Source organism: Cricetulus griseus, chromosome 8 (assembly GCF_003668045.3).
Source record: "Cricetulus griseus strain 17A/GY chromosome 8, alternate assembly CriGri-PICRH-1.0, whole genome shotgun sequence".
Classification (NCBI taxonomy): Eukaryota; Metazoa; Chordata; class Mammalia; order Rodentia; family Cricetidae; genus Cricetulus; species Cricetulus griseus.
The window spans coordinates 420897-492985 of NC_048601.1; the positions used below are offsets into that span (position 1 = coordinate 420897).

General features: G+C 43.4%; 1 pseudogene; it reads left to right on the forward strand.

Moving 5' to 3' along the window:
• The first annotated feature begins 3884 nt into the window (after positions 1 to 3884).
• On the forward strand, positions 3885 to 39459 carry LOC100761280 (annotated as a pseudogene).
• The last annotated feature ends 32630 nt before the right edge of the window (positions 39460 to 72089 follow it).

A 72089-nucleotide genomic window follows, 5' to 3' on the forward strand; every position in this document is an offset into this window, starting at 1 on the left:
GGGTCCTGGCAAAGAGGTATGGGCCCTAAGATGTCCCACAAATACAGGTTCACTCCGTTGCCATAGTAGACCCTGTATCTGCAGCAAACTCTCTTGTACTCTGGAGATGGGGGCAATATAGGCAGCCGTCTCCAGAGGTTGGACAATATGAACAATGTATTGACTATTGGTATAGATGTTTAGTGCCCCCGTGGGGAAGAGCTATAGAGCCATGGTCAAGGCGAAGAGTTCGGCCATTTGGGCAGAAGCTGCAGTGATTCTGGCTGTGTTAATATGGGAAAAGATACAACTACAGCTGTACCCTTTGAAGAACCATCGGTGAAAACCACACGCCCCTTGGAAATAGGCTGAGAGACTACAATCTTTGGAAAAATCAAAGGATGTATCTTAAAAAAGAAAATCAAATTATTGGGTGGGTAATGGATGTCAAAATCACTCTGGGTAGCAGAGAGAAAAATGGCCCAATCACAGCTATTATTTTGTAGCCACTCTAATTGCTGATGAGACAAAAGGTATAACAATTTGATCCGGCTCCCCACCAAAAGTTTGTAAGGCAACCTTTTGTGCTTTCAATAGGAGTGTAACTATAGCTTGGGGATAGGATACCACTGATTTAAATGGGGAGGCTTGAGAATGCACCCAAAGAATAGGATTCTCTTGCCAGAAAACTCCCGTAGGGGCATGAGCAGAGCAAAATACTAAGAATCTTAAAGGCTGGGCATAATCTATATAATCCAAATGAGCCTCTTCTAAGGCCTTTTCAATTAAATGGTTACACTCCCGTCCTGCTGTGGTAAGGACTGGAGGAGAGTTGGGATCTCAATCACCTAGTAAAATATCAAAAAGAGGTTTAAGCTGTCCAGTAGTAATTTTTAAACTAGGTCTGATCCAATTGATATCTCCCAGAAGCTTTTGGAAATCATTTAAGGTTTGAAGGGTGTCCATCTGAAGATTAATCTTTTGAGGGCGTACCCCATTATGAAGCAAGCGATGTCCTAGATAATGATATGGAAACTCCTTTTGTACCTTCTCTGGTGCTATTTGTAAGCCAGCCAATCCTAAGGTGGTCTGAAGATCCCCAAAGGCAGATAACAATAGCTTTTCTTTTGGCGCAGCCAACAATATATCGTCCATATAATGAATTATATAAATTGAGGATATTTTTGTCTGACTGGCTCTATAGCCTGAGAAACGTAAACTTGACACATGGTAGGGCTATTAGCCATGCCTTGAGGCAAAACTACCCACTGATATCTCTTATAAGGCTCTCTTAAATTTAAAGATGGAACACTGAAAGCAAAGCGCTGACAATCAGCGGGGTGTAGAGGAATAGTGAGAAGTAATCTTTTAAATCTATCATAAGCAAGTGCCAATTTTTTGGAATGGCTACTGGGGCTGGCAACCCTGGTTGAGTAGTGCCCATGAGCATCATAGTCTTATTCACCTGTCTCAGGTCTTGTAACAGCCTCCATTTATCTGATTTTTTCTTAATAACAAATATGGGAGTATTCCAGGGGGATACAATATGACTGGCATTGAGTTGCTCCTGGACCAGGGCATGAGCAGCCTCCAACTTTACTTTAGATAGGGGCCATTGTTCTACACAAACGGGTTCATCATTTTTCCAGGTGATAGGAATTGGAGGTATGTGAGGCTACAGAACAATGGCCCCCATTAAAAATGCCCCAATCTTCTCCGGTCTCCAAGCGATCTCTGCACTGGGGGTTTATCAGATACAGGCAGGGGATAACCCTGTAAATTCTTTCCAATCCCTCTTCCTGGGCAATAGCCTTGCTCTCTAAGCATGTGCTGCACAGGAGGTGTGGTCAGTACGGCCCCCATGGCTTCTAGGATAACTCTGCCCCACAGATTGATCGGAATGTGAAGCAAAATGAAGGGCTGAAATATTCCAGAATGTCCCTCATTGTCTTTCCAAGTTAGTAGACGGGAACTTTTACTAGGTGACTTCGCTAGGCCTATACCCTGTAAGCTACTATCTGATTCTTGCAGGGGCCATGCCTTGGGCCAATAGTTGAGGGAAATGACAGACGTGTCTGCACCCATGTCCAAAAGCCCCTGAAAGGCCCATCTTTCAATAGTCAGGGTCATCAAGGGTCTGGACTCCAGAGTGGACACCCAACATGCCGTAGGTCCCACAGATCCAAACCACCCTTCTCCTCTTATAGGCTTAAGGAAGGGGTTATTAGTGGTAAATTTAGGGGACAGAACTAACTGAGCAATTCTAGCTCCTTGGGGTATAACAGTGACTCCCTTGCCAGCTTCCACCATTATTTTGATCTCTCTTTCAGTATCTTCATCAATCACTTCTGGAATGACCCTAACTCCCTGAAGTAGCACTACTCCTTCCTAAAATCAACCCAATTGAGCCCAGTGGTAAAGGGCCTTTAACTCTGGTGCCCAAAGCTTGGGGTCCTATCTGAGGGGTCAATACTGCTCTGGAGGAGGAGCAGAGGTCCAGACCTGTGCTTCCTGGGGTACCTCTGACAAGGTCTTGGATACACAGGGGTTCCTCCGGGGTAGGACCTGAATAGGGTGGGAAACAGGTGTATCTAGGGCTCCTTACAGCTGAGAATAAGGAGCCCGGAGCGCACCCCGATTCACATTTCCCAGAAGTGGCAGAGGGTTACCCTGTACATCAGTCTTTGATCTACACTTATTGCCCCAATGATGTCCCTTTTTACATCGGGGACAAAGACCTGGTCCTGGGCGAGGAGGTACAAAAGAGTCTTTAACAGGACAACTTTTCTTAAAGTGACCCCCTTGCCCACATCCAAAACATGTCTTAAATCTGCCCCCCCTCACCGATCCTCTTATTAACCTGCATGGCAGAGGCAATAACTTGTCCCATAATGTGGTGTCCATCTATATCTCTACAAACTGGAATATAATCATTGAGGCTTCTGGTCTTATGAGGTCGTAAGGCCTCCTTGCGGTACTTGTTGGCACTTCAAAAGCTAATTGTTTTACTATAGGCATGGCATTATCGGCATCTCCAAACATGCGTCCTGCAAGTTGCAGGAGCCGATCCACAAACTCAGAATAGGGTTCAGATGGTCCCTGAAGGACCTTAGTGCCCCGGCCCTCGGGGCTCCGGTAATTCGTGGGTCCGAGGTGGATCACGCCTGCAAATAATGGGCGAGAAAGAAAGAGCCGGACCAAGCAGATTCCATTGTCAAGGCCCGTTTATTGATTTATCCAAGGAGTTTTTATAGAGAAAGGAGGAAGCAGAGAAAAAGGAAGTGGGGGGAGGGATGAGTTAATTGTTCTCAGGCAGGTATTCTGAATCTCCTGTGTTTATCTCAGGCACTAACTAAGGAAATGGGAGAGGGGATAGGTGTTAGTTGCTTCTCAGGCAGATATCCGGAATCTCCTGTGATAAGCTAGACTTTCTGGCGTCTAACTAGGTATGGGGTCGCCAAGGCTGGCTTCTGACATCTCCCCCTACTAAGTATAATAAAATGGAGCATCTGGCTTAGGCTATGTGATGGGCACCCGCATCCAGGACCCTATGTTTTATGATATTGTCATTTATATGACAGTGAGGGGTAGTGCCTCTGTCTTAGGTTACGTGAGATGCACCTGTCCCCAGCACTCTGATGACCCTTCATAAGGCTAGCAGCTCGGGAGTGCTTTGGAGTGGGCATCTGGGGGTCAGTCTCACGCTAAACCCGTCATGGAGGACGCTACAGCCGTTGGGAAGGGTCGGCATCTGGCTTGCGGCACCACGATATTTCCCGTCATGGACGGCTCCAAGGCCAATGAAATCGGGAGGTTCGATGTTCAAGGCCTGAAAAATCCAGTCCTTTAGGACTGGGGGAAGGGTTATTATCGTCAGGCAGCTCAGAATCTAAAGCCACTAGGCGATGGTAGTGAACCAAAACCGGTTTTTCGAGGATGGCGTCAATCTGGTACTTAATGAATCTGGTTAGTTTCTGAAAAGGTAAAGGTGACAGTTTAAGTAGTCAATCTAGTAGAACTGGCAAGGTAGAAATTAAATGCCTGCAATTCCCTCAGAAAAGGGAGGGGTGGAAGAATAGCAGACCCAAGAGTCCTCTATAAGGGAGTGGCTGGCTTGATGGAGGGCCTGAACAGTAGGGTTAATTAAGGATAGAATAAGGTCAGCGGAAAAGGGAGCTCCTGGGGGGGAGGAAAATGGTCAGGGGTTCCCTAGTCTGGAGAGGTCCCTAAGGCTAAAGTATATAAGTCAACTATCGGTGGGAAAGAAGGGGGTGGTCGCAATAGTTGTGAAGGCGTTGACAGCATCAGTTGGCAGCATCATTGGCAGGGTTGATGATCATCCAGGTGTAGTTGTAGATCTGATAAGGGCTTCCAGTGGCAATGGCAATCAAAGGTGGGAACATATAAGTAGCCAAAAAGACAGCATCTTTTATCTAGAATTAAGCAGAATTAGAAGGCTCCTCAGGGGCTTTCCCTGGGTGGATTAAGAAGGCATTTAGGCAACCATCTAGCATATTTGGCCTGAGTATCAAAAATATATGTATGCCCTTTTCCCCAGATGAGGACCGGATCTGGTCCGTGCCATTTGTAAGTTAGGGGGTGTCCCGCGCCCGCTCTGTATTCCTCGCCAGCAAGAAATACACGCAGGACACTCGGATCCTTCTGCAGACAAGCTTTAATGCATTTTACCAGAGTGGAGACATTTGAACCAAGAAAACCATCCCTTATAAAAGGCTGACCAGCCGCCTGGGACGTATTACCCTATGAATGGCTTTAGCTCCTCAGGCTAAAATGAGCCACGGGATAGGCAGAGATCAAAGGAATGGAGATTACCCAGCGCCTGTGAAGTAATTCACACCTTGGTGTCTTCAGGCAGCATTATAATGCAGGAACCGGCTTCCTACATATCACCCTTTTTTTATTAATTAATGAAAAGGCTTTATATTATTACAAGCAAATAGGTCACCCATATGTTGAGGGATAGAGGCAGGGGTTGACCTTCCCAAAATCAAACATTAAGACTGTGTACGAGAGTCACCATCAGGCTGTCAGCTTGACCCGAAGTACTCCCGACCTGTCCTCTGCCGTTTTTCTGGGAAAGGGGGACTGGGGCAGGTAACCCTTATGCAGGTCAACGTACCTCCCAGAGAAGCCTGTATAATAGGCAACTCTGTGCGATGCCTATGCTCAGCATCCCTCTTTGGGGCTGCACAAACCAGACACTCTACCCTGTGCAGTGAGCCTAGGCTCCGGGTGTGCAAGAGCTGTCTGGCCGGCGGCCTATTGCTAGTAGCCAAAAATATAAGCGCTTGGGCGGATCTCTTGGTTTGAGCCCTGGAGCTTACATGCCAGTCAAAAGTAACAGCAATTCGCAGGCGGCTGCATCAAACAATTATATCCACCCCTTTTCTCACAGACCAGCCAAAAATAACAGCAATCTGTAAACGGCTGCATCAAACAATTACCCCCACCCCTTAATCAGTTGCCATCTCTCCGCCAAGGACAGGAGTTAATCTGGATAACAATAGCGGCTCTCAACTCCCGGGGGTAGAGGGTGGAGTTTCGACTTTTGAAGGTCTGCAGAGACTCTTCAGGTTGAATCTTTCTGGGATCCACAGGGGATTCTCTTCATCCTGTGAGAAAACACAATATCGCTCCCCTGGATCTTATGAGAATAGGATCCGGGCCTTTCCAAAAATCAGTTAAGATATCTTTTTATTTTACCATTTCCTTTTGGCCTTTTAGGTTTTGAGGTGAGACGCTTGGCCCGAGCGTCAATGTTAATGAGGCTTTAAAGCCCCAGGCATTCCAGGCCTTTAAGAAGTGTTGAATAGCAGGCATGGCCTTTTCCCCTATCAAAGACTGGGAAAGCCATCTGTAATTTTCTCCGCTCCTCTGATGGTAAGAAGGAGTCGGTTCCAAATAGTGGGTGTGCTGATAGAAGTACACCCGCTGAATTAACAGGCGATGGCCTCATATTTGTTTTTACTTTTGGCAGCTCCTCCTCTAGCTCTGCTTCCTTGTTAGAGTCTAAAATCTCAGAGTCTGAGCTGCTCAGCTCCAAGGCTTCCAGTTTCGTTGCAGGGCAGAGGCTAGGTTCCTCATCTCTCCTAAATTTACCAGGGTGTGACCGGCCATTTCCCATTCTTTCTCCCTCCTTTTCTGTCTCTCCCTCATCTAGCTGAGCTGTTTCTTTCAAAACTTTATCTCTTGAGCTTTTAGAGTCATCAGAGCTATCAAGATTTAAAGCTTTATACACTCCCTTGTCAGTAGACATTCCAGGAGGTCTTTTTTTCTTATTTGTTGCTGTATACACTCCCTTGTCACTAGACATCCCGGGAGGTCCTTTTTTCTTATACGTTGCAGTTTCTCTTCTTACATACACTCCCATGTCACTAGACATTCCGGGAGGTCCTTTTTTCTTATATTTTATTGTTAGGCGCGCCCCATCTCTCACTACATTCGGTTTCTGATATGTAATTCTGGACTTCTTTAAGATTGCTATAACAGTGAGAAAAGTCAAAATAGCTCCTAGTAAAAGCATAGAAGCCTCTATATTAACCTCCCAAAATAGCAACATTCCCAAGCCAAAGTCCAGAAAAATCATACCTCTCCGAATTTCTCTCATTACATTCGGTTTCTGATATGTAATTTTGGAATTCCCAAGCCAAAGTCCAGAAAAATCATACCTCTCCGAATTTACCATCCTGCAGTTCTGAATCCGCCCTGTAACCAAGGGGTCTCCGCGGTGCTGGAGATGTTAAGCTTCCCGGGTTTCGGCACCAGATGTCCCGCGCCCGCTCTGTATTCCTCGCCAGCAAGAAATACACGCAGGACACTCGGATCCTTCTGCAGACAAGCTTTAATGCATTTTACCAGAGTGGAGACATTTGAACCAAGAAAACCATCCCTTATAAAAGGCTGACCAGCCGCCTGGGACGTATTACCCTATGAATGGCTTTAGCTCCTCAGGCTAAAATGAGCCACGGGATAGGCAGAGATCAAAGGAATGGAGATTACCCAGCGCCTGTGAAGTAATTCACACCTTGGTGTCTTCAGGCAGCATTATAATGCAGGAACCGGCTTCCTACAAGGGGGTCTTTCCATAAGGCTTAAGCATAATTTTGAGCCATTTATGGATGCCAGAGGCTACCCAAGGCTTATTTTTCTGTAGCATCATACATGAGGAAATTTAGCATAGACAATGAATGGTATAGAACTCCTCCTCCTTAGGCAACCTGGTGGCCGCCCATTCTCTGGAGGTCATCATATTGATGCCGAATTTAGTGCAGACATAGCGCATTACAGCCTAGAACTCCTGTCTCAGCCTCCCGAGTACTGGGATTAAAGGCGTGCCATTGGGCCCGGCCCCTGCGTCCCTGCCGGCTCAGGAGCCATCGCTGCCTGGGCTGTGGGCTCGCCTCATGTCTACAGAAGTGTGGATCTACAGAAGCGCAGAGGCAGGCGCTTCATTCCCCCGAGTCAGCGGCATGCCATGTCCCAAGGGCCCAGCTGTCCGCCACTGCTAGCCAGGGCTCGGCAGGCAGGTCCACGTGCATTGGGCGGGACTAGGCCATATGGGCTGTTCCGGTAGCACCGGTCTGGGGAATTAAGCACAAAATTGTTGGAAAGCTTTGCTAGTATATCCAGACCCATTATCTGTTTTTATAACTTTTGGCATTCCCATGTAAGCAAAACATCTTAAACAGTGACTTATAACATGCCTGGTGGCTTCTCCTGTTTGTGGAGTGGCACATTTTTAACTTGCCAAACTCTGTAATGTGAGGCATATCTATTCGTCATAAATGGTTGGGGAGCAGGCCTTGAGGATTTATCCTTAAATTAGCCATAGCCATATTGTGGACATTTTTTATATTGTTTGATGATTTGACCAGCAGTCTCTCTGGTTAAGCCAAATTTCTTACTTAGACTTTTGTTATTATGATGAAGAAAAGTTACAAGCCTGTCGAGCTTTTTCTATTTAAGGCAAATCAACCAATTTTGTTAATTAGATAATTCATTCCATTTGGCTAGTAATCAGGGAAAGGCCTATTTAATAGGTTCCCATTGTGACCCATAAACATGATTCTTAGGTGAATATCATTTTGAATTTGCTTAAATAATATTTTGACTTGACTATTACTAGACCCTGTGTATGGGACTGTTTTTGTTACCTTATAAGCCTTAAATATATAGTGACTATCAGTATACAAAGTAAATGAATTATTTACCAGGATTTAAAAGACCATTGTAACAGCTTGCAGTTTGATTATTTGAGCTGAAGCCAGAGCTGTCAGTTTTATCTATTTCTTTCTATTAAAAACCTATGTAAGTAACTCTCCCAATAAACTATTGGTAAAAATTAACATAACATATTTTTATAGGACTGCTTTTTACAATTTTGGAAATACAAAAGGATGTATAGTGCAAATTGTAACAGTCCATGAGCTAGAAACTGATTATCAATTCTTCCTGAAAATTGAGCAAAGGCAATCGCCTATGACTCATTGTTCTGAAACCACCAATTAAACTGTTGCTTAGAGTAGACAGGTATCATACTTGGTTTTTTCCTAAAATACTTTTTAAAATCTATATGGCATTTTTGTACCATGTAGGCTAATGCTTTAAAATAAGGGTTTAAAATATTTAGGCTGGTGAACCATAGTAATGGTTTTGCATAGTCAATATATCTGATGATGCTGAATCGCCTCCTCCAATAATAGAACTTGTCTACCTTTCTAGTTAGCTGTTTGGGTATATCTGGATCATTATCTCCTTATAGAATTTTACTTAAAGGATTTAAATCATCATTAGATGTCCCAAAAAAGGCATTTAACCAATGAATATTTTATAACAATTTTTAAAAAATTTATTTAAATATTTTAAAACTATCTTTTCTAATTGTTATCTATTAAGCCTTAATTTTTTTTTTTTAGAATATAACATATATCTTTAACAATTTTCTAGATTTATTTAGAGTTTTTGAGTAGCCTTTTCTAACCTAACCTTTGAGGCTGACAAGCTGATAAAAATCTCATTTGCATCTTGGCTGACCTGGCTTAAATTTGCATATGAAAAAACATTTAAGCTGTGAATCTAACAGGTTGGCTCTTTTTTGAGGCTTTTTATAAACCTTTTTTAAAATCATGTTTTAACTTTAATTTTCTAGATTTCCTTTTTTAACCATAAAAAATTTAGTAAGACCTGTATCCTCTTGAAGGAACCAGCTTCCTTTTGGCAGCCATAACAGCCGAACACGTACTTGCCATAAACCTGCCATGGTCACGTAGAGGTCAGATGCCTGTCTCGTGACAAGGAACCCATCAGAAGTTAGTCACTAGAAAGTCAGATGCCTGTCTCGTGGCAAGGAACCTTAGTCACTTAGAGGTCAGATGCCTGTCTTGTGACAAGGAACCAATCAGAAGTTAGCTGGTGGCGCTATGCTTTACGACCCTGGGTGTGCTTTACGGACAAGCGCACAGCAATGACGTAGAGAGCATAGCAACCACCCTGGGAGGGCCTATGGGCCATAACAACCAGTTGACCAATCAACACAGGGCAAGCCCTCCAAGCCTGGAGGCACACCAATCGTGAGCCTGTTCGTAAGCCTGTGTGTACCCCTAGACACTCCCCTTACGCTGCCCTATAAAGATCTATGCGCAGCAGCTTCAAGCCGTCTTTTCTAGCCGTCTGCCATGGCAGGTGGGTGAAAGACCCGAGCTAACATAGGGTTAGCTCGTTAAATTACAATAAAGCCTCGTGCAGTTTGCAGCAAGCTCTCGAATCTGCCTGGTGATTGGGGTGACCGCGAACCTGGCCTGAGACCCCGGATACTTGAGTTTTCGGGGGTCTAACACTCTCATCTGTCAAATTTTACAGAATCATCCATAGAATCCTCATGCCTCTAAGCTAACGCTATAGGCTTTTGCTAACTTTTTAAATGACTGTCTCCTAGGGCTGAAATCAAAATTTTTTCTGCTAAGACATTAACTGACTGATTGGATGCTCCTTTTGGCAATGTTAAAATGATTTTGATATTTTTAAAACAATATCTGAGGCAATGTAAATATCTCTCTAATCATATCCAAGGCAATTTAGGCATTTTCATTTATCCGCATTCATAAATTTACAATCATATCATATCATGCATCCAGGTGTGGCCACACCATTCATTCATAACTTGCATACGTCTCACATTTCTCCTTTTGCCTAAGTTGTGATCAGTTTGTTGAAAAGAAAAATCCCTAATTGAAATTTCTAATATAGCAGCTATAGCCAATTATTGAAATATGAGCATCCAAAATTTGAACAATTCTAAGCTTAAATATGTTGTCCTTTTTTCTCTATAAGTCTCAAAAAGTTTCTGTCTGGCTGTATCAATAGTATTTATATATGTATTAATTAGTCATCAACTATGGCGGCATCTCCCAAGGCTGGAAGTTACCACGTGGAGGCAGGCTGTCCGCCAGCCCGGCAGCCATTTTGTCTAGCCTGCCGCAGATGCCAGCATGAGGTGGTACCAAGCCTCTGGCTGAGGGCCGGCAGACCATGGCCGCTGCCATGGCTGGCTGACCTTGGCCTTAGCTCGACCATGCCCTCTGGGCCACTGAAAAATCTGTGGCTGTATTTTGGGCACAAGCCTGATCCCTTATTCTTTCTTTTGTTGGGACTCTGTCTGACCTGGAGCTCTTTCTGAAAATGCCCAAAGCAACCTCTCGAAGGCTCTGTGCATTTTTTCCTCCCTGTGCCTTGCTTTCTGTGTAGGAATAACTTATTTTTAACTGAATTTCCTGTAAGGCAGCCATCATCGATAATCCCTGAGTGTAAGCTAGGTCCATATCTGAAAAATTCTTAATGAATTCGCCATATCAGTCCTCCTCCTGTGAGGCCTTAGCGTGGTCTGGCATACATTACCAACATTATCATAGGCTAGCTATTTTATAATCAAAGTTCCCAACATCTGTGTCTCTAACATTTTTGTAAAATTCCATATAGGCCTAGAATTCAATTCTTAATCAACTCCCTAGGTCCCTGCCTGGTCTCTATAATAAATATCCTCCTCCTGACCGGCAGGCCTTTTAATTTCCTAGGGGTGAGGATTCTATAGTAATATTCCCTATCAGCCTCTGTTGGTCCATACTAGACACAAGCCATTAATAGTTCCTAGAGCTGTTTGAATGGTATTGGCACATGCATCCTGCTATGTTCCCCTGAGCCATTCTCTCTGATCCAAGAAACCTGTAAATTTCTTATCTCCTGTAAGCAATTTTGTTAAAATTTTTAAGTCTCTTAGCTCTTGCTGAATTTTACCATTGAGTATTTGCCTTTCTGTATTTCCAGCTTAAAATGAAGGAAGGAGGTGAAGGCTCCCTTCATCTAGGTAGTTATTAATTTTTTTTTTGCTGATCCCAATCATTTGTCCTGTATATTCTTTACTATCTAGCCATCTCTAACTAGGCTGGGATTTTTCTGTTCTCCATTACATTCCTAGATATCTCCTGAGGGCCTGCGTGTATGCGAGGCCGCACCTAGTCTTCCCAAGCCCCTGCGAAACTCAAAATGCTGCATCATGGCAGTGGCTTTTGTAAGCGGGAAGGATCCTTTTAAAACGTTTAAACTCTGAAATCTCCTGTACTTGAGCAGTCTAAGCTTCTACTATCTGTTTTTAGTTTGGGGTTTGGACTAAAGACAGGGTAATTTTTAAGGTTTTTAGGAGAATGAGGCTCAAGGCCCGTAACTAAAAGTCTGTGAGGGAACTGCCTCAGCTCCCTTTTCTATGAGCAATCTGTTAAGGTCCTTCTCCGACCTTTTTCCAAGTTAGGGATGAATGTCTGGGCTTTTTAAAATAACCCATGGACTTTTTTTTTTTTTTTTTTTGACAAAAGGCAAAAAACTGAATCAAGTCCTTACATTTTACTCAAACTCCTCTTTCCCGAAAGTTAGTGTTCGACTTCCTTAGACAATTTGGCCCATATTATCGAACGGAATAGGGGGGACTTACCAGGGAATCAGTCACTCATGAGCGTGAGAACTTTTCCCAGACCAGCGTCCGTCGCAATCCGGCGAGCAGACTTTTTGTCGGTGTGCACTACCGAGGTTTCCTTGGGGCAGGGGTCTCCGTTCCGGCGAAGAATCCGTACCTGGAGCCGCACGTTTGGGCGCCACCTGCCCCGGCCCTCGGGGCTCCGGTAATTCGTGGGTCCGAGGTGGATCACGCCTGCAAATAATGGGCGAGAAAGAAAGAGCCGGACCAAGCAGATTCCATTGTCAAGGCCCGTTTATTGATTTATCCAAGGAGTTTTTATAGAGAAAGGAGGAAGCAGAGAAAAAGGAAGTGGGGGGAGGGATGAGTTAATTGTTCTCAGGCAGGTATTCTGAATCTCCTGTGTTTATCTCAGGCACTAACTAAGGAAATGGGAGAGGGGATAGGTGTTAGTTGCTTCTCAGGCAGATATCCGGAATCTCCTGTGATAAGCTAGACTTTCTGGAGTCTAACTAGGTATGGGGTCGCCAAGGCTGGCTTCTGACACCTTAGAAAGTTGGTCTCCTGCAGCCTTATTAGGTAAGGCTTTCCATGCTTGACCAGCAGCCACTGAGATCTGTGCATATACAGCAGGGTCATAAAGAATCTGCTGGCCTAGACCTACATAGGCTCCCCTGCCAGTAAGCATTTCTAAGTTCCTTCCAGGGAAACTAGCAGCTGTGTTGTGCTGCACTGTTTGATTACAAAGTTCTTGGTATTCACCCCTCCAGATCAAGTAATCTCTCCCTGATAGCGTAGCTCTACATAATTGCTGCCAGTCACTGGGGGTGCAATTCAAGGCCGAAAAAGATTCAAAAATATCCAGAGTAAAAGGGGCATGAGGCCTGTATGCCACAACTGCCTCCTTTAGTTGTTTTATATCCTTAAAGTTAAGCGGGGCATGCTCTCTCTGACTCTGGCCTTGGGGATTAATTGTCTCTATAACTGGGAATATCACTCCACCCCTCTGCTCTTCAGGAGGGGCTGAAGGAAGACAGAGAGAGCTAGAATGCTCGGGATTATGAGCAGGGGGACGTGGCTCAAGGGAACATCTCCTAAGCTTAGGCTTTAATTTGAGGATGTCCTTCTTGAATTGAAGTGCTTCACTCTCCTTAGTCTCATCCCCTGAAGAGTAGAGAGAGAACTCAGAGGAAGAAACATCAGAAGCTTGGAGTGACATAACAGACAGATCTTTGTCCTGAGCCTCTGCAAAAGCAGCTTTGGCTTCCTCAACCTGCTCTTTCACCTCCACATTATCACTAAGAAGTGCTTCCTTGACTTGACGCCACAGAGAAAAAGTAACAATTGATATGGCATCTTCCCCTTCTTTTTGTAATATCCTTAGTGGGTCTCCCTTCACCTGCTCCCAATCAGGGATATTAAAGTCACCAAACACCAAAAACCAAGGGCTGACCTCATGTTCAGTTTTCAAGAAGCTTTTTGCTGTCTTATGTTTGATACCGGTGCCCTGCTTTTTTAACAATTGGACCAGTTGGTCCCCCATAAGAGAGTAAGAACTAGCAGCACCCATATTCAATACACCCACTCCTTACCTTTTTGAAAATGCTGGCCAGCTTTCATGGGTGATTCTTCAGTATCTTCCCTTCTTCCCCATCTCGGTGAAATCTCCACTTGTAGTGCCTGCACTACAACACTTCCACAGTATAGGGCAAGGGACTTGAGGATTTAAATAAAGACAAGACAGCAGATCTTTCTTGCAGGGAGAGAATGCTCTCTATTCCAACAAGAGTGGGGGCTTATATACCAGTCAGCAGGGATGGTGGAAAACTACCCAGATAACAAGTTCAGGTTCCCAGGCCCATCAGGCAATCCTGAATGGGTGAACAACAGGACAACAGGAACTTGCACTCAGGCCTTCAAGGAAGGAAGAAAACAGGATGTAACTGCTAGGTAAGCTCCTAGTCACAAGCTGGTAAGCAGACCCCTATGGGGGAAGGGCCCAACACCCATGGGCCGGGACAAAGTGCATGATTTTCTTCAGCAATAAGTTCTTACTGTCTACCAGTTGGGGTGAGGGTAGACCAAGGACAATAGCAATAGCCTATAACAGCCTTGACCAACAACTCAAAAGAGACCTTCTCATGCCTGGTGTTGGGATTTTTATTAGTCTTTGGTTCTTAGAGGGACCACTGTCAGCCCACTGGGAAAATTTCATTTAAATTATATATGTGTGTTTATACACAGACTTACATGTTTTATAGGTTTGTTTGGGTTCTTTTTAAATAGATAGTTAATAGTACCTTATAAAATTTTCAGACATCATTACTGTTATTTTAACCTCCTATCTTCTTCTTCTGTATTTAGTTCCTCTGCCCTAAGTAGAGTCCCCATTGTTAGGTCTTAAGTGAGCCCTAAAAATGGCAGTGCTGCTGTCCTAAGTTGGGTAAACAGACAGATTGTTATTGGATAAACAGAAAACTAGGCTCACATTCCCCTGAGTTCTTGTAAGGTGGGATTCTGTTTACCAGGAAATTCAATACCACCCTGATCCACCTCCAAAAGGGCATCTAGTTCCTGATTAGACCAAAAAAGCCTGCAACAGTTCAATGTCTTCATGCTAACCCCAAGACTACTATGATTCATGAGTCTTCTACCACTATAACCTTCCCAACAAAACTGACAAGGCTTTTCCCTATGGCTGCTGTCCTCTATTCTTGGAGACCACCTGGTCATTTGTTCCCTCAAGAAACTTGTCATTTTACCCACAAACAGACAGATGGTTTGTGGTTTCACTGAACCTTCATTTACAGCCATTTTCCCAATGCTTGGTTAAGGTTACTATTGCTGTGATGAAACACCATGACCAAAACCAAATTGGGGAAGAAAAGGTTTATTTTGCTCACAGTTCCATTTATAGTTCATCATCCAAAGGAGTGATAGCAAGAAATCATGCAGGGCAGGAGCTGATGAACTGGCCATGGAGGGGTGCTGCTTACTGGCTTATTCATCATAGCTTACTCAACATTTTGTTTCTTTTTCAGTGCTCTTAAGATTTATTTATTGTGTATACAGTGCTCTGTCTGAATATATCACAGGCCATAAGAGAGTACCAGATCACATTACAGATGTTTATGAGCCACCATGTGGTTTATGTGAATTGAACTCAGGACCTCCAGTAGAGCAGCCAGTGCACTTAACCTCTGAGACATCTCTTCAGTCCCATCCTTTTTTATAGAATCCAGAACTACTAGCCCAGGGATAGCACCACCTATAATGGGCTGGGCCCTCCCCCGTCAAACACTAATTAAGAAAATGCCCTACAGACTTACCTATAGCCAGATCTTGTGGAGGCATTTTTCTAAATTGACTTAATGACTTTAGCTTGTATCAACTTGCCATAAAACTATCTAGCACAATGTTACGATAAATCTTTCTGTCACCAGCTTGAGTTCTGCCTGCCACATGGGTGGCCAAAATAATACACAGAGACTTATATTAGGTACAAATGCTGCTTGGCCAATGACTAGGATTTCTCACCTGCTAGCTCATTCTTAATTATCATAAATCTATATATTTTATAAGACTTATCTTATTGGACGCCAGTGGCAAGCATCCTGTATTCCTGGGCTCATCTGATGACTCTGGAGGAAGAGAGAAGGGGCCCAATTCCTTCTTGCCCTTGTATTTATTTATTTATTTATTTTTGGTTTTTTGAGACAGGGTTTCTCTGTGTAGCTTTGGAGCCTATCCTGGCACTCGCTCTGGAGACCAGGCTGGCCTCAAACTCACAGAGATCTGCCTGCCTCTGTCTCCTGAGTTCTGGGATTAAAGGTGTGTGCCACTAATGCCCAGCTCTTGCCCTTGTTTAGATGAGTCTCCCTGCTATGTCATTTCCTGCCTGGATCACCACTTCTTTACTACATTTTCCAGAATCCTCCTTGACTCCTAGTCCCGCCTAATGTGCTGCCTCATTGGCCAAACAGTACTTTATTTATCATCCAATAAGACAAGCACACAGATGCACTTCCCTCATCATCTCCTCTTTTCTTTCTAAATAAAAAGAAGGATAACTTACCTTTTATAATAACTGAAGAAAACTATAATCATAACTATCTGTCTTCAACTCCATCAAAGGCCACAGAAGGATAGCATATAAACTCTAGAATTGACAGAGATATCTTGCTACCTGGACAGTCACCCAAAGATCCTCTATAACGTTGGGGCATCCATAGGCCATAGTGTGTCTGGACTCTTCTCCATTTCCAACAGGATCCCTTCAGGACTGTCTTGTTTTGTAAGTTCAGCAGTCACTTTCTTGTGGGTCCTGCATGTCCAGTTTATACAGCAACAAACAGTCCAGGCAAGAGCAGTTTCTTGCCCAAATGGCTAATCTTGCCATGTTGAAAGCAAACTCCATAACGAGTTTCTTCGTTATCCACCCTTCTTTCTGACGTAATTGGTGTGCTAGGAGCAATTGTGTCTCACTGCCAAGAAAACACTAAACCATTTAAATGCCATATTTTCTGTAGGTCTTTGAAAGGTTTGAAGAAAACCTATTCATCTCAAATACATCTCTGTATATCTAGAAAACCTAACTAACCTAATTATAAGTTCTGACTATTATAGGTAACTATATAACATGTATTTAATTATGCATATCATTTTAAAAGATCTGTATAAACATAATACCTAAACAAGAGGAGACGTATACATATCACAAAATTGACCTTAACGTTGTATCAATAAATGAAAATCCATACCAATACAAAGTATTCATTCTTGTTTTTTTTTTTGTTTTGTTTTGTTTTTTTTTGGTTTTTCGAGACAGGGTTTCTCTGTGTAGCTTTGGAGCCTATCCTGGCACTCGCTCTGGAGACCAGGCTGGTCTCGAACTCACAGAGATCCACCTGTCTCTGCCTCCCGAGTGCTGGGATTAAAGGCACGCGCCACCAACGTCCGGCTCCACAAAGTATTCATTCTTATATCCTATTTCCCCCTTTTTTTTGTTTTAAAAAAGAGATTGACTATGCTCATTACCGTTTATAACCAACCCCATTTAAATGAAAGCAATTTATAAACAATATTTGGGAATTTGGGCGTCATTCATTCCAAACTGCTTCCTGCTGATTGGGGGCATGTCCATACCATGGGGATCATGATAAAACACAGAAATCTGACCAAGTCCTTGTTTTTGTAGTCTGCAAGGCTGCGTCGTCTCAGCTGTTTTGAATGTAGGATAAGTTGGGTCACTGCTTCAAGGGGTCTTACTTGATCAAACCACATTTGTCTGGAAGGAATCCACAGCTTTTCATTTTCTGTGGAAACACAAGCAAAAACTTTTTTCCCAAGTAGCCTGTCCTTAGACTTAAATTTTGAAGTCAAAGCATTTTTAAAATATATAAGTTGTATTAATTTAGCAGCACTTATAATCAAATGTATTTTAGCAGCAGTAACTCTTTCCTTGGCAATCAAACAATTTAAAGATAACAATAGCAAATAGTATCCAAACTCTCTGTGTATTTTTCATCTTTAGGTGGCTTCCTGATAATACAAAATTAGCTTTACTGTTTATACAATTACAGGAAACAATCAGAAACAGAAGTAATCCTCTATACATTACACATGTTGGATCCCATGCAGGTCTGCCAGGCAAACTAACACAAGGCAATGATAAAATTGATCATTGATTAATTGGAAGTGTGCTAGAAGCCTCAGAATTTCATAAGAAACATCATGTAAATAGCAAAGATTTGAAAAAGGACTTCTCCATCATGTGGCAACAAGCCAAGGAGATAGTGAGAAACTGTCCTACTTGTTCCTTTTATAACCAAACTCCATTGCCAGCAGGCTGTAATCCTAAGGGCATTCGGAGAAATGAGGTTTGGCAAATGGATGTCTTTCACTTTGCAGAATTTGGAAATTTGAAATACGTGCATCATACTATAGACACATTCTCAGGGTTCCAATGGGATACTGCTCTTAACTCTGAAAAGGCCAATTCAGTTATTACACACCTGCTAGAGGTGATGGCAGTTATGGGTATATCTGCACAAATAAAAACTGACAATCCTCCAGCATATGTCTCCACAAAATTGGAACAGTTTTTCAAATATTATAACATAAAGCATGTCACTGGTATACCACACAATCCTATGGGGCAAGCAGTGGTTGAGAGATCTAATAGAACACTTAAGGAGATGCTCCATAGTCAGGCTGGGAAAACAAACCCCCAAACACAGGTTGCATAATGCTTTACTAACACTAAACTTTCTTAATGCCGATGAGAAAAGACAAACAGCTGCAGAAAGACACTGGACTATGGAAAAAACTGCTGAACTGAATCAGCCAGTATACTTCAAAGATGTACTAACCTCTGTATGGAAACCAGGACATGTGTTACATTGGGGTCGGGGTTTTGCATTGGTTTCCACAAGAGAAGAAAAACTTTGGATACCATCAAAGTTGTTCAAGATTCGAGTTGAAAAGGAAAAACCTCTCGATGAGGAGAAATGATAGGTATTCTACTAAGGTATATTTCATAAACTAAATAGAAATCTCCCTTAATGAAAGAGAAGTGTTTTGTTTTTATCTTCACAGGAAAACTCATCTCCAGAAGTCAAAGGACACTTCATGGATAGATACATAAGAAGAGAAGGTAGCTATAACCAGCAAACAAAAGGAACATGCCATACAGTAAACTTTATAGCTGTCTCTCAGAGAACTCTATTTCTCTTTATTTCCTAGTCCCTATTCAATTAAATCAATGCTGGATTTAGAGGTGGATTTGGCTTTCCTCCTCTAAAATCCAAGCACATTCTTTAACTAAACTTTAGAGTTTCTGTATTATATCAAGAATAAGGGAAGAATTTGGGAACAGTCTTTGTCTTTTCTTGGCTCTTTCCTTCAAGGTGTATACCCTCTCATAATTATTATTTTCTCATGATTGCCTTTCCTGGTATGCATACATATACAAGTAAACATTTCTCTGCTAACATTTATGTTTGAGTCCCACACAGCCAATGAAGACCCACCTGACAGCAATCCCTGGATGCTCTGGAAAAGAAATTGGGCCATACCTCCTCGACTGCACTGGATCCAACTTACTCCATTTCAACTGACACATTCATTCTGTTATATTGTTAATATTTGTACTTAAATCAAAAGAGCTAAAATTTAAGATCACAGCCATAAGTTCCATATGTTAATAAAAAGTTTGAGCTGTTTATTTCTTATACTACAGTAAGACAATGACCCAAGTTTAACAAAGGGCTTAAAATAACTGCTAACCCCATGGGTCTCAATTCTTTAGAGTTTTAAAAACAAAACTCCTTTATAAGGGTAGCCTAGGACCACCTGTATGTCAAATGTTTACATTGATAACAACAAAAAATTTTAAAAACTTAAAACATCAAATTTTTAAAGGTAAACCTGACAATATAAAGTCTTAGTTTTATAAAAGCTGATAACCTGTTATAAGATGTTAAAAAAATACAAGTTACTAGCCATTCTTATAAATTAACAAGTAGCCAGACTTACCTAGGCAGACTTCTAATACTACAAAGATCTGCAGAATATGGCATTTAAAATGTTAACTAAAAAGTTTATAATATCAGACAGAGAATTCCAATTCCAGATCCTGACAGTGACCCAAGGTCTCTAAAGAAGATTATGGGGCTCCATAGATTGTGACAATGCTGACCATTGAGCATAAAGCTCAGATACTATACCTACTACCAGGCAGGACTGGGCTCAGAGTGTGGACAGGCTACAGAACACTGGAGAATTGATTGCACCACCTTTGCCTAGACAAAATAAGGTCAGTCTTTTCCATGTCCCTCTTCCACAGAGAGAAAAAACTCTCATTTTAAGGACCTGGCAAAGATTTACTTCTGTCCCCAACACTATTGAGACTTGAGTATGGCTAACTTTACGTGGACCAAGGGGGGGGGGTTGGTTTTTGAGACAGGGTTTCTCTGTGTAGCTTTGGAGACTATCCTGGTGCTCGCTCCGGAGACCAGGCTGGCCTCAAACTCACAGAAATCTGCCTGCCTCTGCCTCCCCAGTGCTGAGATTAAAGGCGTGCACCACCAACGCCTGGTTGCTTCTTTATTTATACATAATTCATTAAGAAGGGATGTATTCATGTTGTTCTAAAATATAGATGGTATCGATTCTGATTTTGGACATGTGTTTGACTTCCTCTTACATATCTCTCAGTCATCATTGATAAACTGTGGCAAAACAGTGTTATCTTTTACAATCGTTTTTTTACTCATCAACCCCATAACTAAACTTTTAAGACTCTAGAGGCATATGACAGCCTATTCCCAGGCTGGCAACTCTTGAGGATTCAAGGACACTAGACAGAAAGAAAATCTCCAAGCCAGCCCAAGTAGATTTCCATGTCCTGAGCAATGTATTATTAACTATTAATGATTAGAGTGTCAATAGTCCCAAGAAAAATTCTCAGGCCAAAGCTGCTGCAGTTACTATTCAGTAACAACTATATTTTATATCTTTATAGAATTTATTTACATGTCTAATCCTGGCATTCTTTTGTTGCTTGGTCATATGACACCACGTTGGCTCTGCAGGAGTTAAGAAACTAACTTTTCGAAGAAAGGGAGGTCCTGACACCTCATTCTTTGTTTTGTTGTGTTCAAATTCTGAGCCCCCAAATCACCAAGAGATCCATTCTGATGCAAAAGCAAAAGATCTTTTATTATTTAACCAGTTAACTGTCTTAACTTGGTTCTCTCATCTGTCCAACACAGCAGTTGGTGTGAGAAGGACCCAAAGGGGCCAAAGGCAGGGAAATTATTGGGGAGAACAAGGGGAGTGTCTAGGGGTACACAACAGTCTCAAGACTGGTGCACTTCTGGGTTTGGGGGACTTCTCCTATGTTGATTGGTTAACTGGTTGTTATGGCCTATAGGCCCTCCCAGGGTGGTTGCTATGCACATCACTGTTATTCCACTTTTACTGTAAAGCATGTCCAGAGCCTGCCAGCTAACTTCTGATTGGTTTCTTGCCACATGGAGGGTATCTGACCTCCTAGTGACTAGGGCAGTTCCAACAAGGTCAGAAGGGTGGAAATTTAGCAACATGTGCTGAATCAGAGGCCTACATGTTGCTGGGTCTTTTCTGCAGCCTGTCATGGCTGTTAAAGCAGGGGGATGGGTAAGTTGTCTGGTCCCTTCAGCTTGTTTATTTGGTTGGTTTGCTTTGCTTTTTGAGACAGGGTTTCTCTGTAGCTTTGGAGGCTGTCCTGGAACTCATTCAGTAGACTAGACTAGCCTTGAACTCAGAGATCTGCCTGTCTCTGCCTAAACAGTGTTGGGTTGCCACCACTACCTGGCAACACTTCATTCTTTTATTGTCTTTCCATACCATTCCTTGCCTGTCAATATAAGGCCCTGTGTAGGACACAGGTAACTTCATCTCATCTATCTTTGTTGCTGTATATGCCACATAATTGCCTGAGTGTATAGTAGGAAAAGACTTGTAATCTGATCTGTAGCCATCTCCTCTAGCCTAGTGAATCCTGTTGACCTTTTTAAGTTCACTTTGCTTTGATTATCTTGTTCCTGAGTAAGTGTTGTAGCAGATATTTTAAGAGTATCTCAGAGACTAATAAAGAGATCTTTGGATGTTTTGTGGGGAGTTTGAGACAAGGTATCTCTGTGTATCTCTGGCTGTCCAGGAATTCACTCTGTAGACTAGGCTGGCCTCAAGATTTGTCTGTCTCTGCCTCCAGAGTGCTAGGATTAAAGGCATGCGACATCACTGGCTGACTGATCTCTGGCTTCTTTATGTGCATCACAACCTTCAAGGCATAAGGAAGATCTTCAAGTAGATAAGAATATCTCCCTAAAAGTGATAGGGGTTGTGTGCTTAGGACTTTCCTGAGAAAATTAAAAGCATAATGAACAAATATAAAAAGCCCCTCCAGTATGCAACCTGCAGAGAACAAAATGAAAAGTGAAAGACAGTCACAGCAGCGATCGTGTGGCTCAGCTTTTCTGGGTCTTTGTCACTCAGCTGTGCTGGCTTTATGATTTTTGCCATTCCTATAAGATATGGCTGTATCACCACATCATAGATTTTGATGAAAAAATAACATAAACCAGGCAGTGGTGATGCATACCTTTAATCCCCTGGTGGATCTTTGTGAGTTTGAGGCCAGCCTGGTCTACAATGCAAGTTCCAGGACAGCTAGAACTGTTACACAGAGAAACTCTGTCTGGGGTTCAGAGGAGGAACATTATAAATGAAAATGTTCTCCTCCATCAAGTATGTGAGATATGACACATTAGTGACAGCCCAACAGATAAAGGTATGCTGGTCAATGAAACATCAGACAATGGAGTCCAGGTGTGTGCAACCATTTGTAGGATGTCCAATGAATTGGAACCAAGCATCCAGGGAGTCTCCCAATGACCCTGCAAGCACTGTGCAGACCTTGGAACTGTTCTGTCACATTGGCAACAGTGGCCCACTGCAATGTGGCCTGCTTTATGTGGCAGCTGATGGGTGATGGGAAGAAAGTCAATTCCCTGGCAGACAGCCAAATCCTTCCAAGCAAGTTCAAGCCAGGAAGTGCTGGCCAACTTATCAGTGTTGGAAGGAAGGAGACAGCTGAGGTTCACTCACTGCAGTGCATTGGAGCCCATATGACTACTGTGCCAGGTGGCCACAGCAAGTGACACTACCCTGAAAGGCTGGGACACATGGAATATGAACCAGATATACTGCTTAGAGAACATCTATGGGCAGCTTGTGTGTTGACCTTGACTTCAATGCCAACAAACAGTATTATCTCACCAGCTGCAGAAGTGACTACAAAGTAAAGTTCTGGGACACATGGAATGCCACTTAGCCCATGAAGACCTTATAAGATCACTCTTACTGGGTATGGAGCATCTGCTACAATCCCTCTCATGACTAGCTAGCTGGTCCTCACTGACAGCAGGGTCAGCAGTGTCTTCCTGTTTAACAAGGTGTCTATTTCCTCTGGTGTATAATGATGATGTCATCACACACACACACACACACACACACACACACACACACACACACCAGCACTGTGCTGAGAAGTGTAAGGAACCCTTGCGGGACAATATTATTGCCACTTTTGAGGCACACGAAGACAGTATGTACCCTTTGGATTGGGCCTCAGATGACCTAAGGCTGTTTTCTTCCCTGAGTTGTGACAGGAGGCCAATTATCAACAGAGTCCCAAAGCACTTAAATATCACATACTGCTCTGGCGGCCCATGGTACTGCTGATTGGTACTTGGCAGATTCTCAGAAATCTGCAGCTGTGAGATAATTCCCTTTGTAGACAGATCCCTCTATGGGAGAACCAACATTGCTTCCAACAGGAGCTCTAGGGGAAACAGCTGAGCTTCTACCGGAGGCTCAGCTGAAGTTGTCATCACTGTGAAGAATCTGCCTAACTCCATTTTGAAAGCAGGAGACATTATGCTGCATTGTTAAAAATAAATTTCTATTATTGTAAGAGTTGAGTTGCTCTCTGTTTCCCGGAACCTGACTTTACCCAACCGATGACCTTGACTTGCTTTTGAGGATAGTCTTACCCTCCCTAGACGCTCCCAAATTGCATGGTGATCATATGATTTTTTTAAAGATTTTTTTTGTATTTCCTTATTGTCCTATTGTCTCCCATCTATAAACTACTCATGATTTTACTCCTTAAAAAGGGCCCAAGACATGGATTCTAGGCTGCTCTCTTTAACCCAGCTTAGGAGGCAATAGTTAGCCAGATCTTGCATGTACCCCAATAAAAAAAATCAAGCTTACCTCAAATTTGACTCAAATTGTGACGGTGGTCTTATTCTTGCCTTTGGAATTAGCATTTTCTGGAGAGCCCCAGTGAGATTCAAACCACCCACCAAAATTCTAAACCTGGACCTTCACCCTGGAACTCCAAAAGGCTAGGAGAGCTACCTCAGGAGGCACATGCCTTAAGATGTTCCAAGGCTGCAAGAATGCCTTCAGTTCTAGTAATATAGGGTAAACTTTCATGCTGAGAAATGCAGCAAGCATCAATGGAGGCCTCCTGGTGAGTTACAGTCTGGTTCTGTTTTGTGGGATTCCTACCTAGGATGTGGAATCTCCCTTTCTCTGCCAGAGATCTCTATAACTGGAAGAACCAGAACTCACCTTTCAGCACTAGCCCCAAGTACTTAGTTTCTCTAATACTGTCTTTAAAATCATTTCCCTACATGAGACGACAGTCAGCAGATTCTCTGTACCCTCTTTGTTGTTCTTTTGTTTAAATTACATTGTGTGATCAAGATGGAACATGAACCAAGAGATTCATTAACCATGAAGTTTATTAAAGGGGGGAGCAAGAAGGGAGTGAAGATAGAGAGAAAGAGGGGGACAAAAGACGAGAGAGGAGGGGGCAAAAGGAGAGGAAAGAGCAGAAAGAGAGGAGAGCTGGAAAGAGCAGAAGCATGTAAGTGGGCCGGGGTCTGTCTTTTAAAGGGGTCCTTTGTACCTGCTTGCAGACTAGTACTCATGGAACCCTGGATTGACCAGGCTACTGCCTGAGTGCATTCTGCCAGGTGACAGGGGCAGGCCTGTAAGGAGCCGTTACATATCCCCCTTTTTTTATTAATTAATGATAAGGCTTCATATTTTTACAAGCAAGTAGGTCACCCATACATTGAGGGATAGAGACAGAGGTTGTACCTCCCAAATCATACAATAAGACTGTGTACGAGAGTCACCACTAGGCTGTTAGCTTGACCCGAAGTGCTCTCGACCTGTCCTCCGCCGTTTTTCTGGGAAAGGGAAACTGGGGCAGGCAACCCTTATGCAGGACAACATGCCTCCCAGAGAAGCCTGCATATTAGGCAACTCTCTGTGCGATGCTTTGCTCGACATCCCTCATGGGCTGCTCAAGCCAGACACCCTACTCTGTGCAATGAGCCTAGGCTCCGGGTGTCCAAGAGCTGTCTGGCCGGTGGCCTATTGCTTAAGCATTGCTAACCAAATGTCAGTGGAAGCCCCTTGTTCCAAGGCTACAAGCGCTTGGGCGATAACCACCTTGTCCCTCTTAGTTTGAGCCCTGAGCCTACAGACCAGCCAGAGAAGCAACACCAATCCGAAGCAAACTGCTGTGCCAAACATTCCCACCCCCACCCATTCTTTGAAGTAGGAAACAGCTGAGGTGACCCATGACGACAGTCCCTCCGTCAGTGACAGATCCAGGCACGTGTGGAATTGATCTGAACGATAGCGGCTCTCAATTCACGCAGCGTCTGCTCAAATTCAAAGGTCCAATTCTGCAACATAAACTGGGAAAGGCTTTTAGAAAGATTAGCTGCTTTGGTGAAATTCTCATATTGTAACACATAGGCCAGGGAGCTTCTGCTCACAGCCTAGTTGGGCCATCTGCCATAATATGTCCAATTGTTCCACATCTAAAGTATGTTTGTTTTTTTGTTTTTTTTTTCTGCCCTCAAAGACAGGAAAAGCGAGGCACAGCTTTCTTTTTACCTTTTCTGGAAGAAAGGAATAAGACTTCAGGCGTGTCTCATAGGGAGGGGGCGCCGAAGGAGCAACCTGTGAGAGGGCTGTTTGAAGCTGCCGTCTTCGAGGTTTTTTGCTACTTTGTATATGGTCATCCAGATGGTATCTTTCTTTCTCATATTTAGCAGCTTCCTCACCTAGCTCAGCTTCTAAGACTTCATCTCCTGAGCTTTCAGAGTCATCAGAGCTATCAAGATTTAAGGCTTCAAGCTCATGTACAGGATCTGACAAATACACTCCCTTGTCATTAGACACACTGGGAGGTCCTTTTTCATTTTTTATTGCCGTTTTGTTTCTTGCATACACTCCCTTGTCATTAGACACCCGGGGAGGTCCTTTTTCCTTTTTTGTTGCCTTTTCTTTTCTTACATACAGCCAGTCAGAGAGTAACACTTCCGAGGCGGCGGTTGCCAGCCTATATAAGGGATGGGTTTTTGGGAGTTCAGAGTCTCCACTCTGTAAGCTTATGCTCTCCCTCTCAAGACGCATTAAAGCTTTACTGCAGAAGGATCCTGAGGAGTGTGCCGCATCATTTTTGCTGGCGAGTCGGTTAGCGCGGGACACAGGCCAGCATAATTAGCCTGAATTCTTACATTCCCACCTTTACTTATTATTAAAAAGGTGAAGAGTCCAGCATGGCAGATTAGGGATAAGGACACCGAGTTCTCAAGACTACTTCCTGCTGATCTGGGGGGAGTTGACCATCTTTGGGTGACCCAAGAAAGCATCCTGTTTTCTAGTCCTGGATTACAGCCCTAGCCATACCCCACTGGCATAAAAAACACAAGCTCTTACACCTGAGGTTTTTCCACTATGTTGTAAGTCTGTATATAAGGATGCTCCCTCCCTGCAAAAGAGACAGAGGTCCACACACATTCTCCTAGCACAAACAACCAGACATCTCTGCTTTTAACTAAATCTTCAAGCTTTACCCCAATACCTTGGACTTGCTCGTGGGGTGGGCGCCACAAGGGAGGACAAGGTTAAGTTTAGAGAAAAAAATTCTTAGATCCAGTACTTGAAGGGAGGATTGTAAGATTAGGGAGGAGTTCCCCAGGGGGTCCCAAGATGAGGGAAGGGAGTCCCAGGACCAGGGAAAGGTTGAATAATATCTGGAGTGAATCTGACCTGTTTGGGTGGGTCCAATTCAGCTCCCTAGAACTTACAAGAATCCTTTGAGTTTGTGAAAACATAAATTTTAGACATATTAGCAGTATACTCATGTCAGAAATGATTTGGCTAAAACATTAACACTTTTAAAACTGACAGATATCTTTAGAACAATGAAAAGCACCTTAATCTTGAGCTTGTAGATACAGTTATGATGGCATAATATGGTGTTTAGTATTCTGTCAGAGATGGATTAGTAGCTTATCAGAACTTTATTTGAAGGGACCAGCCCCCCTTTTCGGCAGCCATGATAGTAACACGTGCTCGCTATGACCTTGCCTTAGTCACTAGAGGTTAGGTGCCTGCCTCGTGACAAGGAACCAATCAGAAGTTAGCTGGTGGTGATATGCTAATGAAAGACCCCTGCCCCTTAGCCCTTTCTTTCTCGTTTGTCTCCTCTTCCTCCTGTCGGCGGCTTCCCTGATCCCCACCCCCGGCGGCCTTCCCCCGCCACCCGCCGCACGCCCGGCCCGAGAACGAGCACCAGGTGGGCCGGCCTGGAGCCCTGCCCCTGAGCCCCCGCCCGATGAGAAACACTCCGTCCCAAGGTCTCCGCCCCCAAGGTCAGCCATCTGGACGCGGAGGGGGGGGGAATTGAGTCTGTTGTACCAGACACCAGACCTTGAGAATATGCTGATCTGGAATGGCTCTGTGTCTCATTTGAACCATCCAATAGAAATGATTCTGTATTTCGCCTCATTTGAAAGACTCTGTGTTTCACCTCATTTGAATAACTCTGTACTGCGCCTCATTTGAATAACCCTGTATAGCGCCTCATTTACATTGACCAATGGGAATAGCTCTGTACAATGCCTCATTAGAATTATCCAATAGAATCCCTGCTTCTAACTTGCGCCTTTTTCCCTATATAAGGACCCCTTTCCCTTGGCTCGGCGCGCTTGGCCTCACAGAAGCTAAGTCGCCCGGGTACCCGTATCTCCAATAAAGCCTCTTGCGGTTTTGCATCCAAGTTCGTGGTTTCGCTGATTCCTGGGTGTGGGTCTCCTTCTACGAAAGTACCTCTTCGGGGGTCTTTCACTTTTCGACTCTGGGTGTGCTTTACGGATAAGCGCACAGCAATGACATGCAGAGCACAGCAACCACCCTGGGAGGGCCTATGGGCCATAACAACCAATTGACCAATCAACACAGGGCAAGCCCTCTAAGCCTGGAGGCACACCAATCCTGAGTCTGTGCATACCTGTAGACACTTCCCCTTACACTGCCCTGTAAGATTGCTCGGCAGCTGGTTCAAGGGGTCTTTGCTAGTCATCCACCACGGTGGGTGGGTGAAAGACCCGAGCTAACATGGGGTTAGCTCATTAAAAACCAATAAAGCCTCATGCAGTTTGCATCAAGCTCTCGAATCTGCCTGGTGATTGGGGTGACCTCGGTCGTGGCCTGGGACCCCAGATATCTGAGTTTTTCCGGGGGTCTAACAATTGACTAACGTTAAGACTATGAACAATAGCATAAATGAGAAAGGAATCTGATAACTTGCATTTGTACACCTTAAGTAAGCTTGTTATACCTTAAAACTTTTTTTTTAAAACAAAGAAATGATAAGAAGTTATACTGAAACCAGCAGCCGTCAAACTGCATCAGAGTTCTTGAGAAGGGTGAAATTTTACCTGAATTAATTATTACAGAATGAGCGAGACTGGCTATCTGGCCACATGGACAGCCACCTCCAAGGTCCTCTATAGTTGTTGAGGGCAGAGGCTTTAAGGACACCTGCCTTCTGCTGATAGCATGAGACCTGTGGATTAGGAGCTGTAGGAAGACTTGCCTACCATTGGCCCAAGCAACTGGAGAAAGTAATTTACACTGTCCTCTTGGCCACAGTCCAAAGAATCCTTTGCAGCAATTGAGGTGAAAGGCAAGATTGCTCGGTGGCTAACGTTACCACTTTTGTGGGTGGAGTTTCTTCAGTGTCCAGTGTTTGGAGGAAATGGGCTGATGCCAGCAGTTGGCCTGTCTCTCTGTTATAAAAAGCTTTTAAATAAAACATTTTAAATGCCATATTCTCTAGATCTCTGAGCATTTCAGGGCTGTTTGTCTGTTTAGTATATCTCAGCAGACAAAATTTGTCTTTAGTTACTTGCCTTAAGCACATAGATGGCTAGGTAAGACTTTATCCTTGTAATTAATTTGTATGGCTACAGATTAGTATGGCTACAATGACATTAGGGTAGGATCTGCCTGGAGAACTGGAATGAAGCTGAGAGGCTGTGGAAGGATGTTTTACTTAGAGCCCTGTAGCCTGACTGTAACTGGTTTTAACTTAGTGGGTTAGATTTACACTTCTAAAAGACAAAGAAGTAGAGAAAAGTCCCCTTTTGTAATAGAAGCTTAACCTTCGTAAACTGTTTACAGGAAGGACTGGGTGGTATAAATATTTTGTTAATTTAAAATAGACCTTTATAACCTTAAATGTTTACCATCATTTAAAGATACACAACAATTTAGAAATATTTGAGACTGAAAGACCCCAACTCAAACCCAACCTGATATCTACCAACATGTATTTGAAAATCACCCTGGCCACATACACACAGCTCTGGGGAAAAAGAACACATGAAATGGTCAGTCATGATGACCAGTCTCTGGAAATTGTTATTTGTCAGGAGCCAGCCCTGGTCAGATATAAAAGTCTCCTTTACAAGAGGCCTGACGACCTCCATGCTCAGCTAACCACCAATTAGTCAAGTACCTCCCCTCTTAGGTTCTGGGACACCTGCCCTGGCCTGAGAGCAATTAACACCCATTCCTCCCCCACTTCCTCTTTCTTTACTTCCTCCTTTCTCTTTAAAAACCCCTTGTTTATAATCAATAAAATTAGACCTTGACAAGGACACTGCTTGGTCTCGATTCTCTTTCTTGCCCATTTATTTTCAGGCTTTGTCCCCCTCGGACCCATGAATTACCAGAACCCCGCAGGTCCGGGCAGTTATTATTACTAGTTTCCAAGGAATGTTGTAGGGAGCCGTCCCTGTATTCTCCATTACAAGATGGCGCCTGCATCCGGCAGGCACCGAATGTAAACAAGTTATTGCACAGGCGCTGGGTAACTTTCTATTCCTTGGTCTCTGCCTATTCCGTGGCGTCATATGGCCCGATGAGCTGCAGCCAATCATGGGGTGACACGTCCGAGGCGGCGGTTGCCAGCCTTTATTAGGGGACGGGATTCTTGGCTCGGGGTCTCCGCTCTGGTAAGCTTATGCTCTCCTCTCAAGACGCATTAAAGCTTTACTGCAGAAGGATCCGAATGTCCTGTGTGGTTCTTGCCGGCAAGACTATCGCGCGGGACAGAATGTTATTATCCTCAACAACTGTCTGGTTTCTAAAAATTGTTATGGGTTACCCTGCTCCAGAGAGTCATTACTACCCATGTTTTGAGAATAAGTATAAGCCACTCTGTTCCCGGAAAAAAAACACTAGCTGTCCCATGGTCTTGCAAATGTAAAATCCAAAATAACATTCCAAACCCCTCGTAGGCAAAATTGTAAGTTCAATTCCCAACCAATCAGTAAATGACTCTTGTATGTTATAGCCAATAAATATGTTGTTGTACTCCTGCCTAGTGACCAAAAAGATATAAAAACTGCTTGCTTTGGAAACTCGGGGTCAATCTCAGAGAAAGACGCCAATGCATTGGAATAAAATCCTTTTGCTTTTGCATCGAACTTGCATCCTGTGAGTGACTTTGTGGGGTGTGTCTCCCAAAGTTGAACCCCACTTTGGGCCCAACAGGACTTAGAACAGTTGAATTTAAGTTGCATATAGAGTTAGCTTACATTTTTGAACAGTAGCTACATGTATGCATACACATAGATGTATTTAACAGGACTGGGTAAAAGTAAGAAGAACCAGAGTATGATCTCTGATTCTCATGTTGCAGCAAACAGGCAGAACACTTAAAGGTACAGAGTAGACTTAAAACTTCCAGTGACAAGAAAGAAGATCCGCCACAGATGGAACAGGCAAGGTTTTTGTGTGAAATGTGTCCCTACCAAGCCCTGGAAAGGCACGCCATTCCACAAACAAGCCATGCGCAACAGAGCCAGTGAAAGAAGAAATTAGAGACAAAAATAAAAGGCAAATGAATTATGTCTGTCAGCAGGGTTTGTTGGCAGAAGCTGGCTAGACTGTCCCTCTGCCTAGGCTGAGGGAAAGGAGTAACCCATGGAGTGGGCAGGCCTACAGCTAGGCCACGTAATCAAGATGGCTGCTTCTATAAACATGTTCCCATCTGACAAAAGTTAAACTCTCAGAGTGTCCTGAGCAAATGCTGCCTCAGGCCAGGCCACTGTGAGCCGCTGGCATCTGTATAGAAAAGAAACACACTAGGTCAGCCGAGATAGGACAAACAGGAGAGTGAGAGACATTTTGAACAGGAGCATAAGAGGTCTATGAAACAGGACATTTCCAGGTGGAAGGAGGTTCCTGCCCTTAGCAGTCTTAGCCATGATGGGAAGTGGCAGGATGCCATTGTGGCAGGCAAGAGAGTTTTAGTGAAGGGACCAGCCCCCTGTTTTTGCAGCTATGACAGGTTAACATGTGCTCCCCTGTCCTTGCTGGGCCTGTCCTGCTCAGTAGGAGGTCAGATGCCTGCCTCGTGGCAAGGAACCAATCAGAAGTTAGTTAGCAGGGCTATGCTTTATGGCTCTGGGTGTGCTTTACAGACAAGTGCACAGCAGTGACGCGAAGAGCATAGCAACTGCCCTGGGAAGGCCTATGGGCCATAACAACCAGTTGACCAATCAACACAGGGCAGGTCGTCCAAACCTGAAAGCACACCAATCCTGAGACTGTGCATACTCCTAATAACCCCTTACGCTGCCCTATAAGATCTCTGTCTCATGGTTTCTCCGGGTCTTTCCCCAGCTGTGGTGGATGGATGAAAGGCCCAAGCTCATTAAACAACTTCAATAAAAGACTCGTTGTTTTTGCATAGATATGGGCCTCTTGGTGATTTGGGGGTTCAGAATTTGGACACAACATTAGCATGCTAAGAAGAGGAGGGAAACAGACAAGTGAAAAAGAGCAGAGGACAGACTCCCAACTGTGGATCACTGGTAGAATGAAGGGTGCCAATAAGCAGGCACATGATTTGATATAGGGGGCCCAGCTTCCTTGAGAGAGGTAGAGAGATCCAAAGCCTATAATCTCCAGCATCCCAGAGACTAAGGGAGGATCAGATGCAAAAGGCACCGACTGATTTTGAGGTCCATTGAGCACAAATCAGGGGTCAGGGCTCCCAGAGCCCAACAGATACATGATCATCCAGTTCTGGGATTTTTGGCCGGTCCAAAAAGGCAAGAGACCACAGTCTCCATACAAGTACAAGTCCTAATTCCTGGTTGCATGGGCAGAGGTAGAAAGGAAGGGGCAGCCATACCAGATTGGTGAAACCCACAAAAACAGCTGACCTGAACAAGGGAGAGCTCTTGGTCCCCAGACTGATAGCTGGGAAACCAGTATGGGACTGATCCAGACCCCCTGAATGTGGGTGTCAGTGAGGAGACCTTGGAAATCTATGGGGGCCTCAGGTAGTGGATCAGTACTTATCCCTTGCATAGGAATGGACTTTGGGAGCCCATCCCACAAGGAGGGACACTCCCTGAGCCTAGACACAAGGGGGTTGGCCTAGGCCCTATCCCAAAGAATATGATAGACTTTGAAGACCTCCTATGAAAGGCATCACCCACCGCCATGGGATAGGTAGGTTGTTAGTTGGGGGCCAGGGGAGGAGGGAGGGGAGAGGGACCTGGGATTGACATGTAAAATAATTTTCTTTCTAATAAAAAGAAAATAAAAAAAGAAAGGAAGGGGCAAACCTACCAGACATGGCAGTGGTGGATAGAAGAATCCAGAGATCCTTAGTTGGAAAAGTGACCAAGTTGAAGGTTACAGGGTTCCCAGAATATCTCAGACTGCCACAAGCAGGAACAGATGCCAGGAAAACCTGCCGAGTCACGTGCACCAAAATGTTGTTCTTTTGTTTAATTTACATGGTGCAATCACAATGGAACATGAACCAAGAGATTCATTAACCATGGAGTTTATTAAATGGGGGTGAGCAAGAGAGGGGGATGGAGAGAGAGACAGATGAAGAGAGAGAGGGTGTGAAGGGGAAGAGAGGAGGGAGTAAAAGGAACAAGAAAGCAAAAAGAGCAGAAAGAGAGCAAGAGCACGTAAGTGGACAGGGGTCTGTCTTTTAAAGAGGTCCTTTGCACCTGCTTGCAGACTAGTACTAGTACTCATGAAACCCTGGGCTGACCAGAGTACTGCCTGAGTGTATTCTGCCAGGTGACAGGGGCAGGGCAGCATAATGCCCAAATCTTCACTACTGAAGAAAGGGAACCAATTCTCATGAAAGCAACTGAAGCAATCCTAGAATAGCTTCAATACTGATGACCAGAGGGCAGAGATAATTGATCATGCTCTACCAAGAAGGAGACTCCAATGGGACTATGACACAGAGTGAGGTAGGAAGTCATTCAGTGAATAGCACCAGGTTCTGCTAGAAGGGGTGAAGCAGGCAGCCCCAAAGCCCACTAACCTACTTAAGATAACAGAGATGAAACAGGACCCAGATGAGTCAACTTCAGCTTTCCTGGAGCAACCCCTGGACACATATTGGTAGCTAAGAAATTAATAACAGAAATTATTCCTAAGTTTGGCCTCCCCAAATCTTTGGGATCTGACAATGGCCTAGCTTTCACCCCCAAGTTATCCCAAGTGATCTCTAAGGCTCATAACATAAATTTGAAACTTCCTTGTAAGTATCATTGTCAGAAGTCAACAAAAGTAGAGAGGATGAATAGAACTCTAAAGGGGACTACAACTAAAAATACTCAATTGACTTTGGATATGACTATCCCTCAGGTCCAGACTGATTTACCTGTTGGGTACCCTCACCTGATCACCATCCCAGCCTGGAGAAGTTGTATTAAACCACCACTTCAAAACTGACCAGGTTGAACCTATATGAAAAGGCCCTTACACCGTGATTCTCCAGACCCTGACTGCTGTTAAGGAAATGGTATTTCTGCCTGCATTAATCACTCACACTTCAAGAAGACACCTGAGGAACCCACGCAAGAGGATCCCAATTCCCAGAGATGGAAAGTGAATAAAAAAGGACCATTAAAAATTAAACTTTTAAGGTTTCACTGTCTAACATAACTTTGTGTTCTTGCTGTTGAAATTTGCACCAAGATGATTGTCCTATAACTACAATTTTGTTGTTTTGTTTCAGCCTATGCAAACAGAACATAAATGCATCTTGACAGGGGAAACAAAAGGATCCCCTAACATAGGAAACACCAGATACTGTCTTGCCATGCAAAAAATTGACTTTGTCTACCAGGGCCCATAGTTTGGACAAAAGGAGAGTAAATATTCTTTAGCCAAATGGATGGAGGATACTGGGATGGAATAATCTAACTGACCAAGTCCAATGTAAAAACACAGGCTTCAACATAGTCAAATATTCTTTAAAGGATTCTGATAATGGAAATTACAGGTGTGCTAAAATAAAAAGAGGAAGGGAGGATTCATTAATCACTTCAATTGAATTTAACACACAAAATTTCACTTATTCATAAACAAATCAATATGAGTTGCTTACAATAAAGACTTAATGGGTTGTAGAGATTACTCAGTTGCTGGTAGCCATGTCAGAGGAGCAACAGGTAAAAATTGAAGTTCGAGGTGTCAGCCTACCAGGAGGCAAATCCCTGTTGGGTGATTCTCAGATAGGCAAACCCTCTCCTGCCCCACACCCAGCCCCCCAGACCACAGACTCCAGAATGTCTTTTGCTTCCACTGTTCCTTTATATGTTTGCTGCTGCCATCTTTCTCTGGTATCTGGTATGGTGGGGGGGGGGCGGGGTAGATACCCACTGCCTATAATGTAGTGTGTTTATCTCATGGAACATCCCATTCTACTGGGCATTTTTACCTGTGGATTATAATGAAGAGGATTTCTTCCTAAGCAGTACTGTCTAATTGATAAAAATAATGTTAGTTTAAATAGAGTTTGATGACTAAAAATAAATACAAGAAATTGTCATACAACTAGGGCCTATGAGTGTCACCAAAGGAGATGCATAGAGGGCTATTCAGGTTCATGATTAAGGAAAGCAACTGAGTCGCCAGGGTGGCTCAAATTCTTTTCACCTTAATGTTGGGAGATGTGCTCACAGGTTTCAGAGTGTATCATAGCTGAAACAAAGCTTTTAAAATAAACTAAGGTTGGAATGAGACTTTTTCTTTTGTTCAATAGCCTTGAGGTGAAAAACCCAAGAAGACAATCTAAAGTTTTAGAAAGGTACATCATTAAGTGAGGAAATCTTTAAGGTCAGGAAACAAGAACAAAGCTACCCAATTATCATTAGCTGGGGTGCCTTTCTTCCTAGGATTGGTTGATGACCAAAGATAATGATTAATTTCTTATACCTTATACCCATTTTTGCCCTCAATCTCCTGTTATATATATTTATAATACCTGTTGATGAGTGGGTATACACCCTAAAGATTTTAAAGTAGTGCTGACTGTTTTTCCTGTATAAAAGTCTAGGTTTATGATTCCTTTAAGATTCCTTATAAAATTACCTTTCAAGATAAGCAATAAAGTGATTGGTTCTTTCTTTGTAACCATGAAGCCTGCCAATAAAAGAATGCCTTGCTTGCCTAAACTGTTAATCTATAACAAGTTGCTTGGGTATGAATGTGTGTGGGTTCTTAGGATAACATGTCTTGCACCTGTAATACATAAAATGTTTAATCATGTACAGGTTTTGGAAAACACACTGTTTTTTACTTGCATTCATTGTGATTACATTATTTAAAAAATAGAATGTAACCACATTGTAATTTTTATATTGCCTGAAAGATTTTTGCTGGGGTATATAAGCTATCAGAGAAAAATAGAAGGGAGGAGAAGCAAAAATATCAAGAATGAGAGAATTAGAAAGAAAAACATCAAGAAAGACAGAAGGGACATTTATGGATAGAGATAAGAATAGAGAATATAAAAGAAGAATAAACAAAAGGCCTAAAGAAGACCATCAAGAGAGTGTGTGTCTTTTCCTTAACCCCCTCAGATAAAAAAGTCTTAGTATTCATGGATTCCCTTTGGGCCCTGCTGCTGGATGCTGGTCCCCCAGGCAGCAGAACTCAGTGATTTAGAGCACTGGCTGCTCTTGCAGAGGCTCATTCCCAAATTGTTTCCCACACCCACATGACAGCTCACAACAGTTCCAGGGTATTCAATGCTTCTCACTTCCAAGGGCTCACACACATATATACACTTGGGCACATTGCTTTTTTTTATTTTTTAATGCTTAAGGAAAGCTCAACACCAACATAACATTCTGAGTGACACTGAAAAGCACTTAGCTACCAGCTCCCAAACCCAAATCTGTTTCAGGCTGAGTATAAGCACATAAACCATTAAAGGCAGATGAAAATGTTGCAGGGCTTTGAAGTTTTTCTGCCCTTGACAAGAAGAATTCAAACTAATTTAACATGACACAAGAAAGATAAAGCAAGCAAGGTTTAGTAACTAACAGTACATGTGCAAAGGATCTAACAACAAAATCTGTGGTTCGGTTCAGTTTGTTTTTTGAGAGAGGGTCTCACTATATAGATCAGGCTGGCCTGGAATTCACAGAGATCCTCTTGCCTCCACTTCCCAAGTAATGGGATTTAAGATGTACACTACCACACCAGGCTACACAGACCTTTTAACCCATCCTGCCCACTCTTTTCTACATGATTCTCTGCATCTCAATGGGTAGGTTTAAAATATTTCCTGCCCTCTGAGGTTGGCTCTTGAACTAGAAGTTCCTTACTTCTTTTTGAAATAGCTCAAGTTCTTGTGGTTGTTCTCATGACTCTCTGTTGGTTAGACATCTGTTGCTTCAAGGTAAACTTCTGATACTTTAAAATTGAAGCCAGGGTTTTGTGATAGCTATCAGCCAGTAAAAATGGAATAGGGCTTAGATTGTGTTGTAGGCTCTTCTCTCAGCTTGTTTTCATATCTCACTTCTATGTAGTAAGAAAGGCAGGAGTGACCAGGTATATTGGTACAGGCCTAAAATCCTGACACTTGGGAAGTACAAGCAGGAATATTTGGAGTTCAAGGTCATCGTCAGCTCCAGAGTAAGTTCCAAGGCAGCCTAGGCTACTTCAGACCCTGTTGGGGAAAAAACAAACAAACAAACAAACAAACAACCACAGTGGACTGGCAAGATGGCCCAGAAAGTAAAAAACACTTAGCTCCAAGCCTGACAATTTGAGTTCAATCTCTGGGACCGTATGATAGAAGCAGAAAACCAGTTCCCACAGGCTGTCCTCTGGCCTCCACTCACATGATTGCTTGGGTATATCCTCTTTTCTACCCACCCAATAAATAAATAGATAAACAGGTTATTAATTAATTAAAAACAAAAGAAAAACATTGTTGTTTTTTTAAAAAAATTCTAAACTGGGTGGTGGTGGTGCACACCTTTAACCCCAGCACTCAGGAGGCAGAGGCAGGTGGATCTCCGTGAGTTCAAGACCAGAGCTAGTTCCAAGACAACCTCCAAAGCCAAAGAGAAACCCTGTCTCAAAAAGACCACACACACACACACACACACACACACACACACACACACACACACACAAAAGCTAGAGTCAGTGAGATGGCTTAGTGCGAAAAGGTCCTGATAGTCAACCCTGAAGAGCTGAGTTCCATACTTGAGAACCACATAGTAATAGAGAACCAATGCCTGTACATTGTCCTCTGACCTCTATGTGCACCTTTGTACACACCAAAATAAAACCAATCAACAAAAGCAAAATGGTGACATATGTTGCAGGTTACCTTACTCGGACACCCCTTGGGAGAGAGGGTGAGAAGACAAAGCACCAACAACTCAGGCACTGGGTGTCAGTGAGTGGCAGAGCAGGTTGCAGACTCATTTATTTAGAAAGTTATGCCTGCCTTTGTACCCACTACTAGGGTCCTATTTATTGGGTAAGGCAGCTGACTGCTGTGTTATCCTTTTCTCATTGGTGTCTCTGGGTCAGGTGTCTCTCTGCCAGCGTCTCTGGGCATTGAGGCAGGCTTGGCTTGGCTCTTCGAGGAAGTGTCCTCTCTACATGTGCATGTGCATGCAGGCTGGCCTGGGCACCCCGGGACAGGCGACTCCGGCTTGGCTAAGCTGGCTGAAGTTTCTCCTACAAACATATCCCAGTGTTCCTCAACCTGTGGGTCATGACCCCTCAGCAAGCCTCTGTCTCCAAAAGTATTTACAGTGTGATTCATAACAGTAGCAAAATTATACTTATGAAATAGCAATGAAAATAACTTTTTGACTGGAGGTCACCACAACACCAGGAACTATATTAAAAGGTCTCAGCATTAGGAAAGTTGAGAACCACTGCTGTAACCCCGTTTCTGGGGGTGCAGAAGTAAGCCAATTTCTGTGAGTTTGAGGTCAGCCTGGTCTCCTCTAGGCTACATAGAGACTCTGTCTCAAACGGCAAACCAAAAACACACAAAAAACACAAAACTATGATATAAAATTCTGTTGATTAGGATCTTAGTCTGGGTTACTGTTAGCATCCAGGCATTATGCTGGCCTCCCTTGAGGACCTAGGAGAATATGTCACCAACCACAACCACTCCCTATGCACATGCACTTGCTAGCATCATGCTAGCCTGCCCCCAGTTGTCTTCAGCTGTAGCCAGGAAGAGCATCCCCTGCACACATGTGTTCTCAGCATTCAGGCAGATACCTGCCCAGCCCAGGATCCTACAGCTGCCATGTCACTACGTAGTCTGCATGCATGTGCTATGTCATTGCGTAGTCTCTGTGTGCATGTGCTAAGCCCCTTTAAAAGCAAACTCTGCCCATTTCCCCTTCCCTTTCCTGCTGCTCTTCTGAAGAGGTAGGCAGGCCTTTGCTCCTCTCCCTTCCCACCCCAATAAACCTCCAATGTGAGAGTTCCTTGTACAGTGTGATTCATCCTCGCCACTGCTACTACAGTAACTATTTTTGTGATGAAACACCATGACCAAAGCACACTGGGGAGGAAAGGGTTTATTTGGCTTACACTTCCACATCATAGTCCCTCATTGAAGAAAGTCAGGGCAGGAACTCAAACAGCACAGGAACCAGGAGGCAGGAGCTGATACAGAGACCATGGAGGGATGCTGCTTACTGGTTTGCTTCTTTTGACTTATGTCAGGAGACAGCCCTGATTAGATATAAAAGTCTCCTTTACAAGAGGCCTGGCAACCTCCATGCTTGGATAACCGCCAACGTAGTCAAACACCCCCACCCCCTCCCCGAAGGTTAGTGTTCTGAGATAAACCACAAGAATGTTCTGGGACACCTGCCTAGGCCTGAGGACATTAAACACCCATTCCTCCCCCTCCCTTACTTCCTCTTTCTTTACTTCCTCTTTCTTTGTCTTTAAGAACTCTTTGCTTAAGTTCAATAAACAGACTTTGACAACCCAATGCTTGGTCTCGCTCTTTCTTTCTCGCCCATTTATTTTCAGGCTTAGTCCCCCTCGAGAGCCGCAAATTACCAGAACCCCGCTGGATGGGGCAGGTGGCGCCCAACGTGAGGCCCAAGGTACGGACTCTTCTCCAAATGGAGACCCTCCCCAAGGAAACCTTCGGCAGTGCACGCCAACAAGGAAGTCCTGCTCGCCGATTGCGATGGACGTTGGTCTGGGAACGTTATCACCACTCATGAGCAACTGATTCCCTGGTAAGTCCCCCTCATTCTATTCCATAATAATGGGCCAAAAGTTGTCTAAGGAGGTCAAATTCATTAGGGATTTTAAGACTTCCTTTTGGGAAAGAGGAGTTCGAGTAAAATGTAAGGACTTAATTCAATTTTTTGTTTTTTTGTCAAGAACATGTCCATGGGTCATTTTAGAAAGCCCAGACATTCATCCCCTAACTTGGAAAAAGGTCGGAGAGGATCTTAATAGATTACTCAAAGAAAAGGGACCTGAGGCAGTTCCCTTACAGACTTTTAGTTATTGGAATCTTATTAATGATATCCTTACCAATTCCCCTGGCTCTGCCCACCTTACTTCTGCAATTAAAAACTTTCTTGAGCCCCTCTCCTGTGCTCATTCTCCCACTTCTGACTGCCCCATAGACAAACCTCCATCCTCTCCCTGTCCTTCAGTTTCCATCTGTATGCCCCCTGATGAGACCCAGACCCCCCACATCTTACAGACAAACCTCCCTTAAAAGCCCCCGTAATCTCTATCCCTCTTTACAGGGCCTCGAGCCTCATTCCCCTAAAAACCTTAAAAGTTACCCTGTCTTTCGTTCAAACCCCAAACCATAAACTGATCACCTAAGTCCATCAGACGAGGAGGACCTAGAAGAAGCGGCGGCTGCTTTTCACAACCCCAACTGGCCTACTTTCGAGGGCTTTACGGCCCCTACAGGGCTTCCGACTTATCCCTCCGCCCCCCTTCTCCCATCTTCCACAAACGCCTTAATTCAAGCTAAAAAACATCTCACCCAACAAATATCAGAACTTAAAGAGGTCTTACAATTACAACAGGAGTTTTCACAGCTGTCTCTATACCTCACATCCCTCCAGACCACTGTTGGCCAATCGATCTTCGGACTCCCCACTCAGCCCATTACAGCCCCTAAACCCTCCCTTCCACCAGGCAACAGGCCAAAAATCTCCAAATCCACTAAGCTGGCCTTTCCTGACTTAACCCGCCAGGGCTCCAAGCATACACCATCCTCCTCTAACCAAGACCCCTCCTCTACTCATACAATTAGGCAGGAGGATGAGGAGGAAAACTCAGAGATGAAATTAATAAGAGGGATAAAAATGACTCTGAGTCAGATAATGAGGTCCAAGATAAACAGACAGAAACAACCGAAAACATCTTTAAAAAATTAAAATTTAAAGCCCTTAAGGAACTTAAATCAACGGTCGAAAATTACGGTCCCATTGCATCTTTCACCCTTGGCTTACTGGAGGCCCTCTCAGGAGAGGGATGCCTCACCCCAGCTGAATGGCACCATGTCACACAGGCAGTCCTTAGCTGCGGGAAATACTTAACTTGGAAATCTGAATTCTATGACCGTTGACAAAACCTTGCTACCAGGAATCAACAAAGGCCCTCCACTCAAAAATGGACCCTTGATAAACTCACTGGTCAAGGAAAATTTGTCTCTGAAATTCTCCAGATTAAGCTTCGCATAGGTCTCTTAGGACAAACCTCTCAGACTTCTACTGGTGCTTGGCAAGCTCTCTCAGGCCGAGGGTCCATGCTTACACCCCTTACTAAGATCATTCAGGGAGCCAATGAACCTTATACAGAATTTGTAGGGAGACTTACAGAGGCCACAGAATGGGTTTTGGGCACACAAGAAACTGACAATAAACTCCTTAAACAACTAGCTTTTGAGAACGCCAAGAGTGTTTGCCGAAATGTCCTCAGAGGCACCTTTAGAAACAAGTCCCTTGAGGAAATTATTCGGGCCTGCAATGATGTTGACTCTTTTTCTCAAAAACTCTCACAGAGCATTTCCCAGGGGGTCACTATGGCTATTGGTGCAGCTCTACAAACAACAGGTAACAACAGAGCTTGCTTTAAATGCCACCAACCTGGACATTTTGCTAAACAATGTCCCCAAAATATTACACCCAGACCTTCAGAGGGCATCCTGACATCTCGATCCCAAAATGGCATATTGACCTTTGCCCCTTCACCCTTGCAGAAAACTCTCTGTCCCAGGTGCAAAAAGGGTAAACATTGGCTCAGGGACTGTAGATCCAAAACTGATGTTCAAGGGAATCCCCTGCCTCCTCCTCAGGGAAACAGCTTGAGGGGCCAGCCTTGGGCCCCACAGCCAATCCCCTTCTTGCCAGCATCCGGGCCAAGCCTGCAGGCACAATCCTTCCAACCTGTGCCTCCAAGCTCTACAGAGCCACCCCCGGAAGCACAGGACTGGACCTGTGTGCCAACACCGACTCAATATTAAACCCTAAGGATGGTGTACAGATTCTCTCCACTGGAATTTCTGCCCCACCACCCCCAGATACTTGTTTTCTCATTCTTGGTCGAGCCTCCTCTACCACCAGGGCCAGGGGATCGTTGAGAGATCTCACCAAACACTAAAAACATGCTATTTAAACTATATTCAGGAGGAGGAATTCTATACCCCACTAAAGGCAATCACAAGAACCTACTCAATCATGCATTGTTTGTGCTAAATTTCCTCACATATGATGCCACAGGAAAATCAGCCTCGGATCGCCTCTGGCATCCATCAACGGCTCAAAACTATGCTCAGGCCTTATGGAAGGATCCCCTAACTCATAAATGGAATAGACCAGACCCAGTCTTCATTTGGGGAAAAGGACATTCATGTATTTTTGATACTCAGGCCAATAATGCCAGATGGTTGCCTGAATGCCTTTTAAAACTATATAATCCACCCAGGGAAGCCCCTGAGAAGTCTTCTAATTCTGCTTAATTCCAGATAAAGAATGATGTCTTTCTGGCTACTTGTGTGTTTCTCACTCTCAATTATCGTTGCCGCTGCAAGCTCCTATCAGATCTACAACTACACCAGGATGATCATCAACCAAGCTGGTGATGTTGCCAATGCCTCTACATACATTGGACCTCAGCCCTCTTATTCCCCCCTGATAGTAGCTCTTTGTGCCTTGGCTATGGGAGCCCACCCTCTCTGAGGAACTTGCTTTTATGCAAAACCGGGCCTCGTTGAAGAAAGCCTAAAAAAGGTTCAGGATAGCCTAGAGAACCGTAAAAAAACAAAGAGAACAAGCAGAATCATGGTACAAAAATTGGTTTTCCACCTCTCCATGGCTCTCCACTCTGTTACCTTCCATACTTGGTCCTATGGTTGGGTTTCTCTTATTAATTTCCTTTGGGCCTTGGCCTTTTCAAAGATTAACCAGATTCATTAAGTCTCAGATTGACAACCTCCTCGGAAAACCGGTTTCGGTTCATTATCATCAACTGGAGGTAGGAGACCCTGAGCTGCCTGACCATAATGAAAACCCCAACAATTCTCCTAAAGGCCTAGATTTTTCAGGCCTTGAACATCGAACCTCTGGATTTCCTTGGCCTTGGAGACGTCAATGACGTCAATGACGGGATTATCGTGATGCCGCAGGCCAGACGCCGACCCATCTCACCAGCTGTAGTGCTCCTCAATGACAGGATTAGCATGCGGCTGTGACCCCAGGGGCCCACTCCAAGCACTCTCGAGCTGCTGGCCTTATGAAACGTCCCCTGAGTGCTGGGGGCAGATTCACCTCACGTAGCCTAAGACAGAGGTTCTACCCTTCACTATCATATAAATGATAATATCATAAACATAGGATCCTGGCTACGGATGCCCATCACGTAGACTAAGGCAGATGCTCCATTTTATTATACATAGAAGGGGGAGATGTCAGGAGCCAGCCCTGGTTAGATATAAAAGTCTCCTTTACAAGAGGCCTGGCAACCTCCATGCTTGATAACCGCCAACGTAGTCAAACACCCCACCCCCTCCCCGAAGGTTAGTGTTCTGAGATAAACCACAAGCATGCTCTGGGACACCTGCCCAGGCCTGAGGACGTTAAACACCCATTCCTCCCCATCCCTTACTTCCTCTTTCCTTACTTCCTCTTTCTTTGTCTTTAAGAACTCTTTGCTTAAGTTCAATAAACAGACCTTGACAACCCATTGCTTGGTCTTGCTCTTTCTTTCTCTCCCATTTATTTTCAGGCTTAATCCCCCTCAAGACCCGCAAATTACCAGAACCCCCCTGGACAGGGCAGACTTATTCAGCCTGCTTTGTCATAGAACCCAGACCACCAAGCCCAGGGTTGGCACCACCCACAATGGGCTAGGCCCTCCCAATAAATCACTAAGAAAATGCTCTACAAGCCTGCCTACAGCCAAATCTTTTTTTCCCCCTGAGAGACAGGGTTTCTCTGTATTGCTTTGGTGCCTATCCTGGCACTCGCTCTGTAGACCAGGCTGGCCTCGAACTCACAGAGATCCACCGGTTTCTGCCTCCCGAATGCCGGCATTAAAAGTGTGCACCAATGCCCGGCTTATAGCCAGATTTTATGGAGGCATGTTATCAATTGAGAGTCCTTGTGTTAAACTGACATAAAAATAGCCAGCACAGTTTTTTAAATTGGTTTTTATTTAAATTAAAAACAGTCTTGTTTTACATACCAATCCCATTTCCCTCTCCCTTCCCTCCTCCCATTCCTCCCACCAACCCTCCCCCCATCCTACCCCCTATCCACTCTCTAGAGAGGATGAGGCCTCCCTTGGCGGATCATCAAAGTCTGCCAAATCTAGGCCCTCCCCCAAGTATCTAGGCTGAGAGAGTATCCCTCCTTAGGGAATGGGCTCCCAAAGCCCATTCGTGCACTACAGATAAATACTGGTTCCACTGCCAGAAGACCCATAGACTGTCCAGGACCTCCAACTCACACCCATGAACAGGGGTGCCTGCTTTGGTCCTATGCTGGTTCCCCAGCTGTCAGACTGGGGTCACTGTGCTCTCACTAGGTCAGGTCAGCTGTTTCTGTGGGTTTCCCCAGCATGGTCTTGACACCTTTGCTCATCACTCCTCCCTCTTTGCAACTGGATTCCAGGAGTTCAGCTCAGTGCTTAGCTGTGAATCTCTGCTTCTGCTTCCATAAGCTCCTGGGTGAAGTCTCTATGATGACATTTAAGGTAGTCATCAATCTCATTATATAGGAGGGGCATTTAAGGTACCTTCTCCACTATGGCTTAGATTCTTTTGTTTTTGTTTGTTTGTTTTTTGTTTTTCGAGACAGGGCTTTGGAGGCTGCCCTTTGTAGACCAGGCTAGTCTTGAACTCACAGAGTTCCACCCGCCTCTGCCTCTCGAGTGCTGGGATCAAAGGCGTGCCCCACCAACACCCAGCTATTGCTTAGATTCTTAGTTGGGGTCATCCTTGTGAATCCCTGGAGATTTCCCTAGTGTCAGATTTTCTAGTTAAACCCATAATGGTTCCCTCTATTAAGGTTTCTCTTTTCTTGCTCTCCTTTTCTATTCTTCCCCCAACGTGACCTTCCTGATCCTTCATGTTCTCCTCCCTGTCCCCTTCTACTCTCCTCTTTCTCCTACCTCTCTCTCCCCAGTCCCCCGCTGCTTCCAATTTGCTCAGGAGACCTTGTCCCTTTCCCCTTCTCCAAGGGGTTCATGTATGTCTCTCTTAGGGTCCTCCTTGTTTCCAGACTTCTCTGGGTTTGTGGATTGTAGGCTGGTTATCCTTTGTTCTATGTCAGTGCCATTCTTGGGCTAGTGGTCCTGGAGTGAGAGCAAATTAAGCAGAAACTAGTACTTAAAAATCTATCTCAATCATGGGCCAGCTAACCTATTATTGATAAGTAAATTTCTCTTTTCAAAGCTGAGTACCTCTCTGCCCATGAAATAGCTTGTGAAGAACTGTTAGAGGAGAAAAAGCTCCTGGTCACAAAAATAGAATCTCTGACCTGGGTGGAGACCTAAAAGTCCACTTAGGCTGGTTCAATTACTTTGGCTAAGTACCTACCCCTAGGAAGGCAGACTCACCTTAACCATGCTAAAGAGATAGGAGTAGTATGTAGTTATTTAAGAAGACGCCATATTTCTCCTTCCTCGAATCCCCACTTCTTGTGTAGAAGCTCATATAGGATCTTAAGTCTGGCAGCTTTTCTGAAATTATGCACAAACGTGTAAGTTTTCCTTTACTTTGTTACATTTGTTTTCTAAGCATGCTTTTATTAACACTTTGGGTCCCCCCCCCAATATTTTGGCCTTCCTTACCGAAAGGTTCAGACTTTGACGCTGATTGGCTCTACCTTTTTAAGAGACAGACCCTCCCCCTGACAACAGTCGAGGCACGCACAAGAAAACGTGCTACGTCATCACATGTCACCCGCCACACATGAGGACTCTGGGCATGCGTGGAACCCCAGTGCACATGCGCAGTCTTCCCTTTAAAAGCTCCAACTTTCCTGCTTCACTCTCTCTCTGGTTCCTCTGTTTATGCTGCGCTCTCTCTGCTCACTCCTTCTCTGCTCTTCTCCCACCTACGAGCTCTCTCTGCCTCTCTATGGCGACCGGCCATGGCAGTCAGCCATTACCCCTGTTCCTCTTCTCTCTTAGTCTCCCTACTCTGCCGGGCCATATAATAAACTAGTTAACATGTCTAATCTTGCATCTTTCTCTTTTCCTTTCTTTAAATAAAGACATAACACTTACTCTTTCTCTAAAACCTCCCTCCCTGTCATGTGGCTGCTTATTTATCACGCCTGACTTCCACACCAGTTTACACAGCATGGATTTTCTCTTCTCTCCTTCATCCTCCTCTAGGCAGCTTCCCAAATACTGGGATTAAAGGTGTGCACCACCATCACCCGTCGAGTAATTTTATATGGGATTCTACATCAAGGAGATAAAAATTCTAGTCAAACCTGAAGTGGCCTCATCAAGAATACAAGATAGAGGAATGTCTGCCCTCTTACCCTGTCACAGTACCAAAATGAAAAAAGACCAAGGACCAAGTCTTGAAAAATTCCTGTGTTAAATGGCAAAGGAGAAAGCTTGAAGACACTAGAACAACCAGGGAGCAAGGAGAATGACACCATAAAGGCAAAGAGAAAATTGTTCACACGAGCAAAGGTTTTTCACTTCTGCCAAAGGCATGTAAGTAAACTGGAAAACATTCTTTGTATTTGAGAATGAGGGGTTAATTGGAGACCTGAGCCTAGAAATACGAAAGACCATGAATAATTAATATAATTCTGAAAACAAAGTTGAAGGAGTTTCACATCATGATTTCAACACTTACTACATCCAGAAGTGTGGTACTAGGTGTTAAGTGCCAGCTGATCCCATGTCCTGGGGTGCCATAAAGCCCTCAGTTCTGTTTTTAAGAAAAGCATAATTCTGCCAGATGGACAAGATAACCCCAGGCAACAACTACTCAAAAAAAAAAAAAAAAAAAAAAAAAAAAAAAAAAAAAAACCTCTGACAATATATTTGCTGTATAAATCTCCGATCTGACCAAGTGACCAGACTAGCAGTTTCCTGTCTCTGTTTAAATGTCGGAGCCTGCTCCAACAAGACAGCTGGGTTACCTGAGTAGGGGCATGAGGATTGAGAAATGGCAGATAAAGAAAGAGTCAGAAACACAGGATAGATTCGGGAGGACTGCCTGGTCCATGCCTTTCAGCACACTGGACAGCCCTGAGTTTATTTTTGAACCTGCTTATATATAGACTAAAGGCAAAGCAGAACAAAGAGCAGAAGCATAATCAGTTAACCAGCTCCCTGCACTGCCATTGAATCGAGGAGCAGCCTGGCTCACTATCTATCATCATTCAGGTCCTAGTAAGCAGCTGTGTTATCTAGCTGTGTGCCTACAGCTTGTTAGTTAGATAATATGCTCTTTTTCATGGGCTTAGTCAAAACTTTCTCTCGGCTCTCAGGGAGACTGGAGCAAGCAAGCTTGAACTCTAATGTTATAAGTTAGAATAGACTCCAGATAGAAACTGAGTCACTTGTGGGCTCCCACACTTAAAATGTTCAAGATGTAACCTGGGGCTGGAAACTAGAAGAGATTTGAGGATGGCAGCATATGTAAAATACATAAGCCTATGGTGTATATAGGTTAGTAGTCTTCTTTTAGAGATCAACTCTTCTTTGAGCTTAGCCTATGTGGTAATATATTATTTATGATTTATTAAAATCAGCCACAAGCTATATAAGCCAGGCAATAGTAGTATATGCCTTTAGTCCACCACTAGGGAGGTAGAGGTAGACAATCTCTGTTAGCTCAAGGCCACACTAAGCTACAAGAAATATATCCAGTCCTAAAGAGAAACAGCTCACACAAAGATGATCTCAGCACTTGGGACCACACGCCTTTAATCCTAGGACCAATGAGATGTAAAGGGCCATAGGCCCAATTATGTGACTTAAAGCCCAACCCTGTGAGCCTCCTGTAACCTGTAATTAGATACGGTTTGGCTAAGCGGGACTACTAACGACTGCTGTTCCGAGAAAAGGCCGTGGGGCCTTCCTGCTTGCTGTTTCGAAGATACCACAAGATGTTCCAGCTGATACCACAAGAATGTTCTAGCCCAAGCAAATACCAGACATTCCTTCCTGCTATTCTCCCCGCTTGCCTAACTTCCTCATTGCAGGGCTATTTAAGCCCGTCCCCTTGCTTCAGTAAATGAGACCTTGACATTGCACAGACGGACTCTTGTCTTTTCTTGCGCTGCTTGGTCTCCTTTCTTTCTCTCGCCCATGACTCTTTCAGGCAGCCCCTTCGGACCCTGAAGAACTGAACCCTCAGGACAGGTCAATGAGAGATATTTAAGACAGAAACAGGGAGAATCTCAGAGATGGCATTCATTCTCCAGCCACATTGAGGAGAGGAAGACATTCAGTCTCAGGAATCTCTAGCCACACTGAGGAGAACATAGCAGTCTGAGTGAATCTGAGGAGCAGTGAAGTCGGGAGCAATTTGAGGATTGTCCCTTTGGTCTGAGCTGAGGTAGAGGTAGTAGCTGGCTGCTTTGCTTTTCTGATCTCTTTTTTTTTTTTTTTTTTTTTTTTGCTTTTTGAGACAGGGTTTTTCTCTGTAGCTTTGGAGCCTGTCCTAGAACTCACTCTGTGAGTTCGAGGCTGGCCTCGAAATCACAGAGATCTGTCTGTCTCTGCCTTCCAAGTCCTGGGATTAAAGGCGTGTGCCACCAATGCCCAGCTGCTTTTCTGATCTTCTCCTTGAAGCTGGAACCCCTATATCTGTCTCTGGGTCTTTTATTTTTCATGCTACAAGCCTAGGCTAGACAAGCACTGTTAAAGAGTTTTTGTTTTTGCTTTTTGTTTTTTTTTTTTGTTAATCTCTAAGTGTGTGAAGTGATTTTTCATTGGGAAGGCATATTATTTCTGTAACACTAAGAGATTATCTCGTGATAGACAGACAGACACACAGACTGGCAGACATACCACACACACACACACACACACACACACACACACACACACACACACACACAAACTATAGGACCTATGTAAAAATAACCTTCAAATTTCTTCAAATTGTTTCCATACTTATTTAGTAGTATGCTAATAAAATATAAAGAGAGGAATTTTAACACCATTAAATTATACATGGTACACACTACTATGATTCTTTGCTTTATTCAGCAAGTCATAGAAATCCCTTCAAGACATTATAGTAACTCTCAAAATATTGAAAAAATAATAAATAATACATGTTAAAACACAGTTGAGACTTTGATTAGGATCATGGTAGTATATGTTGAAACTACTGCAGTAAGGTCTTACAGTGGAGCCATTTGGATTAAATGCAAAAACATCACGTACAAGTAGAAATTTAGAAGTAAGAAGTTGGGTCAGGGACAGAAGAAAAAGTGCCAAACAGGAAATTGTCAGGGATGAAGGAAATTCTGGCTAAACCAACTCAACAGGCCAAGATAACCATGTATCACCTGCAGCTAAAATTCTAACCCTATGAAGAGGGTTAGACCTCATGACCATGGCAACTCTTATGAAGTAAAACATTTAATTGGGCCAGCTTACAGTTTCAGAGGTTCAGTCCTTTGTCATTATGGCAAGAGGCATTGTGGCTTACAGGTAGACATAGTGCTGGAGAAGGAGCTTGGGACTTCAACATTCAGCTCCATAGGCAGCAGAGAGAGAGACACTGGGCCTGGCTTAAACATTTGAAACTCCAGAGCCCATGCTTCCTTCAAGGCCACAACTACTCCAACTGAAAGACCCCCAGAAGCTCAGGCCCCCAGGTTCTCAGTCCAGGAACTCAACCATCCCAATCACCAGGCAGAGTCGGAAGCTTGATGCAAACTGCACGAGGCTTTATTATAGTTGTTTAACAGGCTAACCCCATGTTAGCTCGGGTCTTTCATCCACCCACCATGGCAGATGGCTGGGGAAAGACAGCTTGAAGCATCTGCATAGAGATATTATAGGGCAGCATAAGGGGAGTGTCTAGGGGTAAGCACAGGCTCAGCATTGGTGTGGCTCCAGGCTTGGAGGGTTTGCCCTGTGTTGATTGGTCAACTGGTTGTTATGGCCCATAAGCCCTCCCAGGGTGGTTGCTATGCTCTGTACGTCATTGCTGTGCACTTGTCTGTAAAGCACACCCAGAGCCGTAAAGCAAGCACCACCAGCTAACTTCTGATTGGTTCCTTGCCACGAGGCAGGCGCCTAACCTCCTAGTGACCAAGGCAAGGTCAGATAAGCACGTTTTCGGCTGTTATGGCTGCCGAAAGGGACAGGCATCTGACCTTAGTGACCAAGACAAGGTGAATAAACAGGAAGCCAAAAAGGTAGTGAATCCTTTGAGAAAAGGCCGAAGAACTTCAGCTCTGGGAAGGACATTCAGCCCAAAAGAGATCTCACACATTTCATCAAATGGCCTGCTACATTTGGATGCAGTGTCAAAGGTCTATCCTCTCTATAAGCAGCTCAAAGTACCTCCTGTGTTGTAACCTGTCTTTTGCGGGCTTCAGTCAGATCCAGCAGACTTGCCTGGATCTCTTGTACTTGAGAGGGAGAGTGTGGATTGAGAAATTGAAAGGACCAGCTCCCCATTTCGGCAGCCATAACAGCCTAACACTTGCTTGCCTGACCTTGCCTTGGTCACTAGGAGGTCAGATGCCTGCCTATTTCAGCAGCCATAACAGTCTAACATGTGTTTGCCTGACCTTGCCTTGGTCACTAGGAGGTCACATGCCCGTCTCGTGGCAAGGAACCAATCAGAAGTTAGCTAGTGGTGCTATGCTTTACGGCTCTGGGTGTGCTTCATAGACAAGTGCACAGCAAAAAAAGATGCGCAGAGCATAGCAAGCACCCTGGGAGGGCCTATGGGCCATAACAACCAGTTGACCAATCAACACAGGGCAAGTCCTCTAAGCCTGGAGGCACACCAATCCTGAGCCTGTGCTTACCCCTATACACTCCCCTTATGCTGCCCTATAATATCTCTATCCTGTGGTTTCTAGGCACCTTTCCCCAGCCATCTGCCATGGTGTGTGGATGAAAAACCCGAGCTAACATGGGGTTAGCTCGTTAAACAACTGCAATAAAGCCTCGTGCTGTTTGCACCAATCTTGCTCCTCTGCCTGGTGATAGGGGTCTCTGAGGTCCTGGGCTGAAATCCTGGGGGCCTGAGCCTCCGAGGGGTCTTTCAAAACATCAGGTAAAGACGCTAAGAAAAAGAGACACAGGATAGAGTCAGGAGGGCATTCCAGTGAATATTGAATTGAATACACCAAGTTTATACTTCATCATTCTTAAGCACCCCAAACAAAGAGGGGAACATGGTATCGTGTACACAGGAATAAACAAACTTTCTTCCTTAATTCTCTAAGCATTTGGTAACCACACCTTAGACTCTATTTCTTGTTATCTGGCCTTGAGGGTCAAGAGAAACCACACCTCAGACCAAGTCTGTTGTTATTTAGATAAGACATCCAAGGCGGAGAGCAAACATCCTATAGTAGCCACGCCTTATACCTTTAGGTCTTATGACTTACTAAGGACAGTTTTGAACTCTCTGACTTTGAGCCAAGATGAAGTGGAGCCGTCTTTATGGGTCCTGAAAACTCCTGCCAAAAACCAGTTCATCCAGGCCCTGGACTGGAAAACTGCAACCCAGTTGCTTATGCTTGCCCACAAGTATAGGCCAGAGACAAAGTAGGATGATGGTGGTAAGTCCTTCTGTGTATATGTTTCTCTTATTGGTTAACGAATAAAGCACCATTTGGCTGATTGGCCAGACAGGAAGTGACATAGCTGGGCAAGAAAATAAAACAAATAGATCAACTCTATATAACCTAGTTAAGCACTTTCTAAATCCCCCTACACAAAAAAAGAAGTTTTCAGGATCAGACCAAGAATTCATAGTATAACCTCTCTGATTTTCATCCATCAGGTTGTCTCCTTCTCTGACACAGAGATAGTGAGTCTTACATGACAAGTGACTTTTCTATTACTCTTTCCAGACAGTCTTGAGGAATTGAATGCTTCCACTTGCTAGAAGCATGAACAAAAAGGATGAAGTCTCAAAGGGTCAATTCCAATTTCATCAAACCAAAGTATATTCTCTTGGAGATGACATTATCAGGCAATGGAACCTCCTCATGACTTCACCTTGTCAACTACTAAAACAAAATTAAGGGATTCCTTGAACTCATAAGCATCACAGCCACAGGAAGCTGACATTTTCTTTACTGGGTTCTCCTTCATATGAATTTAATTAGTTTACAAATATGGACCCTTGTCCTGAACAGACTCACTACTCTTAGGACTCCAAATTATGACAAAGTTTTATATTTGTAATTTTAAAACTCAGGACAAACAATAGAGATTTTAACACAGTGGACACCAGAGAGCCATGGTTTATTGTATCTTCTTGACAATGGACTCCAAATGTATAAGAACAAGTCCGGAAAAGTTCTTCAGCTCAGTGAAAATATGTGGTATGAGACAGTGGTAACCTAGGTCATTCTGACCAGAATGCTGTTTCTGCCAATCCTTGGCATCCATAACAATAATAAATAATCTTTATAAAAGCCCTTTCCCACCCATGTCAGTTTGTTCCTAGAACATGTAATACAAGTGAGCCATGACAAATCAGCAATCTCCCCCTCACACGAATATTTTTGTTTATGGGTGGGTGTGGTGCATGGCACAGGACACCTGTAGAGATCAGAGAGCAACTTGCAGAAATCAGTTCTCTCTTTCCACTGTGTGGATTCTAGGAATTGAATTCAAATGGTTAGATTTGACAGCAAGCACAAGCTCTTTATGAAAACAGCCTCACAGGCACCATTTTGGAGCACTTATTCTAAACAACTAGAAGATGGTGCCCAAGTGGCCATCCTTATCACTGTGACTACAATAAACCTTTTGTTTGCAGCTGGTGTGCTTCAACTTGCCTTTTAAGTTGACATTGTCATTTGAACCCTTACAAAATGCCTCACCCTTTTGTTTGGGTGCAATGGCAACAGCCACAAGAAGCCAAGGTCTCTGCCCTATCACCATTCAACCTCATGTTGATAATGCCACTAAAATGAAAATACCACTAGACTGACTTTCAAAAAAACAGGAGGGGGGGGGATCCCCTCCTTTTCACAAATTGTATGCATTGCAGAAATATGCTAGACCCCACCACTCACACTCCTTGACACAAAAGGTCCAGTTGAGATCTAGGACCTCTTTCCTATTGAGAGGTCCCCTAACTCCTGCCTAGAACAAAAAGACAGTTCTGAGGTAGTGCTGGCAAACTGTCCTGTGCTATTTAAGCTCACTGAGAAGCTGGGTGTGGAGATGGGATCTGGCCAATTTACTTCAGACTCAAGCATGTTTGTCTCAAAATGTCCTCCAAATCCCTGTCTTGGGTCAAGCTGGCCTCTTGACTCTGTAACAGGAAAAAGAAAAACAAAACAGCTCAGTAGGTAAAGACATGGTACCATAAGGACAGCTATGGGCAAACTATTTTCACCAGAGGTTACTACTATTTATAGAGAGATGTCTATAGTAAAAACAACTACTGTAAAAGGATACAAAAAGTAAAGCTAGTCCCTGACTCTGTGACAGGGAGAAAGCACACAGTGACTGTTATAATGCTGCCGGAACTGGACTGGTAACATTCCTTGGGGAGATTTGGGGAGTTATTCACTACCTGGAGACAAACAGGGTTTTGAGTTCAGTTTGTTTGTTTGTTTTTTGGGTTTTTTTTGTTTGTTTGTTTGTTTGGTTGGTTGGTTCTTGGTTTTTCGAGACATGGTTTCTCTGTGGTTTTGGAGGCTGTCCTGGAACTATCTCTAGTAGACCAGGCTGGTCTCGAAATCATAGAGATTCATCTGCCTGCATGCATGCTGCTGCTGCTGCTGCCACCACCACCTGGATTGTTTTACTTTTTAAAAAAGCACCTTTATCTCTTCCTCTTTCCCTTGTGTCTTCTGCAAGTGAAAGAACTCAACCTGTGAAACTAGTTAGCTATCTACTGACTCTGCTTCCTTGAGCTGAGATCACGAAATTCCTTCCTCTGTTTATTTTGCTGTTTTAGGCCTACCTGTGTACAGCATAGGTAAACTCTCCTCCTATGTCCATACCAACCTAACTAACGTGTCTTTTTAAAGGGTATAACTACATTTGCTGGTAAAAGACTAAAAATTAATAGAAGAAGCAAAATGAGGCCGGAATGTAGTTCAGCAACTCCACTCTTAGAGGGCCAAAAATAGTCAAATTCCAAATGTTTCAGATGACCACAGACCTCCCAGGCAGTTCATGGAGAAACCCCAACAAAGGGTCAGCAACTGCCATTTACTTAGGCAAGATTGATTAGCACATCCCGAGGTCTGAGGGTTTTACAACCGGTGTGTCAGGAGGCCATCTGATTCCCAGCCCTCCCCTCAAGACAAAAGGCCTCCTAGGAACCCATGACTCTCGTACTCAACAGTCAGAGGGTTGCAGCCCCTCCCTAAGCTTGTGGGTTTTGCCTTTAAAAACACCTGTGCCTGGAGATCAGGGCTTCTCTCTAGCCTGCCTGCTGAGGAGGCCCGTTTGTACAAACGTTCACCTTTCTTAAAGCCTCTTGCATGTTGTATCAACTGGACTGGATATTGAGTTCTTGGGCGACTGTCCAGGTTGGAGATTCCTCAATCTGAGGATCTTTTGAAGGACTTTAGAATTAACAAAGAAATAACTAAGAAGAAAAACAATCCTCTCACCCTAAGAACAGGGAGACCTGACTTAAAACCTAACCAAGGTCACAATGACCCAAGCCCCTGGAATTTCTTAGCTGGCAGAAATAACTCCCTTACAAGGCCACAAGACAACCTAACTGAATACCAAGAATTCCTAGAGGGCCACCCTGCCCTAGGGTCATGAAGATAAAAACAGACTATCCCACTGAGCCAGGAGACCATCTGGACCCAAAGATAAGAGATCTCCAAAGGATCTGTGACTCTGGTCACGTACCCAAACCCCTAAAAGCCTATGGTTTTTTCTCCTATAAAAGGAGCCTGCTTTAGAGGAACAGGGCTTTTCTTTGTCTGTCGGACTGGGAAGCCCGTTTGCGCAAACGTCCCATAATAAACTTACCTCTTGTTTTTGCATCAGCTGGACTGGACATTGAGTGTTTTTGGGGGGATCGTCCGATTTGTAGAGACTCCTCGGTCCGAGGGTCTTTCACTTTCACTGGGTGAGATGGTTGATGCCACACAGGCTTGTTGCCTGAAAGGAATGGGTTCACTTTGTCACGGAGCTGAACTCACCTTGAGCAGAAAGCAGTCAGGTGTTTTGCAGCCGCTTTGCCCTCTTTAAGGTGGAAGCAACCATGTGACTTGAACATTATCTTTGCCAATTAAATCATGAAAAAGGAAATGTCATGTGACTTTACCTCCATCTTGGTTAATGTAACCACAAGGCATAAGTCAAAACAGAGACATCCATTTAGCTTCCCAGTCCCACTGAACCCTCAAGAGGATGACAAACCCTTTTTATATTAGACTAAGGAAAAGACATCCAACATCAAAAGTGTTCATTTTGTAATTTTAATGTTTGGTTTTGACTGGACTGTTACTATATGATACAGTTATTATATGATACAGTTACTGACTTCTGTTTTTTGAAACAGGGTTTCTCTGTGTAGCAGCTCCAGCTGTCCTGAAATTAGCTCTGTAGACCAGTCTGTCCTCAAACTCACAGAGATACACCTGCCTCTGCCTTCTGAATGCTGTGATCAAAGGCATGCGCCACCACTGCCTAGCCATTTACTGACTTCTAAGAGGACCTGGCACTCAAGGAGTAAATTGCTAAGTGCTAGACAAGCTGCTGCCAGCAAGGAGCTGTTCCACAGGGTCTGTCTGAATGCCTACTATTTCTGCATGGTATCTTCAGGCCTGTTTTCTCTAACTGGTAAAATGCCCCCCAACCCTTATGTATTCCTTACCCTTACTAGTTTTGTTGTTCTGAGGTTGAGAGACCCCCAATCAAGACAACCACATAGCCAGTAACCAATGCCCACACACAGGGGTTTACTGATTACAACCTTGAGCTTGGAGCCTCAACCAGCATTCCAACACAGCAGGTGAAGGAGATCGGCCCAAATGCTCAGGGTAAGGAGTTTTTAAAGGAAAAAAAGACACAAGTAGGCAGCACATGTGTTGAGGGCCAAAAAGAATCTCAAGCAAGATCTTGCACAGCCACCTGCTCTGACCTGTTCTAACCACAAGATGTTCTTTTTAGATAAGTTGCTCAAAACATGTTTTACAGGATGTTCCTTTACTTCTCGGAATCGGCTGCGGTTGGTCGGTTGCAGGGACATGGGCCAAGGCCAACCTAATCTTCACTTCCTCTTAAAATTTTCCATTCCTCCTACCCTCCTACCCCAACCCGAGCAAAATCCCCTACATATAAGCAAGCTTTACCCTTCAATAAACGAGACCTTGATGCGACTCAGACTAACTCTATCTTTCTTTATGCGCTTGGTCTCATACCCTTCTCGCCCCCATTGACCCCTAGGCGATACCTCCTCGTGACCCACCAATTACCTGGCCTGCTGGACGGGTCACAGATGCTTTGGCGTTTCAGGATTGGGTAAACGTTTGTGACCTTTAAATTCATTGGTTAGGGTCTAGGGTCTAAAACTGTTACTAACAGTTGCCCACAAGGAAGCCTGGGGAGAGTGGATGTAGTTTACCAAAGTTAGTCATTGGCTGACTACCTGGGCAGGGTCTCTTTGGGGCAGGCTACATGTGTGGTTTTTCTTAGGACTGTTTATAGCTACTTTCGCTGGAGCTGAGGCAGCCCCCGGCCACGTGTAAAAATGGAGGTTTTTTCTCAAAATGGAGTTTGTTCTGTTCCTTCAATTTGACTTTGTTTCTGCCTGACCTTCAATATGTTTTTTGTTTGTTTGTTTGGTGTTTCGAGACAGGGTTTCTCTGTGGCTTTGGAGGCTGTCCTGGAAGTAGTTCTTGTAGACCAGGCTGGTCTCGAACTCACAGAGATCCACCTGCCTCTGCCTCTGCCTCTGCCTCCCAAGTGTAGGGATTAAAGGCGTGTGCCACCAACACCCGGCTTGACCTTTAGTAAACTTCAATCTGTTTACTAAATATCTTTGTCAAGTTTCTCTTTTGTCAGGTCCAAAGGGTACCACGACCAATAAAAGGCAGGCCCACTAACTGCTCCGAAATTGAGTCTAGACCCAGCTCAACCTGGACTATAGGAGGATTTCTGGTGCTTAGAAGCCAGCATTCCTCAGTAACTTGTGAATCCCATTGCCATCTATCAAACAGAATCACTTCCCTTACCTCTGTGAAAAGAGATGTATGGCTCTCCAACTAACATGTACCTGTGGCACCTATCATCAAATCAAGGGCCATGCTAGCCTGTAGGCCAGTAGTTATCTACCTTCCTAATGCTGCAACCCTTTAATACAGTTCCTCATGTTGTGGGGACCCCAACCATAAAATTATTTTTGTTTCTACTTCATAAATGTAATTTTGCTATTGTTAAGAACCTGTGTGTGTGTGTGTGTGTGTGTGTGTGTGTTTGTGTGTGTGTGTATGTGTGTGTGTGTGTGTGTGTGTGTGTGTGTGTGTGTGCGTGCGCACGCGCGCGCGTATGTGTGTTTTCCGATGATCTTAGGCTAACTCTGTGAAAGGGTTGTTTGGCCTACAAGGGGTCTTTACTGTGTCTATCAAATATAACTTTCACAACAAGAATGATAAAAATCATAATCAGAATAAGCAAAGCATTCAAAATCTTGTTATATTAAAATGTATCTTTTATATGATTAGTTATATATAGAGTATGTATGATTTTGTACTTAGTACCAAGTTGACTTATAAGTACTCATATAAACTACAGTTTATAACTTGACCCAACTTAGTTTTGTTCACATTTAAACTAAAATTTTAAAAAATAAAACAGTGATAGACAAATATGCATTTAATTAATGTGACAATATAGATAAAATAAGAAGAGATGGTGGTTAATGATCCTAAATCTTTCATTGGACAATGAACATAATTGTTTACATTGTAATTTGATTTTTGTTAAGGGCCATGGGCCCTAAACTATGGGTTTAAAGCCCATCTTTGTAAGTTCTTTTATGACCTTTAAGTTTTCGGCTTAAAACCAGCTCTGTGAGCCTCATATAACCTGTAATTAGATGGTTTGGTCAAACGGAACTGCTAACTGCTTCTGTTCCGAGAAAGGGCCTGGGGCTTTCGCTGTTCCGGGGAAGACCACAAGATGTTCTGGCTGATAAGAACACTCCAGCCCCAGCATACACCAGATGTTCCTTCCTGTTATTCCCCCGCTTACCCAATTTCCTTGGTGCAGGGCTATATAAGCCCAATCTGAGCCCCAATAAATAGAGACCTTGACAATTGCACAGATGGACTCTGGTCCCTTCTTTTGCGCGCTTGGTCTCCTTCCCATCTCTCACCCATGACTCTTTCAGGCAGCCCCCCTTCGGAACCCTGAATGACTGACCCAAGGTACGGGTCAAGTGGCGCCTGAACAGGGACCCGAAGTACGGTCAGCTGTCGGACGGCGGAAAGACAGCCCGGGACAAAGAGGACCCTGCAGACGGACAGACTCCAGCCCTCTCCAGGTGGAGGTAAGGTACCAATCATTGCCGTCCAAATGTCATGGGTACTTTCATTAGTAAGGAGTTGCAATTTATAAGGAAACTCAAGACAATTCAGGGAGAAAGGAGTAATAGTTAAAAAGAAAGATAAAAAGGAGTAAGAGTTAAAAAGGAGAAGATAAAAAGAAGTAAGAGTCAAAAAGAAAGATTTAGTTCATTTTTTCTATTTTATTGATAAAGCTTGTCTATGGTTGATTTTAACGGGACCAGACGTAGCTCCCCAGACCTGGGAAAAGGTTGGGAGAGTTACTTCGCCCACAGCAGAGAACTCACAAGCCGCCCACAGCGAGAAATGCTGCTGGCAGCATTTCTTCAGCCTTGGGAGATGCCACCATGGTTGATGGCTGATTAATGTATATAAATGCTATTGAAACAGCCAGACTGTTTTTGAGACTTATGGAAAAGAAAAGGCAACATATTTAAGCTTAGAATTGTTCAAATTTTGGATGCTCATGTTACAACGATTGACTATAAGCTACTGTGTTAGAAATTTCAATTAGGGATTTTTCTTTTCTACAAACTGATCATAACCTAGGCAAAAGGAGAAATGTGAGACATATGCAAGTTATGAATGAACGGTGTGGCCACACCTGGATTCGTGATGTGATTGTGAATTTACAAATGCAAATGAATGAAAATGTCTAAATTGCCTTGGATATGATTAGAGATATTTATATTGCCTCGGATATAGTTTAAAAAATATCAAAATCACTTTAATATGGTCAAAAAGAGCATCCAGTCAGTCAGTCAATGTCTTAACAGGAGAAATTATGATTTGAGCCCTAGGAGACAGTCAATTAAAAAGTTAGCAATAGCCTATAGCATTTAGCTTAGAGACATGAGAAATCTATGGATGATTCTATAAAATTTGGCAGATGAGAGGATACAGGTCTTACCAAATTTTTATGGTTAAAAAAAGGAAATCTAGAAAATTAAAGTTGAAACATGATTTTAAAAAGGGTTTGTAAGAAGCCTCAGGAAAGAGCCAACCTGTTAGATTCACAGCTTGGCAGGTCAGCTAACATGCAAATGAGGTCTTATCAGCTTGTCAGCCTCGAAGGTTAGATTAGAAAAGGCTACTCAAAAACTCTAAATAAATCTAGAGAATTGTTAAAGACATATGTTATATTCTAAAGAAATTAAGGCTTGATAGATAACAATTGGAAAAGATAATTTAAAAATCTTTAAATGAGTTTTTAGAAATTGTTATAAAATATTCATTGGTTAAGTACCTTTTTGGGACATCTAATGATAGCCTACATGGTACAGAAATGTCATATAGATTTTAGAAAGTATTTTAGGAGAAAACCAAGTATGATACATGTCTCCTACTCTAAGTAACAGTTTAATTGATGGTTTCAGAACAATGATTTATGGGCGATTGTCTTTGCTCAATTTTCAGGAAGAATTGATAATCAATTTCTAGTTCATGGACTGTTACAATTTGCACTATACATCCTTTTGTATTTCTAAATTATAAAAAAGCAGTCCTATAAAAATATACTATGTTAATTTTTACCAATGGTTCTATTGAGAGAGTCACTTGCATAGGTCATTAATAAAAAGAAATAGAGCAGACAGCTCTGACTTCAGCTCAAATAATCAAACTACAAGCTGTTGCAATGGTCTTTTAAATCCTGGTAAATAATTCATTTAATTTGTATACTGACAGTCACTATGTTTTTAAGGCTTATAAGGTAACAGAAACAGTCCCATGCACAGGATCTGGTAATAGCCAAGTCAAAATGTTATTTAAGCAAATTCAAAATGTTACTCACTTAAGAGAATTATCGTGTTTATGGGTCACACTGGGAACCTATTAAATAGGCCTTTCCCTGATTACTGGCTAAATGGAATGAATTATCTGATTAACAAAATCAGTTGATTTGCCTCAAATAGAAAAGGCTCGACAGGCTTGTAACTTTTCTTCATCATAATAGCAAGTCTAAGTAAGAAATTTGGCTTAACCAGAGAGACTGCTGGTCAAATCATCAATCAATGTAGAATAGGTCCGCAATATGGCTATGGCTAATTTAAGGATTAATCCTCAAGGCCTGCTCCCCAACCATTTATGGCGAATGGATGTGACTCACATTACAGAGTTTGGCAAGTTAAAAATGTGCCACTCCACAAACAGGAGAAGCCACCAGGCATGTTATAAGTCACTATTTAAGATGTTTTGCTTACATGGGAGTGCCAGAAGTTATAAAAACAGATAATGGGTCTGGATATACTAGCAAAGTTTTCCAGCAATTTTGTGCTTAATTCCCGGAGACCGGTGCTACCGGAACAGCCCGTATGGCCTAGTCCCGACCAGTGCGCGTGGACCTGCCTGCCGGGCCCGTAGTGGCGAGAGGGCTGGGCCTTTGGGCCTTTGGGGACGCAGCATGCTGCTGACTTGGGGGAGTGAATCACCTGCCTCCGAGCTTTTATAGCGGCAGTGAGACATGAGGCGAGCCCACAGCTCGGGCGGCGGTGGCTCCTGAGCCGGCGGGATGTACAGGCCAGGCAGTGGTGGCGCACGCCTTTAATCCCAGCACTCAGGAGGCTGAGACAGGAGATCACTTGAGTCCAGGAATTTTGGGTTGTAGTGCGCTATGCTGATCGGATGTCCGCACTAAGTTCGGCATCAATATGGTGACCTCCAGAGAGCCGGCGGCCACCAGGTTACCTAAGGAGGAGGAGTTCTATGCCATACATTGTTTGTGTTAAATTTCCTCATGTATGATGCTACAGAAAAATCAGCCGCGCATCGCCTCTGGCATCCATCAACGGCTCAAAATTATGCTCAAGCCTTATGGAAAGATCCCCTAACTTATATATGGCACGGACCCGATCCGGTCCTCATTTGGGGAAAAGGACATGCATGGATTTTAATACAGGCCAATAATGCTAGATGGTTGCCTAAATGCCTTTTTAATCCACCCAGGGGAAGCCCCTGAGAAGCCTTCTAATTCTGCTTAATTCTTGATAAAAGATGCTGTCTTTCTGGCTACTTGGGCGTTTATCACCTTCAATTGCCGTTGCCGTTGGAAGACCTTATCAGATCTAAAACCACACCTGGATGATCCTCAACCAAGCCAGTGATGCTGCCAATGCTTCACAACTATTACCTTACTCTCTCCTTAATTAACCCTACTGTTCAGGCCCCTCATCAAGCCAGCCACTCCCTTATGGAGGACTGTTGGGTCTGCTATTCTTCCACCCCTCCCCTTTATCAGGGAATTGCAGGCATTTAATTCCTACCTTGCCTGTTCTACTGGATTGACTATTTACTACAAACAGGACTCCAAAATCTAAAGGACTCTTTGGTCTCTCTATCTGAAATGATGTTGCAAAATAGGAGGTCTTGACCTGGTCTTTCTTAAAGAAGACGGCCTCTATGCAGCTCTTAAAGAGGAATGCTGTTTTTATAAAGATAAAACTGAGTTAATGCAAGATAATATTAAAAAAAGTAAAGAAAAATCTAGAGGATAAAAAGAAACAAAGAGAGCAACAAGAGTCCTAATATAAAAATTGACTTTCCCTCCTGGGACCTCTTATAGGATTATTGCTGCTGATTTCTTTTGGCCCGTGGGCCTTCCAAAGAATGACTCGCTTTATAAAAGGTCAAATAGATTCATCCATTTCTAAAGATTTTGTCTCCATACAGTATCACCGGATCCAGAACCCAGGTGATGAGCAGCGTGACGAGCAGAGCAAACAAGGCAACCCCTTGGGCCATCAAGAGAGGCTTAATTTTTCTAAACTGTTAAAGGTCTAGTCACAGGCTTTAGAGCCATACTTGCCATCCCTAGGCATGCAACACTGGTAGCCCTGGGTACAAATGGCTGCCTCCATGACGGGCAACTTCCTTCCCTCCTAGACTAATCTAAGACATGGGACCCCTGGATGGCGGGTTTTTATCACCTAAAGATGGGTAAAGTCAGTGAGGTGGCAAGGTCGAACTAACCTAAGACAGAGACGGTCATGAACAAAGACCCCTAAGAATGCTACCTGTGGCCTAGTCCTCACCTCCCTCCTTTGTTAAGGAAAAAATAAGGGGGAGATGTTAAGGGCCATGGGCCCTAAACTATGGGTTTAAAGCCCATCTTTGTAAGTCCTTTTATGACCTTTAAGTTTTCGGCTTAAAACCAGCTCTGTGAGCCTCATATAACCTGTAATTAGATGGTTTGGCCAAACGGAACTGCTAACTGCTTCTGTTCCGAGAAAGGGCCTGGGGCTTTCGCTGTTCCAGGGAAGACCACAAGATGTTCCGGCTGATAAGAAGAATACTCCAGCCCCAGCATACACCAGATGTTCCTTCCTGTTATTCCCCCGCTTACCCAATTTCCTTGGTGCAGGGCTATATAAGCCCAACCTGAGCCCCAATAAATAGAGACCTTGACAATTGCACAGATGGACTCTGGTCCCCTCTTTTGCGCGCTTGGTCTCCTTCCCTTCTCTCGCCCATGACTCTTTCAGGCAGCCCCCCTTCGGAACCCTGAATGACTGACCCGTGGGACGGGTCAGATTTTAAAGACAAGACATGCATAGTCATACAATTCTGGTCAAAACGTCATCTCTTTGAACCTTATCCCAATTCTGGTTCTACAACATGGTCCTTTTGCTTGAGGGTATAAATTAACTTTAAGAGATTATCACTCCTACTTCGGGACACCTTTGTCCTATGGTATAATAGACCTCCCTTTAGTAATACTTTTTTTTTTTTTTGGTTTTTCGAGACAGGGTTTCTCTGTGTAGCTTTGGAGCCTATCCTGGCACTCGATCTGGAGACCAGACTGGCCTCGAACTCACAGAGATCTGCCTGCCTCTGCCTCCCGAGTGCTGGGATTAAAGGCGTGCACCACCAACGCCCGGCTAGATAATAATACTTATATGTGTGCTTTTAAATGTTTTATGAATAAGTGAATGTATATATAAATACAAACATCTTAAAGATTTTTTTCATTTTGATGACTACAACTTCTTTTAAAATGATATGTTAAAAAATTATATATATATATATATATATATATATATATATATATGTAGACAAAAATTGGGGCCTAAAGACTTAGGGAGCAGACAAAAAACTTCAATGACAAGGCTCTTTTTTTTCTGAGGTGGGGGTTTTAAGACAGGGTTTCTCTGTGGCTTTGGAGGCTATACTGGAACTAGCTCTTGTAGACCAGGCTGGTCTTGAACTCACAGAGATCCTCCTGCCTCTGTCTCCCGAGTGCTGAGACTAAAGGTGTGTGCCACCACCACCCAGTGACAAGGCTCTTCTTAATGGGCTTTTTATTTCACAGATTTATGGAATAATTTTTATAGCATCAAGGGAGCTGAGAAACTTTAGACAGGTTAGGATCTGGGAAGCTCCTGGGAAGCAGGACAACAACCTCCACTGGTATTTACAACTTTGATACTGTAAGAGAACAAATCTACAGATGGAATCTTCCACCCGAAAATCACCTCTTCTGCCTTAGAAAATCCCCAAACCCCTTGCACCTTGAAACACAGTCTCTACCCACTCCCCACCCCATAGATGGCTGCCCTTCCTTTTTCTAATTAGAGGACAGTCTACCTCTGTAGAGGTGAGTCTCTCTTCCTGCCTCCCTCCCTCCCTCCTTCGCTCCCTCTCTCATTTTTGTTTTTGTTTTTCAAGACAGGGTTTCTCTATATATTCCCCGCTGTCCTGGAACTAACGCTGTAGACCAGGCTGGCCATGAACTCGGCCTGCTGAGTGTTGGTATTAAAGGCATGTGCTGACTAAGCCTTGCGCCTCTTTCTTCTTTTTTATGTTACCTTCATCAATCCTGATCTGTTAGTAAGCTATTTCTGCTCAGGGCTGTTTTTTCTTTGTACCTTAGCCAGAGCCAAATGAATGGTAGCTTTTAAAAATTTTGACCCCTTTATTCTCTGAGTGATTAGAGTAAATTCTCACTGCTTGGCTTAATTTGGTAGAAACAATTTTGCCATTTCATTGTAGACGTAGACTTTTTTTTTTTGGTTTTTCGAAACAGGGTTTCTCTGTGTAGCTTTGGAGCCTATCCTGGCACTCGCTCTGGAGACCAGGCTGGCCTCGAACTCACAGAGATCTGCCTGCCTCTGCCTCCCGAGTGCTGGGATTAAAGGCGTGAGCCACCAAGTAACTACAGTTCTTACTTGATAACTTTTTGTTATATATTTTACTATGTTAATGTTAAACCCTTCTTTTTATTTACACAGGAAAGAGGAGATGGTGGGGGAGGTCCTTCTGTGTATATGTTTGTCTTATTGGTTGATGAATACAGCACTGTTGGCCAATAGGGAAGCAAGATAGGTGGGACTAGGAGTTGAGGAGGATTCTGGGAAATGTAGTAGAGGAGTCACTATGTGATCCAGGAAGAGAGGATGCAAGAGGCTGGCGTCCTCAGTAAGATAAGACCTTGAGAGGAATATATATATATATTAATTATGAGTTAAATATGGCAGAGTTAGCTAATAGAAGCTGTCATTGACCAACAGTATTGTAACTAATATACGTCTCTGTGTGTTATTTGGGGGCCCTAAAGAGGTGGCAGAACCCAGGCGGCTGGTGGAAACAGTTATCGTTACAATTAATGATTAAGATACTCCTCCCCCCACCCCACCACAGACCCCGGGCAACCAATAACACAGTGCCATCAGGTTAGGGCTGACTGTCACATTCCACACTATCAAGGAGAAAACTAAACACCAAGCCAGCCACAAACCCTTTGATTTACAATGGGGTCCTGCCTGAAAGATATGCTAGGGCTTGTGGCACAAAACTTGTGGGAGTAATCAACCAATATCTGATTTGACTTAAGATCCACTCCATGAGATGGAGCCCATACCCAACACTGCTTGGGTGACCAAGAACCACAGACTATAATAGCATGGGGACCTAGGGTGAACCCAAGTACCACTGTTCTAAAAAAAAAAAAAAAAAAAAAAGTAGTGATACAATAACTTCTGATGATACGATATATTCTGCTGTACTCACAGACAGGGCCTTGCTAATCCATCATCAGAGAAGCTTCCTCCTGCAGCAGATGGGAACAAATACAGAAATCTACATCCAGGCATTATGCAAAGAGTAAGAGAACTTGGAACATTCTGCCCTATATGGGAATTCTCTATCAAATCTCTTCCCTCAGGGTTCAGAGAACCCTACAGAAGAGGAAGCAGAAAGAGTGTAGGAACCAGAAGGGGTGGAGGCCACCAAGAAAATCCTTTAAGTCAATACCATCAAAGCTCATATGAACTCACAGAGACTGAAGCAGCAGGCACAGTGCCAGCAGGAGTCTGCTCTAGGTCCTCTGCATATATATATTGCAGCTCTAGTTTAATGTTTTTATGGGATCAAGAGTATTCAAACCAGTAGGTCTCTGATTCTTGTGCCTCCTCTTGGACTCTTTTCCTTCTTTTCGTTTGTCTTCTCCAACTCCAATGTGACAGCTTTTATTTTATCTTACTATATTTTATTATTATTGTGATAAAGAAATTAAAAAGACTCCAACTGAGCAAGAAACCTGTGATCCTATGCTACGAAACAGGAGGCCACAAGCAGTTCCAAAAAATAAAAGGGACATCAGCACATCACCGACTGTAAACGCTGGCCCCTAGCCCTTGTCTCTAAGTAAATTAGATGGCCTCTTTATCTGCCTGTCATAAATCCCCCAGACTACAGGGCATGTTAATCAGCCCCCACCTAAATCAAACGACAGTTATAGCTTCTTTGCTCAATACCTATTATCTTTCCAAAACCGTGTACAAAAGCTTTGTAACTTTGTATGAAACTTTGTAATATGAGATCATGGATCTCATGACTCTCTTCCCCTTTTTTGACTTCCCTGTTTGCTCTTTAAAAATACCTTGCATTTGTGGTTCGGGGCTTCATCTCTCCCGACAGAGTGAAGCCCCTGCCTGGTTAGCTGGTTTTCCTTGAAATAAACAAACCTTGTACTTGCATTGGGATGTGGTTAAATTCCTTGAAGCCTTGGGGTTCCTCTCTTGTTGGGCACAACAATTATCGATTAGAAGTCTGTTCTCTTTTAATGAGAGAAAGGGATTGAACTGTATGGGAGGGGAGGTGGGAAGGAATTGAGAGGAGTAGAGGGCGGGGAACCTATAATTATATAATTATATATTATATGAGTAACTAATCTATTTTCAATACAAGGAAAATTTTAAAAACAAAAACAAAGGACTGATTCTAAACGATGGGGATCCTGTTGCAGGGGAAACAGGAATGAGGCTATGTCTCACATTCGGAACAAAACAAATAATGCTCATTTATAGAATCTCAACCTGAACCAGTCAACTCAAGGGGAAGAAAGCTAGTACTCCCAGAGCTGATCAGATAGCTAGCTGGCTTGAAAGGAGGTTTTAGGAAGGGCATGAGGCACATATCTTTAGTACCAGCAGAGGCAGGCTGATCTCTGTGAGTTTGAAGCCAGTCTGGTTGACATATGTGAGACCAAAATAGTAACAATATACCTTGCAGGTAAAGGGCACTGTTTGCAGTTAAGACAGTTAAAAATAAGTTCCTGTTTGTCCTGTGTTAAGTCCTTGCAAGTTAAGATTTCTATTTGTGATTAAGAAGAAGTTCCTGTTTCTTAGATTTGATGTAAATTGCAAAACATATTTGTCAACCTACACTAAACTTATAACCTCATTCACATGATGTATGACCCTACCATTGGTCCTTCCCTTTCATTGTATTTTTCTAACAATGTGTAACAGCCAACTCTCTCACTCTTGTAAACACTTTATCTCTCACATAAAAGGGACCTCAGGAGGCTAGCAGGGGCTGCTCTTTAAAATCCTGACTTAGGGAGAGGCAGTCAGAATGACCAGTCCTGGGTGCACCCAAAATACAGCTTGCTTTAATTGGATAATTGTGTATTTGGTCTTTCTCTCAATTTTCAGGTTAACAATAGCAATTTCCAGGTAAGTCAAGGTTGCCTATTGAGGCCTTGTCTAAAAGAAAGGTGAGGAGAGAGGGACTTGAATTGATTCGGATACAGAGTGGGGAAATGTTTGGTAAATGTTCCTTAACCACATAATTTTATTATTTGTTTGTTTGTTTTTCTAGACAAGGTTTCTCTATGTAGCTTTGGAGCCTGTCCTAGAACTTCCTCTGTAGACCAGGCTGGCCTGGAACTCACAGAGACCTTCCTGCCCCTGGCTCCCAAATGCTGGGATTAAAGGTGTGTCACCACTGCCACCTGGCAACCGAAAAATTTTAAAGGAGCTTTGAAACAAAGTCCCATTCTATAACCCAAGCTGAGCATAAACTGGTCCTGTAAGTCAAGTTGGTCCTAAACTTGAACCAATCCTCCTGCCTCAGCTTCTTTAATGCTGGGATTACAGACATGTACTATTACATCTTTCTTTTAAGTAGAATATCTTATGTGCAAACATCCTGACCTTGTACTTGATGAACTAAAGGGTTGACCTCATCATCTTGTATAAATGTCCTGATCTCTTACTTGTAGTAAGAGAAATTTTAAAGAGAAAGCTGGCACATATATTTCTTAAGCCATTCCTAAATTTAATGTTGTATCTGAAGTCTCCTGTGAGTCCAAACTGAGCATTGGATATTTCCAATACTGCAGTCAGGGTAGGGGTAGAGAGCTGAGATAGAAGGATCTCACATTTCAGGCCAGTGAAATATATAGCAAGGCCCTGCCTCAAACACACCAAGTGCTGGACATACAGGTCAGTGGTAGAGTTCTTACCTAGTATGTAAAAGGCCCTGAATTTGATTCTCAGCCCAAATTAAAGAAAGAAAAAAAAAGGAGTAGAAAGAAAAAGGAGTAGAAAGAAAAAGGAAAAGAAGGATGTGGAAAAGGGAGAAATGATTTTATGTGTTAGATAGTCAATGAAAGGGAAAAATTAATAAAAGTCTAAAACCCGGACTCCAAAGCCCAAATAGAAAAACTCCTAAGCTTCTCTGAGTTCCCAAAAGGCAGCTCAACAGACAAGGTTAAACAAAGGTCCACATGACTCAAGGCCTTAGACAGATATCAAACCCTTGAGCTGTGTAGACATTCCTCCAGTCCAAAGAGGATCAGATAATTATCAATTGTAGAAGTCCCTAGCCCAGGAAATAATTAACACACTCATTTCCTCTGCAGCATCCTGCTTAATTACACCTTGCCTGAAGCGTACAATCATTGTCCCATCCTGTGTAAACATGGAAGTTTTATAATCTTGGGTCTTCCAGCCCTACAATTTTCCCTTATAAAAACACCCCTCAGTCAAAAGTGGGGACTCCATTTGTTTCCAAACGAATGGGGTCCTTGCTGCAGTTCCTATCCTAGAGTCAATAAAGAAACCTTTGTCCTTGCATTTGGTGAGTCGCTCTTTGTTGGTGGTTTCTTTTGGGTTTCCACAATCTGGGCACAACAGGCAAACCATTTTATTAACTAATCTTCTGACCTACATAATGTTACTAAAACTAATTGTCCTGGGTATAGTGTCTAACACTTATAATCTCGTCCCAGGAGGATCGGGAATTATGTTATTCTCAGCTACATAGTGAATTGAAATGATGCCGTGAGAAGGCTTTTATTGTAGAAATAGAGAGAGTGCAGTCATAGATAGGCATTGGAAGAGTCCAGAGAAGGGAGAGAAAGTTGTAGTGGTATCTCATCTGTGAACCTGCAACAATGGTCATGCCTTTGGGGAATGGTTACAGGTGCAGACGTGACCCATTTAAGGTAGAGGAGCTGGAACAAAGCCCCTTGGGTCTCAGAGAGCATAGGGGAAACAGGGTCTGCATCCTTGGAGCAGGAATGCCGATTATTGTTATCTATGTAAGTTCATTCCCAGCAAACACCTATTTATCATTCATCTTGGGTTTGGTGAACTAATTGTAATCCCTTGCCTTCAGAAAGTAATAGACTAAACATGGCCAGCAAACTGAATTGGGTCAAGAGGACCAAGAGCCAGGTTTTTAAAGGACAGAGAACTGTGGGGAGGGAAGCAAAGCCCCTGGACTGGAAAGGTTTAGGGTAGGAGGCAGGGTGGAAAGTGCTGAGGAGCCAGGATACTGGCCAGCATAGACTGACTCTGTGAGGCCAGCATGCACTTTGTATGCTAATAGGCACCAGAGTTAGCCATTTATTCTAAGTTTCTTCAGCACCTTACATTCCAAGTTCAGAGCCAGTCTGGGCTACGTAAGAGTATATTTAAAAATAAATAAATAGATAAATTAATAAATTAGATAATTTGGGCCAGGCTTGGTGGTTCCCATCTATAATCCTACCATTTAAGGGATCAGTATAATTTACTGGAAATGTGCCAGGAAAAGAGCAAATGGGGCAGGGAGCAAGTGAAATTGGTAAAAGGACTGAAGGGTGTTAGCATTTTCATTATGATTTAAGTTATTAATTGTATTTTTGAAAGATTTGTATTTGTTCTTGTGTGCATGTGTATGTCTGTGTGTGTGTGTGTGTGTGTGTGTGTGTGTGTGTGTGTGTGTGCCTGAAGAAGCCTGAAGAGGGCATCAGATACTCTGGAGCAAGAGTTACAGGTAGTTGTGAACTTCCCAACATGTTTGCTAGAACCTAGGAACTGAACTCAGGAAATCTACAAGAGCAGGAAGTACTATTAAATGCTAAGCCATCTCTCCACTTCCTGTATTTACTTCTTCATTGTTTTATTTATATTTTATGTGTATGGGTATTTTGCCAACTTGCATGTCTGTACACCACATGCATGCCTGTTGCCTACAGAAACTAGAGGAGGGCATCAGATCTTCTGAAACTGGAGTTACAATTTTGAGTCACTGTGTGGGTGCTAGGAATTGAATCTGTATTCTTCACAAGAATATTCAATGCTCTTAACTCTAAGCCATCTCTTGAGCTGCCTGAGGTGAGGTCTCAGCCATGCTGGGTGGGCATTGAACTCTTTCTGTACCTGGGAAGGATCTTGAACTCCTGGCTGTGGGTGCTGTAATTGCAGGCATGTACCACCATTCCTTTTATTATTGTTTTGAGACAGAGTTCCACTTTGTATCCTTGATAGGCCTGGAACTTGCTATGTAGATGAGGTTGGCCTCAAACTCACAGAGATCCCCCTGCTCTGATTCCCCAGGGCTGAGATCAAAGGTATGCACCACTATGTCCAGCCTGTAACACCATTCCATTTTATGCGGTGATAGGACTTGAACACAGGGTCCTGGGCACGCTAGGCAAGTACTGTGCTAACTGAAGTACATCTCCAGCCCAGCATATAAATTTTGTAAAGCTTTCTTGGAGAAGGAGTTGGTCAACAGATACTTTTGGGTAGGAGTTATCAAGATTGTTATGAGGGATAGGAAGGAAGGGTGGGGTTGGGGCAGGAAATAGTGTCAAAATTTCCTTGATAGGCTAAGTAAGTATTGAAAGAAAGAAAAAAAAGCTGTGGTTTTATCTTTCCTGAACACAAGGGTCTGATTAGAGCTCTTGCTGAAAGACATCCTGTTTTGCAAATTGTAAGTTATTTTCCATTTCTCAATGCTGAGAGAGATGAGAAGAAATTGTATTCTTAAAAAAGAATGGGAGGTTATTTTAGTAAAAAGATAAGCATCCAAAATAAACAAACAAAAAATGAAAAAAATATAAACAACCAAAAATGTTCATTGTTTTTTGTTTGTTTTGAAATAGGGTCTCCTATGTATTCCTGACTGGTTTCCAACGTACAGAAAACCTCTCTATCTATTTGGCCCAGCTGGACCAAATCTTTCTTGTCTCTAAAAGCAGGATGCTTTCATTAGATGGACTAGTTGAAACTTGCTGAATATAAGATGTCTTCCACAATGATTCTATATACTCTAACTTCACTATAATGAGTCCTTGTGCTTGCTAAATGACAGACCAATGCCATGACAGTTGACAATAGCCATAATGGCAACTGAAAAGGAGTGAAAAGAAGGGGCATTTGAATTCCCATGAAATATCCTCTTATTCCCCTACTCCCTGAAAAAAGAGAAAAGAAAATGTGTGCACACTCTTTCCAGTCAGCTATCCTTTAATCTCTTCTATTTAAGTCTATAATCTCTCCACCTCCAGTGTATTGAGAACTTGATTCATGAGAGCATTTCCCATATATTTCTGTTACTGGCCAAAAATAAAAATCTCCTTTACTGAACAATTAGTACTCAGTTTTGTTACTTTTTCTATAAATCAGAGGAAGGAAAAGGGCCCAGGTAGAGGTCAAAACATAGCATAAGTTCCTTGAAATCAGGGATCATATATTGTTCCAATTTTGAACTTTAAAGGTTCCTGTAGTTATTTCTACACAGTAAATATTCAATGAGCTCTGGATAAATGAATAATGAGAGAGTGAAAAATGATCTTAAGATTCCTTCCAATTCATGTCAAGAGCAAGAGCCATACTAATATAGCCTAGTTTACTATTATAATTGTTCTATTTTATTATTATTTTTATGTTGTTAGCTTATTGTGCCTAATTTATAAATAAAACTTTATCATAGGTATATATTGATAGGAACACAAAGCAAATAGAGGACACAGTGTAGTTACGAAGGTCTGAGGCTAGAAAGGTCTAACATGGTGGATAAATGCAAGTTATGAAGGTCTGAGAATGGAAGGTATAAAGGTCTGAAAATGGAAGGTTTAAGATGGTTATGGAAGG